This window comes from Orcinus orca, chromosome 4 (assembly GCF_937001465.1).
Source record: "Orcinus orca chromosome 4, mOrcOrc1.1, whole genome shotgun sequence".
NCBI classification, from domain to species: domain Eukaryota; kingdom Metazoa; phylum Chordata; class Mammalia; order Artiodactyla; family Delphinidae; genus Orcinus; species Orcinus orca.
This window is the reverse complement of record NC_064562.1, coordinates 44,004,982-44,072,783: the sequence shown is the minus strand read 5'-3', so window position 1 is coordinate 44,072,783 and position 67,802 is coordinate 44,004,982. Positions and strand designations below refer to the sequence as shown.

General features: G+C 40.9%; 1 protein-coding gene and 1 long non-coding RNA gene across 2 annotated transcripts; one reads left to right on the top strand and one right to left on the bottom strand.

Moving 5' to 3' along the window:
- The first annotated feature begins 8,272 nt into the window (after positions 1–8,272).
- Positions 8,273–61,456, top strand: LOC117196743 (uncharacterized). The gene is made up of 4 exons (XR_004477070.2): positions 8,273–8,579; positions 50,605–50,748; positions 51,237–51,333; positions 54,602–61,456. It is a non-coding gene; the product is annotated as an uncharacterized LOC117196743 (long non-coding RNA).
- Positions 26,066–26,293, bottom strand: LOC125964285 (ragulator complex protein LAMTOR5-like). The gene has a single exon (XM_049709418.1). The coding sequence runs from the start codon at positions 26,291–26,293 to the stop codon at positions 26,066–26,068; it is 228 nt and encodes a 75-aa protein (XP_049565375.1).
- Positions 61,457–67,802: the final 6,346 nt, after the last annotated feature.

Here is a 67,802-nt window from a genome sequence, read left to right as displayed (position 1 = left end):
AGGAATACAATGAGCAGTGGCATCTAGCAAAAGAGAGGAAAATTGTATGAAGTTATAAATTATTATTACATTAATTTAATCATGATTTAGGAAATGTCATATACAAGAGGTAACTAGAAAAGACACAGGAAAAGCAAAACTGACTGTGGACGCTCTTGCAGGCAGACTAACGCCTGACAGCCAATGTGGGAGGAATTAGCCTTTGTTGTCTGTTTTTCCTCCAGCTCTAAAGTAGTTTGAAACCAAAATCTTGGCTCTGATCTAGATAGTATCTATTTTTCTCTCTACCCGTCTGGATTCTGACATATATATATCTATACATACAGGAGATGGTATAGTGCTGGCTAATGTTATAGAGCCAGAGTCCCAATCCAAGCACTTTCACTTAGTATTTATAAGCCCTAGGCCTTGACATTGGGCATGAATGTGAATAATAGAAGAGGTGGATAGACACATAGATAGATTGACAGATAGATAAAATAATGTTGCATATCATTTAGAATTGTTAGAGGGTTAAATGAGATAAACCATGATAAGCATTTAGCACAGGGCTTGACGTATAGTATGCGTTCAATGTGCATTAAATATTATTGTTATTACTGTTAACATTATTTAGCCAATAAAACAACTCATTTTAGTGGAAAAACTTATTGATCAAAAAATATGTACTAAAGTAACAGGACATTATAGGAGAACAAAGTTAGAGTGCTGATACTACCAGACTTCAAGACTTACCATAAAGCTTCAACAATCAAGAAAACGTGGTACTGGTGAAAGAATAGACAAATAGATCAATGGTACAGAATAGAGAGACCAAAAACAGACCCACAAAAATTTAGTCAACTGTTCTTTTACAAAGGAGCAAATACAATTCAATGGGGAAAAGATAGCCTTTTGAACAAATTGTACTGGAACAACTGGGAATCCATATGCAAAAAAAAGAATCTGGAAACAGACTTTACATCTTTCACAAAAATTAGTTCAAAATGAATCAAGGTCCTAAATGTAAAACACAAACTATAAAACTGCTAGTAGACAATACAGGAAAAAATGAAAGTGATCTTGAGTTTGGTGATGACTTTTGAGATAAAACACTGAAAGCACAATCCATGAAGGGAAAAATCGATAAGTCGGACTTCAATAAAACTAAAAACTTCTGCCTGTAAAAGGCACTGTTAAGCAAATGAAACAACAAGACACAGACTGGAAGAAAGAATTTGCAAAACACATATCTAATAAAGGACTACTATCCAAAATATACAAGGAACTCTTTAATATTCAACAACAAGAAAAAGAACAATCCAGCTGCAAAATGGGCAAAAGATCTAAACAACCACCTCACCGAAAAGATACACACATGACATACAAGGATATGAAATGATGCTTAATATCCTATGTCATTAGAGAATCTCAAATTAAAACAATGAGATACCATGCTCCTTGGTATTTATCCAACTGATATGAAAACACAGGCCCACACAGAGGTTTACAGCAGTTTTACTCATAATTGCCAAAACTTGGAAGCAACTAAGACATCCTCCAGTGGACGGCTGGATAAACAAACTGTGACACATCCAGACAATGGAATATTATTTGGTGATGAGAAGCAATAACTATCAAGCCCTGAAAAGACATGGAAGAACTTTAAATGTATATTGCAAAGTGAAAGAAGCCAATCTGTGAAACCTACATCCTTTGTGATTCCAACTATATGGCATTCTGGAAAAGACAAAACTTGGAGACAGTAAAAAGTTTAGTGGTTTCCAGGAGATTGGGGAGAGGGAGAAAGGAATGAATAGGTGGAGTACAGGGGAATTTGGGGGCAGTGAAGCTATGTTGTATGATACTGTTATGGTGGATACATGTCATTATATATCTGTCCAAGCCCATAGAACTGAACAACAAAAAAAAATGATCTCTAATGTAAGCTATGGACTTCAGTTAATAATTTTTCCATATTGGCCCATCAATGTATCACATTGATGCAAGATGTTAAGAATAGGAAAGGGAAGGGGAGACTATGGAACCTCTCCATAGTTTTCACCTTAGTTTTCTGTAAACCTAAAACTGCTTGAAAAAAGAAATTCTATTAATTAAAAACAAAACAAAACAAAACATGTACTAGGAGTGAACACAAGAAAGCTGATGGCATATTTAAGGAACAGGCTGAAATGTATGATGGGTGAAGGAGAGTGATGAGAAGTGAAGCTAAAAAAGTAAGATAATAGAATGAGATACTGAAAAATTTCATTTGCCATTTATGGTATCTGGATTTTAGTGTAGGTCAAGTTGTTTTCAAGTTATATGGTCAGATCTGTCCTTTAGAAAAATAAACAACTTTTTTTGGCAATAAATATGGAATGGAGTGAAAAGAGCTTAGAGGAAGAAAGACAAAATAAGAGGCTACTGCACCAATCCAAGTAAGAGAGGATGAGAACAGGGTTAACATCAGAAAGCGTCCCAACCCTATTCTAATATCTTGAACTCAAGAAAAAATGAACCATTTCCATGGTAGCCATTTCCAAAAGAGAAAAACAATATCATAGGGCATCTGGCAAAAGCTATGGCTATAGGCAACTCTGCAATTTCCTTCCCTTCAATAAATCATGAAAAGTAGAATAGATTCTTTTTCATGATATGGGCAGGTTAGCTTGAAGTCAAATGAATGACACAGCCTTCTCGAGATAGTTTTCTAAGTACATATGAAACCGATGCATCTGGTGTTACTCTTAACTTTGTCTCACCAAATGTCTTTTAGAAAATAATTAACTATCATTGAGTATATAAACCCCTGCTGCTCCTCCCTGAAGCAACCACAAAGAGTTGTCCTTGTGAGAAACAGCTCAATTTCATATTGATTCTACAATTAAAAGCGTCTGTCCATCTGACCTTGTGACTGTTGACCTTGGGCTCGGTTTTGAATCTACTGCTTGTTTTCTCTGTCTATGGAATTTTAATTTGTGGAGTAATTCTCTCTTGTCAGGCAGTCATATGAGCTTTTATTGTACCAAAGTTTCAGCTACTCCTGAGGCTATCTCCTTGTAATGGCGCCCTAAAACACACCCCGCAGAATGTTTACAGTGAGTCTTATAAATGCCACATATCCCATATGTTCACTGCCAAATGTAGTGGCATTCCATTCAGCTATTTTGGGGTGCCATAGTAGCAGATAAGGAGGCAAACACACAGAAATGTAATTATATAGGTGTAGGTCCAGAGATGGTAGCTAATGGAATTTGAGTGATGTTAAGAAGAAAGACAAAGATCGGGAAGTTTCCACTGTGGCAACTGGGTAAGAGAAGATGTCATTAACCAAACTGAGGAGCAGATTTGAGGGATATGACAGTGAGTTTAATTTTGGACAGTTTGAGGAAACTGTGGAAAGTTTAAGGTCAAGAAGTTCAGTAGGCAGTAAGAAACAAGGGACTAGAAAATCAAAAAGGGGGAGCTGAAAATACCTAGCAATCATAAGTAAAGGCTGAAGCTGAAGAAGTAGATAAAAGTGCCCATTAGATTGGCAATGAAGAGAAGAAAAGTGTTTAGGTCTATATGAAGTTTGAGAGAAAAACTAGAGATGCTAAGAAGAAGCTATCGTGTTAGAGAAAGGATGTGGAGGGATTAACTGTATAAGACAAGATGGTGGGAGTAATACTGCAGAGGCAGAATCTCTAAATGTGGTAATTAAGTGGGTGCACACAAAAGGGGAGTCAAAAAAGATTCCAATGTTTTGATCTTGGCAGGCGGGGAGGAAGGAAGGCAGTACTATGAACTCATTCATTCATTAAAAATGAATAGAGCACCATCGTTGGGTTAGGCACTGTGACACTGACCACAGTCAAGAGAATAAGCAAGCTTTATGGAAAAAGTGATGAATCTGGATTTATATTTGTTGACTTTGAGGTGCCTATGAGTCATCAAGGTGGAAATGTCTAACACATGGCAGCAAAGAAGAAAGGTCAAGGCAAGTGAACACTTCATAGGTAAGAACTGAAGTCCCACTAGTAGATGAGATCACTGAGGGAAAAAAAGAAAGGAATGCCTCTATGGTTACGTATGTACATTTAGATGGTACCTGTGGATATTATTTATAGGAGAAGAGGAGGAGGAGATGCAAATAAAAGCAGTGAAGGAACAGTTGTACAATAAGAGATCTAGAAGTACATTGGAAACCATAAAGATAAGATTTTCAAGAGGTGAGCAAGCTGCAGTTCACATCCCAGAGACATATCAAAGCACATGAGGGAAATATACTGAATTTAGCCTTTCACAGAAGAGTTGGGATAGAAACCGGATTACAAAGGACGGTGAGAAGAGCTGACACTGAGAGCAGAGACTTCAACATGGTACCATGGTTCAGGCAGTGGATTTTTAGAATTGTGAAAACTTGAAGAGTATTTGTAAGCCCCAAATAATGAATCAGTGAATATAGAGAAAATGAAAACATAGGAGAAGAGGGGATAATTGATAGGAAAATAGCCTAGAGGAAGCAAGACAATACAGGCTCAAAAGACTTGGGCAGCATCCAGGCAACATACGCCTTCACTGTGAGGTGAATTAGCCCTCACTTGTAAGGATTTCAGAGGACTGAAATGGAGCATTTCAGGTAAAAGAGAAAGATCTCTGTGTACCATCTTTTTATGTCGTTTATTCTTAGTTACACAATGTTCCAATGGAGACGATGGCCTCTAATTCTCCAAAGATAATTCTCCACCATATTAGCGCCTATCCTCCTGCGTAAAACTGAACAGTAGTACTGGCAACACCTACTGTGTGTTATGTAGGTAATCGTCTTCTCCAAGAGTTAAATGGAAACTTGCAAAGAAAAGAGACAACAATTTCTAAGGCACTGTTCGGGGTGGGGAGCGCAGGCAGGTGTCTGTTGCTCTCTTCCTTTATAGAGAAGCCCCTGGGAACTGCAGCGACGAGATGAAGACCAGAGCTTCATCCTTTCTACCTGTTCATTCTGCCTGCGTTGTGCCTTTGCAGGGTCTCAACTGCTATGCATCCGTACCCTAGTTCTTCTCAAACTTGAACCCCTTGCTTTTTCTCTCATCCCCAAAGTGACGGATTGGTTTTTGTTTGTTTGTTTACTCTTGCTTCTTCACCAGGAAAAACAGAGCGAGAAATGTGAAAGCGCCGCACGGTGCCGAGAGTGACACAGGACACCCACACAAGTTTACAAGTCCTCGCCCAAGTCCTCGTCTCCTAGCAGCTCCCCGTAGCTCGGCGAAGCGAAGGCGGGAGCGCACGTCCTGAGAGCACTGCCAAGCCCCTAACCCGGAGCAGCAGTCTCCCCGGCCGCCGGGGCTAAAGGAATGAGAACCTGACGTCTCCCCACCCGGGCTGAGCTCGCCCCTCCCGCCCGGAGCCGAGCTTCTGGAAATCCAGTAGCCTCCCCCTGCCTCCCGGAGCTCCCTGCTGGCTGCCACCCCGAGCGAACGCACAGCGTGCACACGTCCACACGCCAGCAACACAGGCACGAGAGCGGCTGGGTGTGGAACGGAGGCGCACCGCACGCACTGCATGCCCAGCCGACACCCGCGCGGACCCCGGCCGCGGCCCCCCGGCGCCCCTCGGTGCCCGAGCCCCCAGCCCGCGAGCCTCACCAGACAGCCGGTAACTTTCCAGGTGCGCAGCTCGTCCCCTCGGCACCGCCGCCCCTGCGTCTCCGTGTCCGCTTTCTCGCCTCCCTCCCTCCCCAGCCTCCCACGGCGCCCCAGCCGGGCGCAGGTCAGTTTAGCCAGGCCGGGCGCGGGGCGCGTAGCGCGGGCCCGGGGCTGCCGGCGCCGCCGCTCGGGCTACGTGAGACCGGGGGGCACGGGCGAGGGCGTTGCGCGCAGAGGCTGCGGCGACTCCCGTGCTGCCGCCTGGCTTCTCCGCGGGGGCCGGTGCAGAGGAGACGCGCTGGGAGAGAGGGAGAGAGGCAGGGAGGGAGGGGGGAAGGAGGGAGGAGAGGCGAGGACGAAAGGGAGGGGGCGGGGGTCAGTCGGGGCGATGGCGTGGAAGAACAGGGAGCCGGCTTCCCTAAAGGTGGGGTCACCCGCCCGCGCACCCACACCGGCCCCAGCCTTTACTCCCGAGACACGGTAGCGGCAACAGCATCGCCCAGAGTGAGAGAACTTAAGTAGGGAGATAGCGTCGTGGTTGTAAGCATTTTTTTTTCATGTTATTGTTTCTATTTCAAGTGTGTGGGAAGAGGCTAGAGGAAAGTTCAGGGAGGTGTTCGTCTTTTCCTTCCCCTCCTTCTCTCCCCCCGCCCCCAGGTCCGTTTTCACTGCAGGCTCTCTCCCGCCTCGCCTTCACTCCCAGAGCGCAAACAGGCGCACGTACCCCGGACGTGCTCTCCTCTGTCACACCGGTCCCCTTCTAGAAGACATGTGACCCTGGAGCAGCTTGGCGACGCGCTCTTCCCGGACTCTGGAGCCATAACTTGCATCGAGTTTGCCAGTTCACATGATGCTGGGGGCAGTGGTTTGAACCGAGTTTCAAGGGACCTTCGGAATCTCTAGGTCCTCTGGCAGGGAGCTTTCTTGATCACCCAAGGTGGTAATCCTCTCCCCGTCGCCTTTTGATTACATGTTTTTTCCTGAGGCTCGCATTATGGTTTTCTAAATATATATATACCCCACCGCATTATTTGCTGTGCCCTGGAGTTGTGAGATCTCCGTGTGGCTTGTCCCCTTTTCTCCTGCCTCCAGAGGAATTTCACTGGTAAATCCTCGGAAGACAAGGGCAGTTTCTGTGCGGAGGAATGGGAACTACAGTGAGGGTCTATTCACTGTGCCTCTAGAGAATGTTAGAACCCAGCTCCCTTGGGTTTTAAACCACAGGGTGGCAGTGGGACTCATGTAATGCCGGTCTGCACTAGTACATATATAAACTTACATAGAAGTTAGGCCCACGTAAAATATGTTGAATAGGGCCATTAAATTTCAAAGAAGGGAAAATGTAGTCCTGGTTTTTGTGTGTGTGTGCTAACTGGAAAAAAATCGGCAAAAGTACAAAGTACTTTTTCATGAACACATGAGAGAGTCTTTGCATTTTATGCAGGCCTTCGAAATAGCCCAACTAGAGGAGATGGGGATGGAGAAGAATTCCACAGGAAAAGGGAAAATAATTAAGTCATTGTTAAGTCACTGTAATAATGGACATTTAAGTCAATGGCCTTATGGACAGTTAAGCAACAAAAAAAAGAGAAAATCAGAGATTTTCAAAGTCCTTACCTTTAATTTAGTACATGGGGGGGTGCTGTGGGTAACTAATTAATGGGTCCAAAAATTGATGTATTGGGCCAGAACTTGCATTTTTCTAATGAAATAGAATAGGATAAAAATGTCAGAGACATTTACACATAGTACAAGTAAATATGCTCTATAAACCTTTCTCTTCGGTTAAATAGGTAAATGTGTGTGTACTGGGTCAACCGTGTAATATGTATTTTCTTACTGTTCCTTGAGGTAAAACTCGAAAGGCGCTGATGTAGTGCAGGCTGCTGCCCAGAGTCAGAGTTTGAGGGAGAACTTAGGTTCCTTCCCAGGGATCCTGTGCTCTGGCAACAGGGCAGAGTTATAGAGAACAAGGAGGAGGGTGAGAAAGAGGAGAAGAAAAGGGACCATGTTTGAGCTCTTTATTCATTCTTCCCACAAATGTGCTTGAGCAGCTTCTATGCCTTAGGCCCGGTGCTAAAATCTGGGAATTTAATGGTGAGCAAAGTCAACATGTGATCTCGGCACTTTAGAATCCGTTGGGGGAAACAGACATCAATCAACTAAACACAAAAGTAACTATATATGTGATAAATGCTATGAAGGAAAATATGATATGAGAGCAAAAATGATGGTGTCATAATTTAGATGAGGGAGGCTACAATTAATAAGTAACCCAATTTAAAATGCCTTCAATGATAAGGAAATTTATTGTTTCATATGGCAAGAAGTCCCAAGGTCAAGAGGCTCTATCTAGTGAATTCAGCAGCTCAGTGCTGTCAGGGAAGGCCCAGAGCCGGTTCCGTTATTCCCCCTGCCATCTCCAGCATGCCAGCATGGTACTGGGTCTGCCCCACCCACGGTCCCAGGAAGGCAGAGCAGCTCCCTATAGGACAGACAATCCTGACAGTGCCCCATGGTAGCAGAGTGTGTCCTTTTTCCAGAGTGGGGAAATCTTTCTCAGAAGCTTCTAGCAGACTTCTCACCCGTCATCAGTCCAAACTAAGTCACATACCCACGCATGTCTAAATGCTGGGAAGGAGGGCCGCGGAGGCGGGGAGTTGAGGATTACCGTAATTGGTCAAGGCTCTTCAGGATTTGCCCTTGAATTTTTCAGGATTGCATTCTTTAAGGAGTCAATACTTAAATAAAAAATGAGAAGGTGGCAGTGGATGCTGGGTAGCCAATCCAGTGTCTGCTACAGGAGCTCAGGGATGACGCCTCTGAAATAAATGACATTTAAACTTAAGATGAGTAACAGCAAGAAGTAAGGAGGACGCACCTTCAGGCAGAGGGAGTCGCGTGTGTGGCCTGACCGCGCCACCTGTTAAAGGTGTACATGAAATTCCTCATTTACTACGTCGACCCATAAAGGTAAGTGTACCTGAGGAAGCAAGCTCAAAGGGTTAAATAACGTGATCCAGTTTACAGAGCTTATAAGTCACAGAGCCAATCAATCTAATTCCAGAGCCTAAAATCTTGGCTTCTGCCTCTACGGAGATGGTGAGAAGCCAGAATTCACTGGCCTTCCTGGCCACTGACTGAGGAACAGAGCGCAACCTCCAGGCCCCCTCTGCAAGGTTTCTCTGGGCCCACTGGTAGTGCAGGACCCGTGTTCATGAATAAATCCTCTAGTACTGGGTGTACCTCTGCTCCACTGGGTGTCATGGTCCCCACCAAGCACTGTCACCAGAGCGCTAGCGCTCTCATGGTGTCAAAGCTCAGAGATGGCTTGTGGAGATGTGGAGAGTAAAATGCCCATCTTTGTGTTAAGAAGCCCTTAAGCAGCCTTGGTGTTTTAGAGAAATCTGTTTCTCGTACTTTCTTTCTCACATGGACATGCATCTAAGGGACTAAGCTGGAAACAGATTGCTTCCCCTGAGCTCAGACTCCCAAGGCCCTGCCTAACTGAGTTCTGGTTCACGTTCATCTAGATGGAATACTATTCTTTGGGGATAAATGCCCTCACAGGAGACTCTGTAGTTGCCCTTGCGCTTGGCTGCCCCATTAGATCAGCCTTTGTGCTCACAACGTTTGAGCCCAGCTCAGAGCACCCCGGGGACAAGCTGAGCTCTCTCCGTTGTGTCACCAGAACAAGCTCTTCTGAGGACACGAGAGGGGCACATCCACCATCCTCGTTCCCAGTTTTTTCTCCCTGTCTCTCTGGTTCTGCTCCCTTCTCTCTTGTCTTCTTTCATTTGTCTGCATGCTTATTTATCTCACCAGACTGACCTCGTGAGAAGCCATTTCAATTTCTGAAGCCAGAACCTTAGGTCACTGTGCCCTTCTTTCACTTCAGCTTTGCCAAACCTTAACCCAGGAGAAATACTACCATTTGCTGTTGGCATTCCTGCTGTCCAGGGGCCGGCATCCTCAATATGCTTATGAAACAGGACCAATTGATTCCACCACCGTGTTCCTGCTGTCTAACCTCCCTGCAGCCCACCATCCCTTTCTTCACTTCAAAGCCATTTATTCCTTCCATGAAGTCTCCCTGATTCTGCAGAGTGGTGGTTCTGTGACCCCACAGGAGCATGCTGCCCCAAGTCTCAAAGGCTCGTCAGCTTGTCTCCATCCTTTACTGGACATCAGAGCAGGGACGTTGTTGTTTTAACTCTTATATCTTCAGAACATACATAGCTGAAGTCTTTTCATAATGCGAAAAACAACCCCCCCAATTCCACTCTTTAATCTACTGTCTCTGTTTTCTTAAAAAACAAACAAAAAGCACAAAAACTATTTGCCAGGATACTAGAGACTTGAGAAAGAAACCTATGGGAGCCCATTACACACATCACACAATCTTCTGGGCCTAGTGCTGAGTTCTCCATCCCACTTTTGTGTCTCCAAGGGGACAATGGCTTCTCATTTGCCAAATCCCTCCCTGCTGATCCCTGGTGGGGAGAAGGGTGAGCCCTATGCGCATTAACTCACAGCGCATTAGGGTAGTCTCCTGGCCCTTCCAGGCAGCAGCCGGAGCCTACAAGTGCCTCCCATTTTAAATTGACCAGTCTCTTGCCCACGTTCTCCTTGAAAGACCTTCCTCCTCTACCCCACTCCTACTCGTTCTAAATTTTCCCAGGATTCTGTCCTTAGCCCCTTCCTTCCTCCTTTCCTCCCTCCCTTCCTTTCCTCCCTCTCTCTCTCCCCCCACCCACCACCCCCCTCTCCTCATAGCTTCAATTATCACTTCTCAGTGTACTTCCTTTTTTCAGAGCTGCACTTTATCTCAGCCCTTCTGGTGGTATTTATCACATTCTACTTTGTATTATTGTTATCTATTTACATTGCTTATCTCCTCTACTTGACCGTAAATACCTGGAGGGCATGGTTCACATCTGATTCATCTCCCCTGTGTCTCTCACAGCACCCACTGAAGGTCCAAATCCTAGGGATAGAGAGAGTTATGACTTACTACCTAGAAGAATTGTATTTAAGTTTCTGAAATTCTGTAGAAAGAATTTGAAATGTGTTCTTGATTTTCCTTCTGGAATAAAGACAATTGTTTGGAATAATGACACAATTTAGAAATTAATAATCTGCCCAATTAGCAAGCAGGTAATAGTAAATTTTACTACAAAAGACCAATATACAAATACATTTTATGTTCTGTTTCTACCTGCACATACTGAGTTTTAGTCCCTAGTGCACTGACGTTCCTAAATAGTGATTTTTTTTTCCTAGTTATGGGTGTAGCCAATGTGCACTAACTATGCACTAGGCTCACAGTGTTTGGCATCCCACATCCTGTACTATTTCAAAATCCATGTGGACCATCCATCCAGCACTTTGGCCTCTCAACTCCTTAGACCTCGTATCCAATAATCTTCGTGTCCACTCAGCTTCAGGCATTCACTGCCACAGTTAGACCTGGAATCTTCTCTAAAATCATGGAGGCTTGTGCACCCCAGAACATCTTGGCCCTGCCTGCCACCAAGGCTTTAGCCCTTTGCTTTTCTTCTTAGACACAGTGGTCTCAGCAGGGGCTCATGCCTTTCCCGTGGTTGTAAAGCCCCGGTGAATCCTGTCCCGACCTCAGCCTCCTCTGGAGTCAGGACCAGACCAGCATGGCCTCCATAACACCCACCGGAGAGGGAGCCTCAGTGGTTCCAGCTCCCAGGTCTGACCTGGCTGGACCCACAGAAGTTCTGGCTTCCCTAGCTGCTGCCTGGAGGGGCCCAAAACTCACCCTAGAGATATAGTGGAATTAATGTGCTGTGGAGCTGACTCTGACCATTGAGAGACAACAGCAAGGAAGAAGCCAGCAGGTAATTGCTCACCCTTCCTGCCCATCCAGGAGCTGTTCAGAGATGCAATGGTTCTGTACTTCTGGCTAATCAGGCATAACTCAGCAACCAGCTTTATTTTCTAGAGAAGCTGTGACAGATTGGTAATGCATCACCTTGAATCTGCTTTCTCTCCTCTCCATCATTTTCTCTTTCTCCCTCACTCCTGTTTCCTTAGGATAACACCCCCCCATTAAGAATTAGCATGTGAGCTTTGCCTCAGGCTCTGTTTCCTAGAGAACCCAGGCTAAGATAAGCCCTTTTACTCTGTGACCACAACTTTCCATCCTTCAAGCTTATTTGCTCAGTTATTTTCTCTTCCTGTGTGTTTGACCTTAAAGTGACCTCTAGTTCTTTGACCCTCTGTTTTCTTCCTCCCTGTCTTTACGCTGCTTCTTACTCAGTTTAGTGTGCAGTCCATTATTTCACACTCTTGGTATTTCTCCCCAACGATGTATTCTGCAACAGCCAGATGAAGCCCCCATCCTGGAGGAATCCCACTTCTCACCTTCTTTTTCTTTTTTTTTTTTCTTTTTTAATCTTCTTTTTCTTATACTTGGACAGTGAGTGCTAGTGGAACAAGGTAAATATAAGCCCTGTTCTCATGGAACTGAAGTTCTGGGTCAATGGTAGTATATTAGACTGGTCAAGCCATTCTGGAGAGCCATCTTTACTCAAATTAAGATTAAGTACAGCTCACTTGCAATTCTGCTTCTGAGTATACTATATAGCCCAGAAAAATTCTCACACAGGTCCCTATGGGGACACGTACAAGGACATTTATTGAAGCTTCTTTTGTGTTATTGTGGTTAGGGAAGGTACTTAGGTATCCATCTCCAAGAGAATGGATATGTAAATTGTTCATGGAGATATGCCATAGAATATTATACAGTACTTAGAACAACAGATTTGATATTCACAAGGAAAAATGATATACCTTAAATATATATTATCTAATAGAAAAATGAAAGAAATTGAGATATGTATATATATAACACGATACTCTTTGCATAGATCAAAAATATGCACAAAATAATTTGCAAAAACACATACAAATAAAAAGATACAAAATTAGCACATTGGAACGTTTGCCTCTGTGGGAGAAGGGGAATGGGAGTAGAATATTTGAACAAAGGAAAGAATAAGGCAAAAAGAAAAAAACTCTGGAGAAGGAGAGATAGAATAGAAAAAAAGAATTAAGAGACATATTTTCCAATATTGACAAGTGTTATAAAGACCATAAAACAGAACATAGGTTGGATTTGGAAGACAACTTCCAAGAGGTGGTCAGAGGAGACCTCCCTGAAGAGGGAGCATTTGAGTGAAGCCTAAGTGATGAGATAAAACCTACCATAGGATGCTCCAGGGGAAGTGCATGCAGGGCAGAGGGAAGAGCAAAGGCCAGGAGGCCACAAGGAGCTTGGTGAGGTGCAGGGGCAGGAAGAAGGCCATGGTGGCTGGAACATGTGAGCTTGGAGGAGTGTGATGCAGGATAAGTCAGTGGGGCAAAGCTTGGAGTCAGACTGCACAGGGCCCTGGAGGCACTAATAAAATGTTAGGGTTTTTGGCCACTGTAAATTCTTGATACCAACCACTTCTGGTTGCTAAAGACTCCCTAGCAATCCTGCTAAATTTACTTGGTCAGCTCTTTCTCTCTATTATAATAAAAATGGCCAACTTTTTCCTCTTTCTTTAAACCTTCTTCTCACCACTCTTACTCATGGCAGGTAGCCTCACTGACTCTTTGCAGAGAAAAGAGTAATAATAATTGTCATGAAATGAATCGTGCGCCCTGCACCCCCGCTCCAAATTCATATGTTGAAGTCCTAACTCCCAGTACCTCAGAACATGACCTTATTTGGAAATAGGGTCATTGTAGATGTGGTTAATTAATATGAGGTCTACAGTGTTGCCCTAATGTAATACGACTGATGTCTTTATAAAAAGGGGAAATTTGGACACAGAGACAGACACACATACAGGGAAGATGATGTAAAGTGACCCAGGGAGATGGCCATCTACAAACCAAAGACAGAAGCCTGGAACAGACCCTTCCCTCACAGTCCTCAGGAGGAACGAACCCTGCCAACACCTTAGTTTCAAATTTCCAGCCTCCAGAACTGGGAGAGAGTAAAGCTCCCGGGTGGTTGTTAAGCTACCCGGTTTGTGGTGCTTTGTTACATCAGCCCTAGAAAAACGAATATAATAATATGCATACAATGCATATGAGCACTGCACTTGACATGTACTAAGGCAGTTAATCCTCATGAAGACCCTATGAGATACTATTATTATCATTATTACTTATTATTATTATTTGAAATAAGGAAACTGAGGCACGGAGAGAATAAGTATAACTCATTAGTAAGGTGCTACCTCAGTATTCCCACATCAGATTTAGAAACCCATCTGCACCAGGATGTGTCCTTTCCTCCCTCACTTCCTCTTAGGATGATGTGTCCTTCATCCCATCTGTGCTCCCACCTGTGCTCTTTATCCCTCCCTGCCCCTCTTTGTTCCTCAACCTCGTGATTCTACTTCTGAATCTTTCATCTTCCTGTTCTTACTGATATCCTTCCATTAGTGTATATATATATATGCTAATTTATATACATTAGGAATTTATGTCTCTCTCAGCTTATGGCTTATAAGTTTCTCCCACCTTAAGCAAAGGCTCCTTCTGTTATATCTTACACAGCTCCTCCTCAAGCTTCCCACACTCACTGTCTTCATTTCCTCTGTTTTTCCTTTGACCTTCAGTGTATCAGTTTCTTAATGCTGCTGTAACAAATTACCACAAAGTTAGTGGCTTAAACCAAGCAACAACACACACTTATTTCCTTACAGTTCTTGAGGTCAGAACTCTGAAATGGGTCTCACTGGGCTAAAATCAAGGTGTCGTCAGGGCCGTGTTCCTTCTGGAGGCCGTGGAAGAGAATCTGTTGCCTGTGGCCTCTTGTGGCTTCTGGAAGTTTATGTTCCTTGGCTCGTGGTCCCCTCCATCTTCAAGGCCGGCATCTTAGCATCTTCAAAGCTCTCTCCGACTCTGACCTTCCTGGCTCCCTCTTTCACTTATAAGGACCCTTGTCATTACATTCGGCCCACCCAGATAATCCAGGATAATCTCATCATCTCAAGATCCCTACCTTAATCACATCTGCAGCGTCCTTTTTTGCAAGTGTAATATCTTCACAGGTTCTAGAGATTAGGGCATGTACTTTGAGGGAGCTGTCCTTTTGCCTACTGCACTCAGTAATCTGGCTTCCCACCACCCTACCGAAGATACTTTCCCAGAGGTCACCAATTTCTAGTTTCCTTAGAAATACGTGTATCTTAGTTGACATCTCAGCAGCACTGAATGCAGGTACTTCTCACAGGAGTGACCTCAGTGACCACGTATTCTCCCAAGTTTCTTTCCTTCTTCACAACAGTAGACTCGCCTTCCCAGTCTCCCTTGCCAATGACTCTGTCTCTAACCGTAAATGTTGAAAGTCCTTGCTCCCCTAAGCAAGGTTGTCTTTCCTCTTTGTCAGTGACCGACCTCTTAAAAGTAGTGCCCCCTTTAAGTTCCGCAGTAAAGACGGAGAAGCATAGAGAACCCCTCGTTTCCATCCCTATTTGCGTGCTGGTGACTCCCGAATCTCCATTGCCATGTGGCACTTCTCTTCCGTGATCCAGAGCAGATTGTTCAGATACCTTTGTGATATTTCCCCTCAGGGACCAAGATACAAGTCACTCGATATCAACATGTCCAAAAGTAAAGGAACAACTTGTTCCCGAGAACTAATGACTCCTTCAGTGTCTCTTATACGAATAAGCTGTTTTCCAGTTAGATTTCTTAGTTTGGAATTTAGGGAGTCATCCCCGTCTCCTGCTTTCCCTCACTCCCCATAAGAAATGTGTCCCAAGGTCCTGAAAATTCTGCCACACGCCTCTCTCTAATATTCAGGAGATTCCCTCTGTCACCACCATCAACATCTTCTGTTGCTTGAGCTGCCGAGAGAGTCATCTCATCATTTCTCAGCGGCCACTCCTGTTCCCACACCAAGCCCTAGCCCTAGGGCTAGCCTCTCTGTTGTCAGTGATCTTTTTAGACCATAAAGCAGACTTTGCCACTTCTCTGCTCAAAGCCCATTAATCTAATAGGCATATAGCCACAGTGCTTAGAGCCATATGTTAGCAAGGACCTGTGGACCTGTGGAATTATATGGGACCTGGAAAAAAATCATTGCCCCCTGTGCTACAAAAGAGAAAAATACAAAGTGTTGAGTTAAATATCTACAAAGGATGACATTATGCAAACTAGCAATTCAAGTGTACGTGTGAATATATGTGTATATTTGTATGTATATGCATATATATTATCAATTTTAAAGCAGAAAACAAAAGGAATAATTTAGCCATATAAAAACACAACTTTAAAAATTATTAAATTTTTTTTTAAATATGTCTGCATTTTCGTGATGCCAATATATTTGCTTAATATGCTGTGGAAGTGGAGCCTCCAAAAGTCAGAGTGCATAGGGCCTATAAAAATCCCCAAACATTTCTACCTCCAAGGCCTTCCCACTGCGCTTACTATAAAGTCTCAAATCTTTAATGTGGCTTTCCAGCACGTCAGGCTGAATTATGTAGCTTGCCTTGGGAGGTGTCCATATGGAAGGAATACACTGGCCTCCTAGGCAGCCCTAGACCAGTGCATCTGATCACCTGAGGAGCTTGTTCAAATGCAGGTTCTGACTCGGTAGGTCTGGGAGGAGGCTGAGATGCTGCATTGCATTTTTCATAAGCTCCCAGGTGACACCGCTGCTGCTGGTCCACGAATCACACTTAGAGCGGAAAGACCCCCGAGGGCAGCCTTGCCTCCTTCTGCTGGCCACTCCAGTAATGCTAAGAGCTCCATAGCGTCTCAACTGGTTTGGAGGTTCAAGGGCTGGGACATGCTTGTAACCTGATGGAAAATTTTTGTGGAAGAAGAAGGTGATTTTAAGGATTAGAAGCTGAGAGACCACAACGCTTTCCTGTATGCAGTATTGGAGCTGAATGTGAGGGGAGAGATAGCAGGAGAAGCAAATACACTTACCTTTGTGTGTGCTTGTGCTCTGGACATTCACACAGCCCTGGGCCTGCCCCTAAGCCTGTTTCCCTAATGCTAGGATCTGATTGAGGCTTTGCCTGTGTCACAGCTTTTATCAAACAGTTTTATAATCCTATGTTTGTGTACCTGTTTTAGGATTAAACTGTAAACTCCTATGCAGCCCAGATGAGTTCTTCTTCGAGGTAATCATTCAGTAGAAGTCCATTAATAAAAGAAGGACATTAAATCCCCACTCAAGTATAACTTCCAACCAGAAGGCAACATTGTTCTGGAATGCTGGGAAATAATTCCATCTCACAGGACAACCTTGGGTACAGTAACTAGAGATGTGTTGGCTGTTTTGACATTCAGTTGCCGAATGCCCAACAAATGGAAATAGCAACAGCTCTATAAATGGCAGCCCTAGCTATAAATTTAAAAAGAACACCCATGCCTACCTAGTAATACCTAGTGAAATGGAGCAGGACCCTGTGGTCTATGCACCCCATGTCCTCAGCCTGCCTTTTGTCTGTGGAAAAACTTTAGCCAAAGAATAAGTTTAATCAGAGAAGTGAAAAAGTAGAGAAACAAAGGAAAACAGTCAAAAGAGACCAAATAAAAGTAGTTTAGTCATTAAACATGGTCAAGGACCTTTAGTTCCTCCTTAAGGGATACAGGTAATATTCTGAGCCATGTCCTGTGAGCTGTCTTAAAGATACTGAAGCCCGCACCAGGTGGAAGAAGTTAACTACATGAGCAGGCTGTAGCCATGACATAAGCTGCCACAATTCCGAGAACTGGCCTCAAAGAAATGGAAACAAACCGACCTGAAGATTAACCGTACCTGAAGCAATCAAGATGATGCTGGTCAGACCACCAGTGACCAATTTCAAGATGCCTGTCAGAGCCGACTGTACTGTTTCTGCATGTAGCCCCCTCCCTCCGTCTATAAAAGCTCTTGCCCACTGGTTGTAGGAAGTGGGGAGTCGGCCTTTGGACAGGCGTCCACCCTCCCCCCTCCCTGGCTGCCAGCATCCAAAATAAAGCAAACTTTCCTTTCCACCAACCTTGCCTCTCTATTGGCTTTTGAGTAACAAGCAGCCAGACTGCACTTTCAGTTACACTGGGATATCATAAACTGTTTGTTAATAGTAGCTGAGTTTTGTTATTGGTTTGATCCATTTGTTGTTTATGTCGTTGTTATTAATACATTAATTGGGGCTTTTCTGGTGGTGCAGTGGTTGAGAGTCCGCCTGCTGGTGCAGGAGACACGGGTTCGTGTCCCGGTCCGGGAAGATCCCACATGCCGCGGAGCGGCTGGCCCCGTGAGCCATGGCCGCTGAGCCTGCGCGTCTGGAGCCTGTGCCCCGCAACGGGAGAGGCCACAACAGTGAGAGGCCCGCATACCGCAAAAAAAAAAAGATATAATACGTTAATTGTATTAGACATAGTGACAACTTCCAAAGTAATGAAAGATAGATAAAGCCAACTTGAGTGTTATTGTTTTTCATTTGGCTCTTTTAGAGTATTGTGCCATGTGGATATGGGCTATTATTTGCTCACCCTTTCATTTAAACAGCCAAAACCTGGCTTGAACTATATTTATCTTTCCATGTAACCATTCAAGAGGAACTAAAGCCATTAGGACCTCAGTGGAGATATAAAGTTGTCCTATTTCCCAAACCCAGACTGTCTGTAACTGCTGCTTCCTCTCAGAAAGTCCTCCAGACACAGAAGGTTTCATTTAATCAGCCAGCAATAACACTTCCCTGAAAGAAGGGTAACTGAGATCCCTGTTTAGTTTCAGTACTTCAGAGGGTCAAGTTGTTTTTCAGATTTTGCTCAGTGTGTGTAAACAGTGTGCCGCTAAGTGAGCTTATTGGATGCCATAATGCCAGGCAGAATCATCTGCTCAAGGAAAGCAAATAATAAATCATCTCCAGGCCTGTATCAAGCCGGCATGTTGCATGAAGAAGCCGGTAAAACAAGACTACGTAGTCTTCTGTCTTAGCATACAGTCAGCTCTTACTGTTTATTTCATGATCTGGCCAATCGGGATCACCACAGATTAACCTAAACTACGTGACCCTCTCCTTTTCTCTGACCATGCTATTCTTTGTTACCGACTTGGCAATTTACATGTCCAGCTTCCCTTTGGAGACCCGAACTGGGAGTAAACCACCAATTTAATTGTCGGTGTGGTCCATTTAAAACAGGTTCCTACGTTTGTTCTGATCTCTATTTCATTTTATAAAGGCCGAGGTTCCGTAACTATTTATCAGGGGCTGGCCATAGGATACACAGTATCTTCTCAGCCAGGTATTTGCAAACATTCCCAGTATCCCTAACACAGAATGGGTGGTCCATCATTATTTCTTGAGTGGATGTATACATGTTGCTAGGCTCCTTCCTGTAAGACCAGAGGTGAACACGACTTTGTTTTCTGGCAATTTAATAAAAGTAAAAATGCTTGAGGATCAATTTCTTTTTTAATTATAGATTTTTATTAGAAATTCTGCAACTGTGATTAAGAGCTATTTTATTTTCCCCCATCACTGAATGGCTCCTTTATTGAGAGAACATTTCAGAAAGTACATAATCAGCCCACTCTCCAGGAGCTGATTGTAATGACTCGCCCTTGAACAGATTTTCTGTAGGAGTTGAGGCTCCCTGGTGCTGGAAGAAGATGGCTTTGAGGGACTTGCAGTAGGGAGAATGGACGTCAGAGTTTGGCCTCAGACCAGAGAGTAAATATCTGGTTCCAGTTGCAGATCCCTGATGAAGCAGAAATAACATGGCCCTTGTGGAGAGAGTAGGTTCAGAGGAATGAAGTTGTGAAGGGGGCGGGTGTCCAGATCCTTGTAAATGATTCGCCTTCTGCCTTCACACCCCACCTACACACCAGCTAGAAGGAAGCACACTCTAGGCAATGCTTCCTGAGAGGGCAGTGGGTCTGAAACTTCTTATGAGTCCGTGTTTGTCTAAGTCAGTGGTTCTCACATTTTTGGTCTCAGATGAGTTTTACAGTCTTAAAAGACCCCAACAGACTTTTGTTTATGTGGGTTATATCTATCAACATTCATCATGTTCAAAAGTAAAACTGAGAAAATGTTTGTAAGTATTTATCTTAAAATAACTGGTATACATCATTAAATATTAACATAAATGACATCATCTTATGAGAAATAGCTGTTTCCAAAACATAGTGAAGAGAAGCATTGTCTTATGGTTTTGCAAATCTTTTTAATGTTTGACTTAATAGAAGATAGCTAGATTTGCATACTGACCTTTACATTCAGTCTGGTGTTATACCACATACCATGTAGTGCCTGGGAAAGTCCACTGAATGGGAATTAAAAAGGCAGATAAGAGCTCAGTATTGTCCTAATGATTCTGATCTGTAACTCCCTGAAAAGTTCTTGGGGACTCCCATGGGTTGCCAGGCCACACTTTGAGAGCCACTGTTCTAATTTATAAGCACCATACTCCTTTATTTGTCATGGATGGTCCCAAAGGCATCTTACCACAGTGGCTGTCTTTGGGATTCAGCCCAATTGGCTTCCCAAGCTCAGGCTTCCAACAATTGGACAGAAAAAAAAAAAAAAAAGAAGGATGTGAATTACTCAGCTCTCGGGTGCTTTTTCAATTCCCAAGTGTAAGTGAGTAAGTGAATGAATGAATAAATGAATGAAATAATGAAACTGTTCCTCATTTTTAGTACTTTCATTTTCTTGATCTTAAAATCAGATTATAGTCCCCATCATGAAGCTGGATTAGCTGCATTCAATCTGAGATTAACAGAGATTAGACAAATTTTTGCCTTTTTGTATGATCTTATATCACTTGCTCCTAAATCTTTAATTTTTATTTATTTATTTATTTTTGGCTGTTTTGGGTCTTCATTGCTGTGCGTGGGCTTTCTCTAGTTGTGGCAAGCAAGGGCTATTCTTGGTTGTGGTGGCTTCTCTTGTTGTGGAGCACAGGCTTCTAGGCATGCGGGCTTCAGTAGTTGTGGCGCACGGGCTCAGTAGTTGTGCTCGCAGGCTCTAGAGCACAGGCTCAGTAGTTGTGGCACAGGGGCTTAGTTGCTACGCGGCATGTGGGATCTTCCCGGACCAGGGCTTGAACCCGTGTCCCCTGAATGGACAGGCGGATTCTTAACCACTGCGCCACCAGGGAAGTCCTGCTCCTAAATCTTATAAAGCACGGAGGGAAAACTGCCACATGCTGGGCTTCTAGTCACCTATAATCATTCATTCAGCCAAATCATTCATTGACTAAATCATTCATTCTGCCAACAGACTTTTATTCAACTTTGGGGATTCAAAATTTACAAAGGCAAGGTCTCTGTCTTCTAGAAGTTCACAGTCAAATAGAAGATGCTGTGGCCTTATAATCCATGAGTGCATTTATTCAGCATGCTCTAATCCATTTGGCAAATATTTGGAGGGCATCTGTTATGAGCCATGATTAAAGCAGGTGGGCAAAAAGCCATTTCTTGTCTTGTGGAATTCAACCAACTGGGGCTACAAACCCAAATAAGTAATTAAAATATAAATTATTGTGACTTATCCCAATAAAAGTAAGTACAAAACTCTCCAGGAACTTGGAGGAGAAAGTGAATATTTGGCTAGGAACGTTAAGGAAGATTTCTGGCTTGGCAAGAGGTTAAGAAACAGGAACATTGATTCTGTGATCTGAAAGAGACAGGTTCCAATGCCACCTCCTTGTCACTCTAACCTCTCTCGGTCTAAATCACAAGGTTGTGAATATGAATGGGATCATGTCTGTGTAGTACCCAGGACAGTGTTGATTATCATAATTAGCGAAGTGATGGCGTTCTTTAGTTGGAAATGAATCAGGCGTATGTTCTAGGTGAGGAAAATGACACATGCAAAAGCCAGGAGATGTAAAAAAAAAGCATAGCGTATCCTGGAAACGAATGAAATAGAACAAAATTGATAAAGTTGGTCAAGTAAAATGCCACAAGGTCCTTATTGAGGTAAGGTCAGGATTTCATTGCTTTTGCTCAAAAATCACTCCCTACACCACCTACAAAGAAAAATAAGATATAAAAGCCTTTGATAAAGTAAATCACAATGCTGAAAAAAGACAAATAGGAGTAGCTTTCTGAGTATAAGCCTAGGTAACATTTTACAGTTTTTATCAAAAAGTGAGTCTGCATGGAAATGGGCTTTCCAGGGAGCTAGAGACAAAGTTATGATTAAGAGATTCCTGACACTCACTGTCGTTTCTCCCCTTGGATGAAGTTGTGGCTTTGTCAACGTTGAATCTGGATCAAGAACGAGTAGAACGCCACGTTTGTAAACATTCTCTTGAACAGAAGGCCAGAGTTTGTAAATTCTTCAGGGATGGTGCTGTAAGTTTACACATAAAAGTGCAGTGGTGGCACTTTTTCCAGATCCAAGGCACCTCTGCCATGCAGGGACAGTGCCGCCAGAGCAGCTGTGCCCACCAGAAATGCTAGAGGCTGAGAGAAGCCAGGCTTTGTGGCCACTCTGCATCCTGTGAAATCTCGAATCTGTATTAGCTCCCCAGGGCTGCCTTCAAAAACTACCACAAACCAGGTCCTACAAACAACAGAAATATATCGTCCCACAGTTTTGGAGACTAGAAGTCTGACACCAAGATGTTGTCAGTCCCATGCTCGCTCTGAAACTGGAAGGGGAGAATCTCTTTGCCTCTTTGGTGGTCATCAATCCTTGGCATTCCTCGTCTTGTAGCTACAGGACCTCCATCATCATGTAGCACTCTCCCTTTGCGACTGTTGTCCAAATTTCCCCTTTTCATAAGGACATCGGTTATGTTGGATTAGAGCCCACCCTAATGGCCTCATCTTAACTTGATCCCATCTGCAAAGACCAGTTTCCACATAGGGTCACATTCCTAGGTACCAGGGATTAGGATTTCAAACATCCATTTTCAGTGTAATATAATTCAACCCATAACAATATCCTTGGTGAATTAATTTTGGAACTGAATCTAACAGTGTGTGTGTGTGTGCACACGCGTGTGTGTGTGTATGTGTGTGTCTGTGTCAGTGGTGGTGGAGTGAGACAGAGTCCCTCTTTCACCTGTCCAACACCTACCTGAAATAATACAGTCATAAAACTAATATATCAGAGTGCCTTTGACTCACAATGTTTAAAGTCAGTTTAGGTATCATTTGTGAAGTGAGGAATAATTTGCTATGTCTAGAAAATAAGTTTGGGCCAATTATGAGATAACAAGGTATTTGTACATAACCATTTAGGGATTGAGGAGCCATTGATGTTTCTAAGTAACAAAGTGATATGAGTAGACTTGGTTACAGAAAGGTTGCTCTGGCAATAGTGTGTAATGAGTAATTTTCCAGGGCAAATCTTAGAGGCAGAAATAGGAATTAGAAAATCACTGCAAGAGTCTGGAGAAAGAAACTGACTGGGGAGGGCTGGGGATATAGGTGTATATGGCAGTGGACAGGTATGCTGGACCAAACAGTGACCAGAAAGAGGAGAGGAGGGGAGTGATTAGGAACATTCTGAGTGACATGTTGGATGTGACTAGTAAGAAAGACAGAAGAATTGAGATCGACTCTGAGGTGATGAGCTTGGCTAAGTGGGGAGAATATGTCACCATTAATGGGGATGGAAAGCACAGGAGAAAATGCAGATTTTCTAAAAAGTGAAGTGAATAACAATGAAATATAGAGGGTGCTATACAGGGATAACAAAGGCATGAATGTTATTAAAAATATTTGTGAAAAACTGCCTTTGTCTGGGCAGTTATGCAAGGACACTGAGGTGCAGTGTCCTCTGGTCTAAAGGTCCGCAGTTACCCCACACTCAAAATGACCCGAAGGATTGATTTGTCCCCTTTACTATCAACTTGCCCCATTCCCCCACAAACAGTCCTGTATTCCCTACCTTGGTAGGTAGCACCATCATTTACCTGTCTCTTAAGCCATGAATCTGTTACTTCCCTCTCCCCAGATCCTCATATCTAGTCATCAAGTCTTGCATCATCTTATACATCTCTTGAATTGACCTGGCCTCTTCATTTGCATGGCGTCTGCTTTACTGAAGGTTCTAGTTCACTCCCATCTGCATCATTGTCACAGCACCTTACCAAGTCAATCCCCCGGTGCACTTGAACTCACTCCAATGACACAGCCGGAGTGCTCTTTGCAGAATGCAAGTCTGATCCTATTGCTGTGAGACTTAGCAATCTCATATTACTGAGACTCAGCTTATCCACACTAAGACCTTTCCCTGCCCCCTGCCTCACAGCCTGCCAAACAAGGTCCCAACTCCATAACATGACCTACAAAGCCTTGGATGTTTTTACTCCTGCTTATCTCTAGACTTTGTCTCCTTCTATATGTGTTACCTTCAGCACATTTTAGCCCATTTAAGAATTGTGGAACTTTATAATCTCTGAATATTTCTTGCTTCTGCTTTGCATGGTGTTTCCTCCACCTGGGTGTCCTTCCCCTGCTGCTCCCCTAGAATCCCCTCCCCTTTCATGCTCTCCCTGACACTTTCATGCATAACTCATCTTACTCTCTTTCCCTCTTCTACTTCTGTATCATGACATGCTTCCCCTGTTCCACTTACAACAGCACTGTGTCATTTTTGATGCAGCTGACTCTGCAGGTCACCCACAATCTCCCCGAGGGCAGGGCTGTCCAGATTCCATTCCACAAGCAAACTGGGCATCTGTTTTGTTTCATGCACTGTCTTTCTGCTCAAGATACAAAGATGAATGGGTTCCTCACTTCAAGTTTCTGAAACCTGTGGACCAAAGAATTGGATAATTCAAACATTGAAAAGGAGCTAATCGCCTAATAGGAGAGTCAAGAAAAATAAAAATGTAGAAAGAAAAAATAAGTTGGTACAGTCAAAAGTGAATTATTACAGGTCAGAATTTTAATGGGTTTGGTTAAAAGCCACTGCAAGACATACAGGCCAGGATAGCTACAGTATTATCTTTAAGACAAACCATATAGATCAAAACAGAACAAAATGAGAGTGAATTTCCAAATATAAAAACGATGACATTTTTCAATTCTTTTGAAGAAGTCACTAGACCAATACATTGCCTCTGACATTTTATTCACACCAACTAAAGTAACTCTCAACTCTGCTTTGCTCCACTCAAAATAGAGAAATGGGGCTTCCCTGGTGGCGCAGTGGTTGAGAGTCTGCCAGCCGAAGCAGGGGACGCGGGTTTGTGCCCCGGTCCGGGAAGATCCCACATGCCGTGGAGCGGCTGGGCTCGTGAGCCATGGCCGCTGGGCCTGCGCGTCCGGAGCCTGTGCCCTGCAACGGGAGAGGCCACAAAAGTGAGAGGTCCGTGTACCGCAAAAAAAAAAAAAAAAAAAAAAAAAAAAATAGAGAAATGGTATACAAATAAGTGTATTTTAAAAAATAGTAGAGTAGCTAAGGTATTCATTTTCTGATCAGAACTGGCCTCCGGAATCATCTCACCTGACTTTTGACTGACAGAAAACTTTTCCACCACTGCGGTCAGCACCTGTAATCTAGCCACACCCATTTCTCCCTGGAGTCAGTGCAGTCAGGTCCAGTCTTCTAACCAGATTTATTAAACATAACAAAAGTCTCTCTACAAAGCGACCTATACCTTCAAAACATGCTAATACCGTACGCTAACACATACATATGGAACCAAAAAAAAAAAAAAAAGGTCCTGAAGAACCTAGGGGCAGGACGGAATAAAGACGCAGACCTACTAGAGAATGGACTTGAGGACACAGGGAGGGGGAAGGGTAAGCTGTGACAAAGTGAGAGAGTGGCATGGACATATATACACTACCAAACGTATATACACTACCAAATCGATAGCTAGCTAGTGGGAAGCAGCCGTGTAGCACAGGGAGATCAGCTCGGTGCTTTGTGTGGAGGGGTGGGATAGGGAGGGTGGGAGGGAGGGAGACGCAAGAGGGAAGAGATATGGGGATATATGTATATGTATAGCTGATTCACTTTGTTATAAAGCAGAAACTAATACACCATTGTAAAGCAAGTATACTCCAATAAAGATGTTAAAAAGAAAAAAAAAAGAAAAGAACAAAGAGAGGGTTTTCGATTTAGAAAGAAATTTCCAAACTCTCATTCATTGGCTGGAGAACTGAAGAGACATAACCAAGTCATACATGGCTTATTGGTAGCCGTGTGGAACAAGAGCCAAGAATCTGTGATCTCCAGCTCATTGGACCAAAAAAAAAAAAAAAAGCTATTTTCTTAACTAGTATTTTGATAAGTCAATCCATAGAATGTCCAAAAGCAGCTTACTCTAAAATTAATGGAAAAGTGTCCAATGCACATTCCATGACTGGCCTAACTACTGGAACTCTCGCAGTTCTATAAGATAATTAACACAAGGTATGATTGAGTCCCTGTGACAGGCTGCTGGGGAACGGATACGAAATGTCAAGAGGCCGTTTTGTGCACCGCCGTTGTAATGCCATCGCGTTTCTAGATCATGATAATGTTCCCTGATTCTAGACACACCGTAGGAATATCAGTGGGGGCCAAGGTCAGCTTAGCTGCTTGCTGGGCTAGAACAAATATCACCCCAGCATGCTCAGCTGACAGGGTTCTGCAGCAGCCCAGATCGAGTCCTTGTGAACCTGTGCACAGAACTCCAACGGTGGATGGATTCTTCACTGCGTCCTTCAGGTGCTGCTCCAAACTCGCCTCCATCCCGCTGTCTGCCCCCCGGGCAGGACCCCGAGGTGTGTCACCTTCTCCTTTGTTCTGAAGTTCCAGTCCCCAGTTTAGCTTGCAGGTTACTGCATGGTCTGCAGATCCATCAATAGGAGGCAGCCTACTTTCAGTCAAAAACACTCCAAACACTTTCCCTTCTCAGGGCCTTTGTTAAAGGCTAGATTAAACAAAAAGGCTCAGCTGGTCTAGATCAGCAAAACTATCTTGAAATTATTCAATATTCGAAATTTCAAAAGTGAAAACACTAACCTAGTCGTGGTGGAAAAACTGTGAAGCTGGTGGAACTTGCTTCCACCTATTTTGTGGTTTAGTCCTGTTTCACTTATGAATTACATCGCTATTACATGTGTCTTGGGGAAGAGGAAAACAATAGTCTTTTCAGAATTTAAGTCTTCTTTAGATCTTAATTTAATCCTGTTTTCACTGTGTGAATGAAGGCATCTCCTTACCTTCCAGCCGTGGGTCTCACCTTCCATTAACCTTACTTAGGGAAGCCTTCTTGACCCTCCTGCTCTACCTCACTCCCGTTAAAATGCCACTTGCTCCTCTATTCCTCCCTTCCGTGGCCTCGGTCTGGGCTGCCATCATCCTTGACCTAGACTACTGTAGCAGCTGCATCACTGGTCTCACTACTCTTACTTCTAATCCTTTCAATCCATTCTCCACACAGCAGCAGACTATTAGAATAGGTCAGATCACTCTCTGCTTAAAATCCTTTAGGGGCTTCCCACTTCATTAGAATAAAATCCCCACTTCTCTCGCTGTCCCACGAAAGCCCTGTGATCTGGCTCCTGCCACCCACCCACCCCCAGCCCCCGACAGCTCTGGTCACTGGATTTCCATTAAGGTTTCTTCTCCATCCGGTCGTGATCATTCACCCTCAAGACTGCACTTTCTGTTTCCTCTGACTGGAAATTTTCTACCTCTTCCTAAAATGACAACTTCTTTCATCTTCAGGTCTCAGCTGAAATATCACCTTCTCTATGGAAATCTTATCAGCTCACAGCCTCTAAAGATGGCCTCACTTTTGTCCCTTTCTTTGTTCGTTTGTTTTCCCGTAACGTTTATCACAAGTTATTGTTATGTCTTTGTTTATTTGTAATTAATTAACTTATTGGTCTTTGGGGCTGAAAGTGAGCTCCATTAAAAAAAAGAGGTGTCTCTGACTCGTTCACATTGGTATTTCCGTTGTCTAGCACATTAACTGGCTCATAATAAGCCACTCAATACATATTTATTGAATGAGTAATCCTTTATTACACACTTTATGTATATTTATATAAAATTTTACAATTTTAATTATGTTTATATGTGTTCTTTTATTGACTTAATGTCTTCTTCTACTTTACTAAAGTTCTACAAGAGCAAAGATCAAGTCTACTTTGTTCACTGATGTGTTACTGGGACCTTGCAAGTAATAAGGCCCTTATTTATTTCATAAGTAAATGCATTAAATAATTATCAATCAATGGAAGACACTTAAAAAGGTAATACTAAAGAGTCCAGATAGGCCATTGAGTTATAAAACAAAGCAGATGAACTCTGCTTTCAAAATCCTAAACTGGGGAAAGGCAGGTTTCAGCAGGTAATGACTTCCTATAATCCCTTTAATTGCTTAATTCTATCTATAAAAATTAAGATCTAATAACCAGCCTGTTGGATAGAGAATTAATTTTCTTTTTTTTTTTAAAATCAAGGATCCAGTCTTGTATGTTAGCATCTACTTGAAATGAACTTGGTTTATGGGGATAGAATGTACTTAAAAACATCTATGATGTTTAAACAACCTAGTCCTTATTTTTTGGATATTGGCCTCAATATAATCTTGATGGAAAGTTCTGTTCAAGAGGTTTCCAGAATTGATATTGGAGCATAATGTTGGCCTACACTTCTGATCTGTGGGAAAGCTTTTGTGCCATAATGTCAAATGGCTATTGTGGTAAATGACAAAAATGACCACGAGACCCTGTACCTCCTTCCACCAAGCAGTGGAGTCCATTTCCTAACTGTTGAATCTGTGCTGGCCCTGGAACTTATTTTGCTCAATAGAATATGGCAAGAGTGATAGTGTGCCAGTTGTAAGTCTCCATTTCAGAAGACCTTATAGCTTCATTCTTACTCTCTGAGAAACTTGCAAATGCCATGTGAACAAACTTGGCTAGCCTGCTGGAGGGTGAGAACACAGTGAGAGAGACCCCAGTTCTTTCAGACACCTCAGCGGAAGCCATCATAATCAGCTGGCCTGGCCAGTCCACCAGCTGCCTGCAGATGCATGAGAAAGCCCAGCTGCATTAGTCTGCTAAGGCTTGTACACACACACACACACACACACACACACACACACACACACTGGAATATAACTCAGCCATAAAGAAAGAATGAAATCTTGCCATTTGCAACAACAGGAATGGACCTGGAGGGTTTATGTTAAGTAAGTCAGACAGAGAAACACAAATACTGTGTAATTTCACTTATATGTGGAATCTAAAAAAATGAAACAAACAAAACAGAAACAGATTCATAGACGCAGAGAACAAATTAGTAGTTGCCAGAGGGGACAGAGGTAGGGGGGTTAGGTAAAAATAGGTGAAGGGGATTGAGAGGTACAAATTTCCATTTATAAAATAAATGAATCATGGGGATATAATATGCAGCAAAAGGAAAATAGTCAATAATATTGTAATAACTCTGTATGGGATTAGACTTGACTTGTCATGGTGATCACTTTGTAATGTATTTAAGTGTCAAATCACTACATTGTACACATGAAACTACCATAATATTGTACATCAACTCTGCTTCAATTTTTTTTTTTAATGCAAAGTACCACAGACTGGGTAGCTTAAACAACAGAAATTTATTTTCTCAAAGTCCTGGAGGCTAAAGGTCTGAGGTCAAAGTTAGCAGCGTTGGTTCCTTTCGAGGGCTCTGAGGGAAGAATCTGTCCCAGGCCTCTCCCCCTGGCTTGTAGACAGCTGTCTTCATGTTGACATAGTGTTCTCCCTGTATCTTCACATCATCTTCCCTCTGTATGCATCCCTGTCCAAATTTTGTCTTCTTACAAGGACACCAGTCATATGCAAATATGCATTTGAGTGGCCACATGGGGGGAATCATGCAATTCAGCTTGTAACACTAGCCAAGATCGGTAAAGCAAGGAGAACTGCCCATCTCAGCCTAGCCCAAACGGCTAACATACAAAATAGAGAGCCAAATAAATAGCTGTTATTTTAAGTTACTAAATTTTAGAGTAGTTTGTTACCCAGCACAGGTTAACTGACACAGCCATATTTAATTGAATTTCAGTGCATTTACTACTTGGTTTTAAGACTGTAGACTATAGCAGTCTGTTTGAGCTGCTATAACAAAAGATGGGTGGCGTAAACAACAAACATTTATTTCTCATATTTCTGGAGCCTAGGAAGTCCAAGATCAAGGCACTGGCAGGTTTGGTGTCTGATAAGAGCTGTCTTCCTGGTTCATAAGATGGCCATCTTCTCCCTGTGTCTTCACATGGAAAAGGATGAGGGAGCTCTCTAGGGTCTCTTTTATAAGAGAAGTAATCCTATTCCTGAGAGCTCCACTCTCTGACCTAATCACCTTCCAAAGGTCCCTCCTCCTGATGCCATCACTTGGGGATTAGGTTTCCACATGTGGATTTGGAGGGAAAACAAACATTCAGTCTTTGGCAGTCGACTTTCCAGCTATCGCTAAGTGAGTTACAACAGCTGTGCTGGTTACATGGAAAACTTACTGTGATAAACATTCACTGAAAACATACTTAATCCCTCTAGTACTCCAAGGATGAGCTAGTTGTAATTTACCACAACTAGTTAATTTTTTCTTTCAGGTTATCCTTTGTGAGCTCCAACAGCAGTGATCACTTCAAACTCAGATTTAGTACTTTCCTATCGATATCTCTGCCAAAAGTATGTTCTTCAAGGTATGTTCTTAACCAAGTTTAACAAGGCCTATTTTCTAAAAGAATCAAATCATCACACCTCATAACACCCTCACATAGATAGAAAGCATGTTTTTTTAATTTTTATGTGTAATGTTCATCTCTAAATACCAATATTTTCACCAAACTTAGTCTTGAGAAGTTAAATTTCATGCATGTAAGAAATGTTTCCCCAACTGAGTAAATATTAAAATGAACAATTCTACTTTTTGACAGATAGTGTTAAATGTGTTTGGTCATCAAATTTGACTTAGTATTACACAGGATATCCTAATGTTTTGGGCAATAGCTCAGAGCTCGTATGAATCTCCCAACCAACTGTTGCTTTGAAGGGCAGTTTCTTCACCTAGCAGGAAGTTTTTCTAGTTTATTCACCTTTACTTAGAGTTCCATATTTTCCTCTTTTAATATTTCCTACATATTTAAGCACAGCTAAAAATGTGACCAAAAAATGTTCTAAAAGTTTTACTTGGTTACGAAGCTTTACTATTCTCATGCTGGGAAACTGATAATTTGTGATTCTAATTTTAACTGGATTAATCTCACTCAAAAACCCTTCCATGCCTATTGCACATGTTATTGTCCAACTTCATGAAGAATTTAGCAACTACTCTATGTGGAAAATGCTGAGAATTGAGATGTTTTTGCTGTTGAAGGAACATTACTCATGCTCTAAAATGCAATTTAAACCTAAGTCAATGTTATATGCAAGTTAATTTTTATTTTGAAAATACTTTTGTAAAAGTTTAGTTTCTTTAGGATTCTTGAACAAAAATCATAGACACTCCTACTCTCAATAGTACCACTATGTTCCCACCACCACAGTTTCTCACTCTATTGAGGGCTAGTTACTGTTCAGCTTCAAAGCGTCAACATTTTCCCCTTGTGGCTATCTGGGGACATGGCTAGGTTTTGCCATTCCTTGAGGGTTACACTGCTTTCCTTTATGCATTGGCTTTAACTGGGTATCTGCCCTTTCCTATGTTCCAGGAAGTCTACTACTTTCTACCTGGCTCTAATTCAGTTTGTTAATATACAGCATTTATCTGGCTTATGGACATAGAGTAAATCCTAGATAATTTCATCTATGCTTGCCAATTGACTATACCAGATAAGAACCTTACCATCAACATTAGGCTGCCCAGAAATTATTTTGTGCTTTGACCTTTCATTTTAATAGTCTGTAGCTGGACAATGTTGGTTTGGCATATAATCATCATTTCTTTGGCTGGGGCCCTCTTTCTGTCTTTCATCTCTGGTAGTGTAATAACCTCTCTACCATCTTTTTTCTTTTTTAAATTTTCTTTTTATCTTTGCATATTGGAGGACATGAGAGTTCTCCAATTTTGCTTTGCTTTCTTCCTTACTCTGGAAATGCTCTAGCTCCTTCAAGGGTCTCTTTCTCATCTAATTTCCTTGATTTTGCCAGAATCAACAAGGAAGCATTTCTTGGTGTCATCCTTCCTGAGCAGAAAGTCTATGTGCCAGACCATATTAGACAATTTTTTTCTCCAGAACTATCTAAGTTGAAGTGACATTGGTGTCTGTGTTCTTGCAAAAATCGCCATTGGAATCCCCCTCTTCAAGACTTCCAGCAGCTTCCCCTGTTCAGAAAATACTTCTTTCCCACTCAACAAATTCTCCAGAGATCTGGAAAGAATGTTTCTCTGTCCAGGAATATCAGTTCGTCTAAAAACAGACAAACAAATAAAATGTGTATCCGGTAACAGCAGCCAGAACTGTACCTTTACCTTCCCCTGATTTACCATTTGAAATAAATGATTCTGATAGTTTTAATGATAAATGTAACTCATGTCAGCTAAACTAATCAGTCATTGTGAGGGTCAGAATAATCTTAAGGCAGGTTTTGTCCTGGGGTCATCCTTTGGCGCATCAGATACCACCTGGGACTGCCTGTATCGCTAGATACACGAAGATCACTAAATATTTGAAAATGGCTAGAAAACCTTTTTAGGCATCAGATATCCTCAGAAATTCAGATAAATTGGTGGGCTTTGGTTTGTTTGTTTGTTTTTGCGGTACGCGGGCCTCTCACTATTGTGGCCTCTCCTGTTGCGGAGCACAGGCTCCGGACGCGCAGGCTCAGCAGCCATGGCTCACGGGCCCAGCCACTCCCCGGCATGTGGGATCTTCCGGGACCAGGGTACGAACCCGTGTCCCCTGCATCGGCAGGCGGACTCTCAATCACTGCGCCACCAGGGAAGCCCTGGGTTTTTTTTTAAGAAAATAGAAGGTAAAAATGCTTAGATAACTGTAATGCATACCAAAAGAAGCAAAAGTGGAAGGAATCAATATTTATTACGCATTTACCCTAGGTAAAATGACACGTTGCAAAATGATCTCTGTATTCCTCATAATAAATCTTTAAGTAAATTTTACATCTCTATTTTATAAATGAGAAAACTAAGACTTGAGATCTCTAAGACTAGAGATGTTAAGCTACCTGCCTAAGGTCACAGTGCACCCTGGCTAGTATGCTGATATGCTGAAGCCAGGACTGTAACCCCCTTCCAAAGGCCATGCTTATTCCGCTGTACTTGTCTGGATTCCTGAGAAGCAGAAGCAAAAAAGAAAAAGCAAGGAGATAGGATTGATTTATTTTGATCATATTTCATACATGATTTATTTTCCATGTATGCTAGAACTTAGGAAAATGATAAGTATGTTGTGTAAGATAGCATCTCATGATTGAACATGGAGACCCTGAATGTATATGTTTTCTGCAGAGTAAATGATGACTGAAAAGAATGACAACAAAATTGAAGTTATATTGCTTCGGATCAAGTAATGTGAATCAAGTACTCTATGTCCATGCTTTTACTTCCACAGACCATCAGAGGCACAGTGTAGTGGTTAAGAACTTGGGCCTCTGGAGCCAGACTGCACGTTCAAGGACCTCTTCTTCCTCTCACCAGCTATGCAGCTCTGGGCAAGTTACTTAGCCTCTGTTTGCTGCCGTTTCCTCCTTTGTAAAATGGGGATGGCCTTAAAGAACAGCTTACGTTGTTGGGTTAAAAGGATTAAATGAGCAATACATAAACATTATTTAGAGCTGTGTCTGGCTTACAGTAAGTACTTAAAGCATGCTGCCTCATTATCTTCTGCTCTGAATCTCAAAAATCCTGTGAATATCTATCTGTTACTAACATGAGCCATAAGGACCTATGGTAGTATCATTAGACGGTTTCTGGAGTTCTTAAAATAGTTCACAGAGTTCTTGGGAACACAATCTGTATCATAAGTAGCTGGTAGAGAGGCCTAGACAGCAGGCCATCAAGACCAGTGGTTGAATCCTGATTCTACCACCTATTAGAAATACAACCAGGGTATCCCAGATAAGCATTTTTCCATATCTGTAAAATGGGAGAATAGTACCTCAGGGGATTATAGAGGAGATTAATAAAATCATGTTTTGAAAAGTATCTAGAGGCTCTCAAGGAATTATTCGTGTGTGTGTGTGTATTTTATATATATATATATATATATATATATATATAAAATATAATATAATATCAGTTCAGTGCTCTCAAGGCCAGAATATGAATTTCTTTGCTTGGTGTCTTTTGAACTTACCTACCTAAACCTTATAATGATAATGTCTTAAATTCGTGTGGTGTGTTTCAGCTTACTCAGTGCTTTACATCCATCATCTCATTTAATCCAGAAAATCACTTTGTGAGACAGGTATCATTATTCTTAGAATGTAGACTCAGGATCACAAAGTTACTAAGTAATTGAGCTGGAACTTGAACCCAGATCTTCTGAGTAAAGGCGTCTAATGACAGTTTTTCATGTTTCTCTACTTTCTTCTGAATGTTCTCAGGAAAAAATTTTTAAGAATATGTAGACCAGGAGTTATACATGTCTCCACCATACATGTTACATTGGCCAAAGTGAAACAAAGAAAGAAAGTCTTTCCTAAAAGCAATTAGATAGTTTCAGAGTAGAGAAAAGGAAAAAGAAACACAATGATATGCTTCATCTTTTGCAAATATCTTTCCTTTGCAGTTCTCAAGTCAGTAAGAATCATGTGACAAATTAGTTTACAGAGTTCCCATTGAAATTTGTGAACCTAGAAAAGGTAGGCAGGAAAATAAACTGGACAAACAATCAAACTTTTTATATTTTATGTTTTCACTTATTTTTTTAAATATATTCTGTTTTCATACACACACAAATATGAACATTGAGAAACCATTTTAAAACCCAGTAGAAGTATTATTAAATTACAAAAAAGACATAGTTGATAGGGATGTGTAGATAATTACTATGATTTTTTCCCCATAATCCACTGTCAATAACTTATTCCAGTGGTATAAGCTGACATTTACTTTCTTACCTTTTTTAAACTCCTGGGTTTCGGCTAAAGTTCAGTTTCCAGGAAATCCCTCCCCATTTGGGGTGACTGTGTACCACAGCCTCAAATTCCTCCCGAGGCCCTTGCCCATGTACACAGTCATACAACTCACCGTCTGTTCGGGCTGGTTTGGTCGACAGCGCCCATGTGACAAAATTATATCCCTCGGGAAGGAACTGGAATGAAAGAGAACAGATATTACCCACTCAAGGACAGGTTTAGTAGGAAACCATGGGCTCTAGCTGGCCATGATCACAAGCTTTGCCAGCAGGCTCTGATTTTTGAATTTTGGTCCCTTGTATCTGTCATGCTTTTTAAAGAGTGCTGAGATGTAGAAAATATAAAACCAAGTCTTTTTTATCCAGGAAGCCAGCCCTGCTGATTTTCACACTGAGAAGTTTAAACAGAGAGGTAGAAGATCAGGATATTACAATAACCACTTTCTCCTTGATGGAGAAAAAATAACGGGGGTGTTACAAGTCGAATATAAATATCGACACCTTGACAAGCCAAAAAGGACTAAAGAAATAAGATTGTGAATCAAGCTGTACTGTGATTCAATTTTGGTTAATGAAACTAACGGATTGACTCAATTTTTTTTGGCCCAAGTGATGCATTTAAATGCCTGGTTATTTGCTATTTCATTCAATATCACACATTCCTTCTCCCACACTGAAGAGAACACTGTCACTTAGAAAATCAGGGCTTTCTGTTGTTCCCTGTGACTGTTCTGTGAGCTTGTTTATCAGCTACACAGATGTGCTACAAGGTCTTTAGTTGGCTTGGGACCACAAGTGAGTGTGTGGTGCAAAAAAGACCTCACCATGCAATTTAACAGATTCCAAAAAAAGGAACAAAAATCCTGAGAGAAGGCATTCATAACAGTAAAAATTACGGTTGGTGAAACTTGGCTGAATTGGCTGAGGAATTCTTCATCCTTCTAAAAAGATTTGCCTCATGTATTGGGGTTAAGTTCAGTCCTGAAACGACCTATTTGAAATGCTGTTCTTGCATGTGGCTGAGGACATACTACCCCAAATTAACCACACACAAATGCCATTTTTAGTCTTTCAACATTTGATTAAAACAAGCGTTCACATCCTTTGAAGCACAATTCTTTATGGTTGCAGTATAGTCAGTAAGCATTGACATACTTATTATGTTCTGATTAAGTGAATATTCTGGTAAGATAAAATGCTACCCATAATCAATTTTTATTTCAATGTTTATTTTTTGAGAATCATGCTAATGTGTTAGACTAGTGTTCTCTGCTTTGAAACTCAGTATACGGAATATAATTGAATTATTTCTTTAAAAACGGTAACCTAAAAACAGAGTAAGATATTAAATATCTTAAAAAGTAGCCTTTTGAATTTGTAATCACTATGAATGTAGGGCCTTGGAAATAGAACATAAAAAAGGAAATACCTGAATAAGGAATCTGGCCTCCAGAACCATGCTTCTGATAGCTTTAAGTATCTTGGCATGCTTTTAGTTTCCCATTATGATTATTAATATATATATTTTAAATGATGTTGAAGAAGATGATGACTGGTACCAAGCTAAGGCTATATTCTAAAAGAGCTAGTTGTAAAAATTCCATGATTTATGAGCACAGCAGTACGATTCATAATAACTGGAATATGGGAGCAAACCAAATATCTACTGACAGATAATTGGATAAACAAAATGTGATATATACATACAATGGAATATTACTCACCTTATTCATACAATGGAATATTATCTAGCCTTAAAAAGGAAGGAAATTCTGTCACATGCTGCAATATGGATGAACCATGGGGACATTATCTAAGTGAAATAAGCCAGTCACAAAAAGACAAATACTGTGTGATTCTACTTACATGAGATAACGAGAGTACGTAGTCAATTTTATAGAAAGAGAAAGTAGAATGATGATTGCCAAGAGTAGGGGCAGGGGGTGATGGGGAATTGCTGTTTGATTGGTACAGAGTTTCAGTTTTTTTGTTTTTCCCACATAAAAACACTTTATTACCATATTAAGTAACAAGTTTTTTTTTTATCCCAAACCCCCCTCCCACTTCCCCCCTTGGTGTCCATACGTCTGTTCTCTGCATCTCTGTCTCTAGTTCTGCCTTGAAAACCAATTCATCTGTACCATTTTTCTAGATTCCACATATATGCGTTAATATACGATATTTGTTTTTCTCTGTCTGACTTACTTCACTCTGTATAACAGTCTCTAGGTCCATCCACTTCTCTACAAATGACCCAGTTTCGTTCCTTTTTATGGCTGAGTAGTATTCTGTTGTATATATGTACCACATCTTTATCCATTCATCTGTCTATGGGCATTTAGGTTGCTTCCATGACCTGGCTATTGTAAATAGTGCTGCAATGAACATTGGCAGGGGGCACGGTGCATGTGTCTTTTTGAATTATGATTTTCTCTGGATATAGGCCCAGTAGAGGGATTTCTGGGTCATATGGTAGTTCTATTTTTAGTTTTTTAAGGAACCTCCATACTGGTCTCCATAGTGGCTGTATCAATTTACATTCCCACCAACAATGCAAGAGGGTTCCCTCTTCTCCACACCCTCTCCAGCATTTGTTGTTTGTAGATTTTCTGATGCTGCCCATTCTAATCAGTGTGAGGTGATACCTCGTTGTAGTTTTCATTTGCATTTCTCTAATAATTAGTGATGTTGAGCAGCTTTTCATGTGCCTCTTGGCCATCTGTATGTCTTCTTTGGAGAAATGTCTATTTAGGTCTTCTGCCCATTTTTTGATTGGGTTGTTTGTTTTTATAATATTGAGCTGCATGTGCTGTTTATATATTTTGGAGATTAATCATTTGTCTGTTAATTTGTTTGCAAATGTGTTCTCCCATTCTGAAGGTTGTCTTTTCATCTTGTTTATAGTTTCCTTTGCTGTGCAAAAGCTTTTAAGTTTCCTTAGGTCCCATTTGTTTATTTTTGTTTTTATTTCCATAACCCTACGAGGTGGGTCAAAAAAGATCTTGCTGTGATTTATGTCAAAGAGTGTTCTTCCTATGCTTTCCTCTAAGAGTTTTATAGTGTCCAGTCTTACATTTAGGTCTGTAATCCATTTTGAATTTATTTTTGTGTATGGTGTTTAGGGAGTGTTCTAATTTCATTCTTTTACATGTAGCTGTCCAGTTTTCTCAGCACCACTTACTGAAGAGACTGTCTTTTCTCCATTGTATATCCTTGCTTCCTTTGTCATAGATTAGTTGACCATAGGTACGTGGGTTTACCTCTGGGCTTTCTATCCTGTCCCATCGACCTATATTTCTGTTTTTGTGCCAGTACTGCATTGTCTTGATTACTGTAGCTTTGTAGTATAGTCTTAGGTCAGGGAGTCTGATTCCTCCAGCTCCATTTTTTTCTCTCAAGTTTGCTTTGGCTATTCGGGGTCTTTTGTGTCTCCAAACAAATTTTAAGATTTTTTTGTTCTAGTTCTGTAAAAATGCTGTTGATAATTTGACAGGGATTACATTGAATCTGTACATTGCTTTGGGTAGTATTGTCATTTTCACAATATTGATTCTTCCAATCCAAGAACGTGGTATTTCTCTCCATCTGTTTGTGTCATCTTTGATTTCTTTCATCAGTGTCTTATAGTTTTCTGAGTACAGGTCTTTTACCTCCTTAGGTAGGTTTACTCCTAGGTATTTTATACTTTTTGTTGCAATGGTGAATGGGATTGTTTCCTTAATTTCTCTTTCTGATCTTTCATTGTTAGCGTATAGGAATGCAAGAGATTTCTATGCATTAATTTTGTATCCTGCAACTTTACCAAATTCATTGATTAGCTCTAGTAGTTTTCTGGTGGCATCTTTAGGATTCTCTATGTATAGCATCATGTCATCTGCAAACAGGAGCAGTTTTACTTCATCTTTTCCAATTTATATTCCTTTTATTTCTTTTTCTTCTCTGATTGCCATGGCTAGGACTTCCAAAACTATGTTGAATAATAGTGGCGAGAGTGCACATCCTTGTCTTGTTTCTGGTCTTAGAGGAAAGGCTTTCAGTTTTTCACCACTGAGAATGATGTTTGCTGTGGGTTTGTCATATATGGCCTTTATTATGCTGAGGTAGGTTCCCTCTGTGCCCACTTTCTGGAGAGTTTTTATCATAAATGGGTTTTGAACTTTGTCAAAAGCTTTTTCTTCATCTATTGAGATGATCATATGGTTTTTATTCTTCAGTTTGTCAATATGGTGTTATCACATTGATTGATTTGCATATATTGAAGAATCCTTGCATCCCTCAGATAAATCCCACTTGATCATGGTGTATGATCCTTTTAATGTGCTGTTGGATTCTGTTTGCTAGTATTTTGTTGAGGATTTTTGAGTCTACATTCATCAGTGATATTGGTCAGTAATTTTCTTTTTTTGTAGTATCTTTTCTGGTTTTGGTATCAGGGTGATGGTGGCTTCATAGAATGAGTTTGGGAGTGTTCCTTCCTCTACAATTTTTCAGAAGAGTTTGAGAAGGATGGGTGTTAGCTCTTCTCTAAATGATAGAATTCACCTGTGAAGCCATCTGGTCCAGGACTTTCGTTTGTTGGAAAATTTTTAATCACAGTTTCAATTTCATTCCTTGTGATTGGTCTGTTCATATTTTCTATCTCTTCCTTGTTCAGTCTTGGAAGCTTATACTTTTCTAAGAATTTGTCCATTTCTTCCAGGTTCTCCTTTTTATTGGCATTGAGTTGCTCGTAGTAGTCTCTTAGGATGCTTTGTATTTCTGAAGTGTCTGTTGTAATTTCTCCTTTTTAATTTCTAATTTTATTGATTTGAGGCCTCTCCCTCTTTTTCTTGATGAGTCTGGCTAATGGTCTATCAATTTTGTTTAGCTTCTCAAAGAACCAGCTTTTAGTTTTATTGAGCTTTGCTATTATTTTCCTTGTTTCTATTTCATTTATTTCTGCTCTGATATTTATGATTTATTTCCTTCTACTAACTTTGGGTTTTATTTGTTCTTCTTTCTCTAGTTCCTTTAGGTGTAAGGTTAGATTGTTTATTTGAGACTTTTCTTTTTTCTTGAGGTAGGCTTGTATTGCTATAAGCTTCCCTCTTAGAACTGCTTTTGCTGCATCCCATAGGTTTTGGATCATTGTGTTTTCATTGTCATCTGTCTCTAGGTATGTTTTGATTTCCTCTTTGACTTCTCCAGTGATCTCTTGGTTATTTAAAACATATTGTTTACCCTCCATGTGTTTGTGTTTTTTACATTTTTTCCCCTGTAATTTATTTCTGATCTCAGAGCATTGTGATTGGAAAAGATGCTTGATATGATTTCAATTTTCTTAAATTTACCAAGGTTTGATTTGTGACCCAAGATGTGATCTATCCTGAAGAATGTTCCATGTGCACTTGAGAAGAAAGTGTAATCTGCTGTTTTCGGATGGAATGTCCTATAAATATCAATTAAATCTATCTGGTTTATTGTGTCATTTAAAGCTTGTGTTTCCTTATTAATTTTCTGTCTGGATTTGTTCATTAGTGTAAGTGAGGTGTTAAAGTCCCCCAATATTATAGTGTTACTGTTGATTTCCTCTTTTATACATACCTCAATATATAAGCATTTGCCTTATGTATTGAGGTGCTTGTATGTTGGGTGCATATATATTTATAATAGTTATATCTTCCTCTTGGATTGATCCCTTGATCATTATGTAGTGGCCTTCCTTGTGTCTTGTAACATTCTTTATTTTAAAGTCTATTTTATCTGATATGAGTATTGCTACTCCAGCTTTCTTTTGATTTACATTTGCATGGAATACCTTTTTCCATCCCCTCACTTTCAGTCTGTATGTGTCCCTAGGTATGAAGTGAGTCTCTTGTAGACAGCATATATATGGGTCTTGCTTTTGTATCCATTCAGCAAGCCTGTGTCTTTTGGTTGGAGCATTTAATCCATTCACGTTTAAGGTAATTATTGATATGTATGTTCCTATGACCATTTTCTTAATTGTTTTGGGTTTGTTATTGTAGGTCCTTTCCTTCTCTTGTGTTTCCTGTGTAGAGAAGTTCCTTTACCATTTGTTGTAGAGCTGGTTTGGTGGTGCTGAATTCTCTTAGCTTTTGTTTGTCTGTAAAGGTTTTAATTTCTCTGTCAAATCTGAATGAGATCCTTGCTGTGTAGAGTAATCTTGGTTGTAGGTTGCTCTCTTTCATCACTCTAAATATATCATGCGAGTCCCTTCTGGCTTGTAGAGTTTCTGCTGAGAAATCAGCTGTAAACCTTATGGGAGTTCCCTTGTATGTTATTTGTCATTTTTCCCTTGTTGCTATTAATAATTTTTCTTTGTCTTTAATTTTTGTCAACTTGATTACTACGTGTCTCAACGTGTTTCTCCTTGGGTTTATCCTGCCTGGGACTCTCTGTGATTCCTGAACTTGGGTGGCTCTTTCCTTTCTCATGTTAGGGAAGTTTTTGACTATAATCTCTTCAAATATTTTCTCGGGTCCTTTCTCTCTTCTCCTTCTGGCACCCCTGTATGTGAATGTTGGAGCATTTAATGTTGTCCCCGTGGTCTCTTAGGTTGTCTTCATTTCTTTTCATTCTTTTTTCTTTATTCTGTTCCATGGCAGTGAATTCCACCATTCTGTCTTCCAGGTCACTTATCCATTCTTCTGCCTCAGTTATTCTGCTATTGGTTCCTTCTAGTGTATTTTCATTTCAGTTATTGTATTGTTCATCTGTTTGTTTGTTCTTTAATTCTTCTAGATGTTTGTTCTTTAACTCTTCTAGGTCTTTGTTAAACATTTCTTGCATCTTCTCGATCTTTGCCTCCATTCTTTTTCCAAGGTCCTGGATCATCTTCACTGTCATTATTCTGAATTCTTGTTCTGGAAGGTTGCTATCTCCACTTAATTTAGTTGTTTTCTGTGGTTTTATATTGTTCCTTCATCTGGTACATAGTCCTCTGCCTTTTCATTTGTTTATCTTTCTGTGAATGTGGTTTTCATTCCACAAGCTGCAGAATTGTAGTTCTCTTGCTTCTGCTGTCTGCCCTCTGGTGGATGAGGCTGTCCAAGAAGCTTGTGCAAGCTTCCTGATGGGAGGGACTGGTGGTGGGTAGAGCTGGGCGTTGCTCTGGTGGGCAGAGCTCAGTAAAACTTTAATCCGCTTGTCTACTGATTGGTGGGGCTGGGTTCCCTCCTGTTGGTTGTTTGGCCTGAGGTGACCCAGCACTGGAGCTCTTTGGTGGGGCTAATGGCGGACTCTGGGAGGGCTCACCCCAAGGGCTACTTCCCAGAACTTCTGCTCCCAGTGTCCTTTTCCCCACAGTGAGCCACAGCTACCCGCCCCCCCCCCTGCCCTTGCAACACCAGCAGGTAGGTCTGGTACAGTCTTCCGTGGGGTCTACTTCTTCCCCTGGGTCCTCATGTGCACACTACTTGGTGTGTGCCCTCCAAGAATGGAGTCTCTGTTTCCCCCAGTCTTGTTGAAGTCCTGCAATCAAATCCCGCTAGCCTTCAAAGTCTGATTCTCTTGGAATTCCTCCTCCCGTTGCTGGACCCTCAGGTTGCAAAGCCTGAGGTGGGGCTCAGAACCCTCACTCCAGTGGGTGGACTTCTGTGGTATAATTGTTCTACAGTTTGTGAGTCACCCACCCAGTGGCTATGGGATTTGATTTTATTGTGCTTGCACCCCTCCTTCTGTCTCACTGTGGCTTCTCCTTTGTCTTTGGATGTGGGATATCTGTTTTGGTGAGTTCCAGTGTCTTCTTGTTGATGATTGTTCAGCAGTTAGTTGTGATTCTGGTGCTCTCACAAGAAGGAGTGAGCACACGTCCTTCTACTCCGCCATCTTGAACCAATCTCCCAGAGTTTCAGTTTTGCGACATGAAAAATTATGGAGATTGATTGCACAACAATGTAAATGTACTTAACACTGTCGAACCATATGTACACCAAAAATGATCAAGACTAAATTTTGCTGTGTATTTTACCACAATTAATTTTTTTAAAGATAAAATGTTCCATGATTTAAGCTTGTAGTCTTGTCATTTTCTCCTCTTTTAAATTCATATGTAGAAAAAAATATAGGTTGAGGAAAGGATGGAATTAAGATTTTTCTATACAGAAAGCTTGAGGAACCACAAGGACTTAGTACAATAGCCTTGGTCTCCATTTTATAGCAGATAGTGATGACAGGAAATACGTTCTTTCCAGGAAATTAAGGAAGACTGTTTTCCTAAAACTTTCTTGTTCTCTAACGTTTTCTTATTCCATTAATTATCTCCCCTGTCATTTGTTTCTTTCATTTCTCCATCCCCACTGGCTCTTTTCGTGCAGTCTACCCAACATCTTGGGACTCCTAAATCCATTAACCCAATTTTCCTCACTCTACCTCTTATCTTTCCTAGTTCTTAATATGTATAATGTGGGCTTTATATACAAATTGGAGCTGACTGGGAAGTAGTTGATAAGAGAGGGAGGAAATTTAAAATGCTAGGTAGGTACTCTAAACCATTGAATCAGAATTTATGATTCAAGCCAGAGCTGAGAAAGCAGGCAGTGGCACAAGTGACAAGAGAAATGGCTGGAGAAGGAGCCAAAGGAAAAGAGAGACCAAAGTAAAGACCAGGTCTTCAGCTAGGGGCACAAAGAGACCCAGCATAAGGCCAGGTATGGAGGCTATATAGGATATAGGATCAGTGCTTCCAAAGCTTGTTAAAATTTGAACACAGCCTGTATTCCAGCCATCTATCTTCATTATGGCCCTATTAAACTATTTGTTCCTCCAAGTTTCCATGATTTTATTCATCCTATTCTCAGTCTAGTTAGAGTACCGTCCAATAGAACTTTTTCTGTTGGCAAAGTGTTCTCTATATCTGCATGGACCAGTACAGTAGCTACTACCCACATGTGACTAAAGGCTGATATATTGAATAGCACAGTTCTAGAATGTTCTTCCCTATTTCCAAATCTGTTGAAACTCTACATTTTTCCTTTGAATGTCTAACACTATTGTGAATACTGCCAGTGTTCCACCCAGAGCCTCTCAGACCCCTTTTACTGCTCTGTGTGCCTCTCAGCTTTTGCTTCTAATAGCCTGTATTTATGACTCTTCAGAGGACTGTCCTGAAATTACCGGAGAGATTGTGCACAAAGGGGAAGAGGTCGGAGAGCTTGGGAGTTTATGCCCTGCCTCACCTCCTATCCCCCACTCTCAGGGCATCACTCTGGCTCTGACTGACCAGTCCAGGAGCATGAAAACCCATCTGTCTGACTCAGGCCAACTCTGAGATAAAACACAGTCCTGAGCACCCTGCAGTGTCAAGTTGAAGGTGATTCTGTGAGACTTTGCCTGAAATCTTGCCCTTGTGCTTGGCTTCTTTCTCTCCTTGTCCTGCTTCCCTAGATTCCTTACTAGTTTCTCCTGGGAGCACCTCCTTAATAAACCACTTGCACATAAATCCTCATGCTAAGATATCAGGGTCTTGTCTAGGGAATTCTAAGGCAAACTAAAATGCTAATTGCTCTGTGAAACTTCCCCCAGTCCCCAATCAGTATTAATCTCGAATTCCTCTAAGCAGCCATAGCACTTTATTTATTTATATCTATAGTACAACACCAAGTAAGTGTTAGATAATTACATTCATGACTGGGTCCCCAACTGGAATGTGAGCTGTCTGTGAGTAGGGATCATGGTATATTTATCCTTGTATCCTCTTGCTCCATGTCTCTGTATTATAGATTCTATAAAATATTTGTTGAATTTATTCCAATATAAAGGAAAAGGTGGATACAATATTTATCATTTTTAATAAAAATATTTAATGATTTAAGCTTATTTAAATTGTACAGAGAGAGTTTTTGCCATAAGGTATTTATTTATTGAACTATAGGTTCTTTCCATAGTCAGTGATGCTGGCTAGCAGTTCTATAAATTGAAAAAGATTAACGTAAAAAAATGGTTCATAACTCACAGACAGAGACAATGACAATAATTCCTGATTTTAAGGAGTTCTTCAAACTTTAGACTCTTTAGAAATTCAACTGGGAATGATTCAGATACATCAATTAGGTGAATCAGGGCAACACACACAGTAGAAAGAAAAAAAGCCATACCTTTCCCATCTTTTGTTGATCATAGTAAAACATGGACAATGTTGAATTTCTTGTAGCTCTTTAAAAACATATAATTGAAACAGTAAATACTTATCAGATGAACAAGTAAATAATGTTTAATGTCAAGGAAAAAATAGATCACAAAGTAGTACATATTTTAAAAACCAAAATATACGGAAATAAAAAGAAGAAAAAATTATACCAGAATGATAGAAATGGCTTGCTCTGAATAGTGCCATTTTGGGTGATTTCTACTTCCTTGCTCATGCTTTGTTGAATTTTCCACATTTTCTACAGTGAATATGTACACTTTTTGAAACTAGAAAACAAATATATTTTTAAAAATTTCTAGCCACATCCACATCTTTGCAGGACTGCCTACTCCAAAAATCAGCAACAATAATCAAATGAAAACTCAAGTCAGCTTTACAAAGAGAAAAATAAAAATAAGAGTTGTTTTACTCATTGAGAAATCATTCGCAATTCAATCAACTGTAGAGTAAAGCTTGGCGCTATGAGTCAGGCAGACCCAAGCAATGACTTGTTATGATAGAGACATAACCCAACACAAACCACAGGGAGCCAATTCAGTTGCAGGATTCGATTCTTTCCTTACATGCTCTCATGTATGTATGTATTTTACACACAAAGCTCGTGTCATTGTACCAAAATGCATTAATTCAACTATTTGAACATTTAGTTAGCAATTCAAGTTCATCATTCTTACTTTGAATGATTATGTTAGAAGCTAACAAATTAATTTGGCTAAAAGGACTGAACTGTGCCTTATACTGTCATGTAAAGACTTTTTTAATGGACTAAAATTATTAAATTGGAAATAAATCACTCAGAGAATTCCTATTGAGCAAACTGTTCAGATTCTTCAAGGAAATATCCTGGGAATCGCCTGGCAGTCCAGTGGTTAGGACTGTGCTCTTCCATAGCAGGGAGCCCGGGTTCAATCCCTGGTTGGGAAACTAAGACCCGCAAGCCACCTGGCGAGGCCAAAAAAAAACATCCAAACATCCTAACTTCTTTCCCTTTGAAATTCACCTTTGGCAATAAAATTGTAAAAAGAGAAACCTGATCTCAACCTCATTGTATGGAGAGGGAAATGATCTATAAAGCACAAAGTTTTTAGGTAAGCTTAATATTAGATTCCTATCTAAGGAAAACTTTTGTTAATACATAGAAGCATTTCTTTTAAAAATGTGTTCATCTTTATTTCCACATTTTAGGCATATAATAGCACTGAAAACTTCCAAGAACTTCTCCAGAGTGCTTAGCAGAAGTGTTCCACCCCTCTGTGCCGGATTGGGGCAATTCAGCACCACTCACACCCCAGCCCTGCACTGTCCACGGTCTGGGTGGTCTTTAGCAGAAGCCCTCAGAGGAGTACTGATTAGGACCAGAATTGCCTTGCCACACACAGTTTCTAGTGTCAGAACCCAGCCTGCTAAAGCGTAGTAGCTATCCTAAAATAATAAAAACAAATTAATAGAATTGCCGCAAGGGGAAATCAATTTCTACTTATAGACCTAGTGGCAGAACAGCTGTTAAAATTCATTAAATTGGAAGTTCCTGTAGTAGCTTCTTGAGGATGTTTTTCAAAGTCTTTGGGCCACTACTATAAAAAACCTGGTTAGGGCTTCCCTGGTGGCGCAGTGGTTGAGAGTCCGCCTGCCGATGCAGGGGATACAGGTTTGTGCCCCGGTCCGGGAAGATCCCACATGCTGCAGAGCGGCTGGGCCCGTGAGCCATGGCCGCTGAGCCTGTGCGTCCGGAGCCTGTGCTCCGCGACGGGAGGGGCCACAGCGGTGGGAGGCCTGCGTATCGCCAAAACAAACAAAAAGCCTGGTTTAACATTCTTCATTAGAAAGTATTTTTGCAGGGAGGACATGGAGCATATTTTGAAATCTTCATAGGAGGTAAGACTGTGGCTGGACCATATGCAAAGTTTACATTACAGTAGGTTCTGACAGATGGGCTCATTGTAGTTTTAAAATTTAAGGGGAGATCAATGGCTGCATTAAAAACCCCAAAAACCTTTCCACTGAGCATGATTTTCTTTATCAAAGAAACTTCTATAAGATGTTTATAGATTTTCACAAGTCTGGCTACAAATTCTATAATAAAATTCTTAGCTAATGACAAGAGCAACCTAAAGCCTATGTTACTTTAATTTTTTTTTAAAGTGCGTTTATCTACCTTTTTCTTCCAAGGATATTTCCATGCTGTTACAATTAGGACTGTGCTGTTATATAGATGAAATATTTCAGGAAGAATCCTTATAATGCTAATAATAAGGGAATGTGTCTGATGAGAAAAGAAATGAGTTTAGCTGTTCTCTGTCCTTCAGATTCTTCATCTCTTAAAAAAAAAAAAGGAGTTTGAATAAGCTGATCTCTGAGGACTTCTTTGGCTTTTGAGTTCTAGGAAACTAGAATTCCAAGACACCTCTAAATACAGTTTAATGCATGCATTCAGCAAGAATTTGGGGATTGTTGACACTGCAAAACAGTGTTCATATATGTATCATTTACGGTCTTTGATTATAAATACCAGAACTCAACTCTGGCTAACTGCGGATGAAAGGGAAATCATGATGAGGTCAGGGTGGGGCTCACAGGGGAAACCTGAAGAAGCAGAAGCCTGAAAGGACAAGAACTAGGGCTTTGGGGAGATCTAAGTGGCAAATCTCCAGGACCCTGCACTGGCTCCAACCATTTTTCTTCTGTCCTTCAGTCGCTAGGCTCAAGAGTCCACGTGTGGAGAAGAGTCCATTGCTCACATGATGGATTGATGCTCTCTATTCATTTTGCCCTATTCCAGGATCCCTTCACTTATGGTAAAGGCTAGAAAGCTAAAAACTATATTCCCCAGTTTCCCTTGCAGCCAGTGTTCTGGAAGAGAATTATTATTCAGCTAGTCACATGCATTTCTGTGAGACTGGAAAGGCAGAAGTGAGGTAGAGACCACACTCGTGCTGCTTCTGCAATTTCTACTCCAGAGCGTGGATATCAAGATGTTTGATTTTTCTGCAACATCTCTAGCCAAGGTTCCAATACCCAACCACTAGCTTAATAAGTGTTGAGAGGCATGGCACAGCTCATCCATATTATTGGTACAGTCCCAGCAGACGTCATGGCTCTGGAACCACCAATTCTGGCAGTGAATTCTAACCCCAGGTCACAGCTCAGGTGGCATATTCCTGGAGCCCACAGTTGCAGTGGGCACCAGAAGTTGGCATGGTGGCTTCCTAATTCCTCAGCTTCCTGATGGGAGTCATTCTCTTTGCACACCAATCTTGTACCGCCAGTAATTCCTGGAAGCCTTGTTCTCTGTACTAAATCCCCTTCCGCTTAAATAGCTAGAGAGAGTTCCATTAGAGTCTACTTGGCCATCGTGGTTCATATACCCACCTTGCAACTAGAAGAAGGCAGGACATGTTCTTTTGGGGAAAAGATCACAAACACCGATGGAAGAGAGATAATTCTCCCCCAAAGTAAATAAGGCACCATTAGCAAAAAAAGAAGAGGTGATGGATTGTGAGTGGCAGAAAACAATAAACAACTGTCCTACAAATTAATACAAAGATAATTAAATCAGCGTTGTTTCAAAAGTGTGTTGCAGGTCCATTACACAAGCCAAAGTTTTCTGAAGTTTTACAGTGTTACAGTGCATTGTGAAAGCTTAACTATCCTAATGGAAGGAGTTAGAGAAGGCTTCATAATGTGATATCTGATCAAGTAGATATGAAGGGCTTTCAGAGTAGTGGAAAATTAATAACTTAATTTGTAGTGTGTGTGTGAAGTATCTAAATGTAGATTGAAGGGTTGATTAAATAGTGAAAAGAAAAGTTTCATTTTGATTTTTTTCTCAAATAGGTATAAATTTCATAATTGGAAGGAACCCTAAAAAGGCAACTCAAACAATTGAGACACTATAGACCCCTGTTAGCTAGCAGAAGATTCCAAGGGCCCAGCCTCAGTACTTCCAAGCCCTACCCAGAGGGCACATAGAAGCAGGCAGCTTCCTATCTCTGTCCCTTTAATTGTCCTGTGCATCCTAGCTTCCTTAGGTAGAAAATGGATTTAGTTCCTGAATGCGTCCAAATGCTAAGATTAATTATCTATGGACTCCCATATCACCTGATTTTTTATGACTTCCCAACATTTTTCCCTAGGCTTAGTTTGCCTCTCAGAGTCATGGTCACTAGCTCATGGATGGGCCCCTAGGGATATAAGATAGTCCTGCTTCCCCCAAGGGAAACTAGACCCCTATTATTTCTTTCTCGACTCCAGCTAAGGCTGCAGTTTTATTTCTATCCTGATCCGTGACTGCTGTTTTTCTCACTCAGCCATTTCACACATTGAGTTCAACTTTTACCTGAATTGGAAATGTTGCTGAGACAATACTGTCACAATGATGCTTTGACCCAAACTCACACAATATGTTTTATCTGCCACCTGGTAGCATCATCACCAGCAGGAAGGGAAGGGAAACTAATACTAATTGAATTTCCATTATGCATCAGGTACACATCTAAGACTTCTCCCATGTGTTATTCATTGAATATAATTTATACAGTGGTTTGCATCCCCAAACACATCCTTCAGCCTGTGTCAGCACTTCCCAGGGACTGGCTATGATAGAATTCGATTTCATTAAATATCTCCCTCCCAGCAGCGCCCTTTCTTCCACTCATCCTGCCTATTAATCCAGGTGAACCTCCAGCCCATCTCACCTACCCTTGCCTTCACCACTGCCATCCTCCAGAGGTCCTCTCTCTCTTCTTTCTTATTCTTTCCTGACTCTAAGCTTTCTACATGCAGCTCTGATCTCATCCCCAAATTCAAGTCAATTCTAAGTCAAATGCATCCAGTACCTCAGATGCTGATACTGACCACACAGAGAGGGAGAAATTGTGATAAGAACCAAATTTCTAACATTCCTACCAGTTTTCTACAACTGTGTCCATCTGTTTCGAATCAGTGGCATACATTAAGTGAATGTGATTCTCCCAACAGGATAAAAATGAGTAGATGTTACTTATCACACAGTTTCTCAAAGCTTTTCTTCTTTACTTGACCTTCCACATTTTCTTTTCAAGTGGCAAGAGGACTACTAAAAGAGAAGTTTCTGAAATATGATAGTGTTCCCCAAAAGATTAGAAAGTAAAGATAAAAATCATAGATCAAAAAAATGAATGAACAGTAATAGAAGCAGCCCTGAGGAGACTTCTGTGAGCTGCTAAAAAGAGGAAAGTCCTGATTCCTCTATGTACAAGCTTGCACACACACACACACACACACACACACACACACACACAACTCACCATTTACTATTCTGTCGTAGTGTTTAAAAATCTGTGTTGCATTGCCTCCATTTATTCACACATTGCGTTTCTAAGCATAAAAGCTGTAAAAAAAAACCCCACTATTTTTACAACCAGATCCCTGGTATTAGGTGCTGGATGAGACTTTGGTTTTTTAAACAATTATGGCCCTGGCTGAGAGAAAAGGTGCTAAGTTTCTAAGAGAACTGTGAGAAGCTGCATCCAACCACTTCTCCAAGGCTTGAGGTGTCAGGACAAGGCATTTCTATTCCCCCTCTTCTCGCCCCTCAGCAATATAAGAGGAGAAATGGGAGCTAGAAAGACTTCATCTTTTAGGGGAGTACAGTGTGTTATGCAATGTAACTATTTCCTCCTTTCAGCTCCCCCTACTGGGACGAGAGGACTTTGCCTCCCTGAATCCAAAGGAGGGCGGCCCCACAAGAAGTCTGATGAGGTTTGCGGTGACTGGGAAGTAGAGGTTGATGATTCATTTTTTGGTTACATATCTGATTAGGAACTGAGCTGGCTCATCTTTGAAATGCCATTCAAGCAAGGAAAATGGAACACTGGAAATCTTGCTGGGAACCCCTGCAGCATAGGGGCAGAGAACTTAGTGGAGGAATGCCAGCTGATGTTACCAGCTGCATGTCAGAGTGTGGTAAGGACTGAGATATTTCAGCATTTTTGCATCTTACGTCTCAGACTATGAAGTAATAAAACGTGTACGTGCTTCATATACATTTGTCTGGAACTGGTTTCAAGAAGAGGCTTCAAAACTAATTTGAGCAATGACAGCTAAACAGAACAAAATGCATCATTTTTCCTAGTAGGAATTTTGAAAGGAAACACATTTAGATCTCCCTATTTTGTTGTGCTTGTTCAAAAGAACTGCTCAGCCCTTATAGTCTCAGTTTACATGGGTTGTTGTATAACTGGAGTAGCTGTAATATTCCCACCATCATGAAGACTTCCAGTGGTGGATTTTTATGATTCACCTTTGTCCTCCTGCTTTCATTTGTGGACCATTAGTCCAGATGTATTGAGAAATGTTTAACAATTGGGCTTGTGGTGGGGGTAGAGGGAAGATACGACTGATTTTTAAAGGTATAAAAATCGCAGCTGATTCACCACCGTGGTTAATTTCAGGCTACCAACGTGACACCACTAAATGTGGGGCTGGGAAGAGAGGAGCAAAGTAGCTCTCAGAAGCCAGTATAAGCATCTCCAGGACACCACTGAAGTGGTAAGTGTGACAGTAAGAGCCATACACAGTCTGCACCATGGGTCCAATTGAAATGCTATTGTACTGTTACTTTCTATTTTATATTAAATGTCCTTCCTCCAACAGTTCCAAATTGCATAGAAAGAATATAGTACTCAAGTACAAGCAAGAATGGGAATGAAAAGGAAATATAGGACATAAAAATTATCAGCTATTCAGAGAAGCCTTCCTATATGCAGGAGCTAATCGTTCGTAGCATGGTATGTACCAATCCTGTTTTTTTTTTTTTTTTTTTTGCAGTACACGGGGCTCTCACTGTTGCGGTCTCTCCCGTTGCGGAGCACAGGCTCCGGACGCGCAGGCTCAGCGGCCATGGCTCACGGGCCCAGTCGCTCCGCGGCATGTGGGATCTTCCCGGACCGCGGCACGAACCCGTGTCCCCTGCATCGGCAGGCGGACTCTCAACCACTGCGCCACCAGGGAAGCCCCCAATCCTGTTTTTAAGAAGACAAAACAATAGTCCCACTGGTTTTAGATTCTTGCCATAATGGCCCCTACTGCAGCACATCTTACAGCACGGGTCTTTTGGTGGATTTGCTGCTGTGGTGTGTAAAGTACCTCAACACTGTGGAGTACTAGCTCGTCAGCCACACTTGGAGGCACAGCTCCTCGTCCTCTGCAAAGGAGAAAAGACCAGAGTCGAAAAGTTAGTAGAGTTCATTTTCTAAAACAGGAGTTGTTTCCCCCAAGCTGATGGAGGGGTGTACTAGCAACAAGCCACAGAAGCCCAGGGATTCTTTAGAGCCAGTAATTTCAAAAACAAGATTTCTACCAGGACCTCTGAAGTTGTAGTCTGCATCCATTCAGATTCTCAGCTGTAGCCCAAGTAGAGATGAAGAGGACCATGGCCCAATTAAGGTGCTCTCTCAGAAAATGAAATCAAAAGATTATGGCTCGCACCGTTCTTAGAAAAAAACACCAAAAAGTCATACAGTTTTCAATCAAAAACAAAAAAAGCAAGAGAATTAACAGCATGACCTCAATTTCACATCTGCATTAACAATTCAAGAAGAACAATTTTGCAATCATCTCTGAGTAGAGGATTCTATCACTGGCCTGATTCAATTACATGTTGAACCGAGAAGGCCAAGTCTCTAAAAAAAAAAAGCATAGCAAAGTGTTTCTGAGTTTTCACACAGAACTTTTGTAGAAGACTCACTTTGATTTTGAGGTGCTACATTTACACATTCCAATTATGTCCTTATAAAGTTCAGTGAGCAGCGTGAGGTCAACCCAATTAAATGGCAACATGAAGACCTTCTTTCACTTCCTGGTCCATCCCTGCCCAATGCCAGTCATCCCATTTTATAACAACTGGAAGCTTAGCATGGAGCTGAAGTTTAAAGGTCTTACTATTTCCCTGCTTTTTTTAATTTGAAGAAAAGGCTGTTGTAATGGTTTCATTTAAAACCCATTCTAGGAATATATAATATGATTTAGTCCCTCATCACCAAAGGAATAGGTCAGAGGTACTGGACCATATTTATTTGCATTTTGCCACTTTTCATAATCCATTCTCCTCTTCTTCATAGAAAAATAGGTAGAGAAAGAAAGAAGAGAGAAAGAGAGACAGAGAGAAAGAGATAAAGCAGATCAAGATAGGTTAAACTGCCTCAGAGGAATATACTCATATTTTAAAGAGTTTCTTCAGTCATGCAAAGGTGGAAGCCATCTCCAAAATGTGTCAGGAAGTTATCAATCCAATATTGCACAGATTGACAAAGAAGAAACCTGAACAAACAAGGCTAAGCCCTTTGAGATGACAGCAGGCAGAGTGTGACTTGAAAGACTAAAGCCCAACTCTGAACATTTTGAGAGTCGTACCTACCTCAGAAGCCACTTCTTGTTCGAGCATTTCCAGTGGAATTCCCTGTGAACTTATGGACCAGGAAATGGTCTGCCAGGGACTCCAACAATAGAGTGACATTTATCTTGGCATAGCTTTATGAAACTGACCCCATGTGGGAAACAGATGACCACCAGACACTCAAGGAACTTTCATAATTGTGAGTGAAAGTAGGGCAGCCACAAGCAGGTTGGGGCAAGAGTACTATTTTAAGGATTCCTTGAAGCACAGCTTCAAATGATGAGGCCCAGCTTTGTCACATTAGTCTGATGGGAAAGTAATTTTAAAGACCTTAGGCTAACACATGAAACTCAGAGCGAGCAAAAGGCTCAGATTCTGCAAATAGCAGCTGCAACTGCACTTCCAGGAACAGAATGGGTCCTTTCAGCCATTCTGATTCAAACTATCAGTCTCTGTCACTGTCATCTTGGAATTGAAAAGTCAATGCCAGGCTTCCCTGGTGGCGCAGTGGCTGAGAGTCCGCCTGCCGATGCAGGGGACACAGGTTCGTGCCCCGGTCCGGGAAGATCCCACATGCCGCAGAGCGGCTGGGCCCGTGAGCCATGGCCGCTGAGCCTGCGCGTCCAGAGCCTGTGCTCCGCAACGGGAGAGGCCACAACAGGGAGAGGCCCGTGTACAGAAAAAAAAAAAAAAAAAAAAAAGTCAATGCCTACAAGTGATCTGGCCTGCATAGAGAAATTAATTTGGAACAATTTGCCCCAGCAATATAAATGGCAACCAAAGTGTCAAAATATAAAGAACTGTTACTGATCAATAGGAAAAGAACCAATGCCTCAATGTTTTGAACTGGGGAAAGAATATGAAAGAACAATATTTAAAAGTAGAACTACAGTCAGCAAGAATATAAAAAAAAGTTCAAACTAAACATTGATCAAAGACATAAAAGACACCATCAACAAGATATCAGGTTTTACTTATTTGAAGATTTTTTTCTTAATGATAGTGATAGGTAGTTGGCAGGAAAATGGACTCATATGCATTAATTTATGTGTTAAAAATTTTTTGAACACATTACACATGCCAAGCACTATTCCAGATTCCAGAAATATAGTAAAGTAACAATCAAAATCTTTGTCCTCATGGAGCTTACACTCTATGAGAAGAAGGAAATTAATAAATTATTAAAATACTTTCAGACGGTGATAATCCTATAGAACATAAAACAGAATAATTGGATAAGCAGTGACAGGAGAGATGTCTACTTTAGACTGGTTAGGGAAGGCCTCTCAGAGGCGATGACATTTGAGTCGTGATGGCAGTGTGAGCACAATTCTACCTCTAAAAATATATGTGAAGGAAACTATGAATGTCTAAAATATTTAACTGTAAAGATGTTCATTGCAGTCTATTTTATAATTACAGAAAATTGGAAGCAATATAGAAGGCACCGAAATGTTCTGCCTTTTCTTTGTCTTGGATCACTGGTTATGGAGGAAGCCAGATGCCATGTTGTGAGCCGTCCTATGGAAAGGTCCACGTGGCAAGAAACTGAGGCCTCCAGCCAACAGCCAAAGGCCTAGGCTTGGGAGGGATCCTGTAGCCCCAGTCAAGGCTTCAAATGACAGCACCCTTGTGACTACAATCTTATGAGAGACCTTGAGCTGTTCCCAGGTTCTTGAACCATGTGTTGTTTTAAGATGCTAATTTCCTTAAGACAATTTGTTACACAGTAACAGCCAACTAATATACCTGGCCAGAAGGATGCTTTTAGAAATTTGAATCTAAATGCTTTGGGATTGGGAAAATATCTCCCAATTTGTCACAGACTCTTATCTCTACCCACCTCAGGCTTTCACCCAGTTCATAGAGACATCTGAGCTGAAAATACCTGTATGACTTTCATCAGATATTCAATGGAAGTTGCATATTTTAAAGAATTGATCCAGGCCATATGTTTTTCTAATTCAAGCCAAAAAGAAAACAAGTTTGGCTATAAAAAATGTTTGGGAAACGCAGACATGAGCTAATTCCTACTCCTATTGCATCCTGACATCTTAAAGTCTATAGGGTGTGCTTCATGAAAGAACTCTGTTTAACTTTCTTTAGTCTAATTTTTAGTCTAATCTTGGTCTAATATTTCCCAAAATTTAGTTAGTTACCTTTCCTTTCTTTGTTTCTTTCATCCTTCATTGCATGATAGCTCTCACCATACCATGGAACACTTCAAGAAATGCTGTGCCACTTGCATATCAGAGCTCCTAAAATTGTGAGGTTTGCAACATCACCCATGGTGGACTAACAGAGACATGAATTAGAGTCTTAGCTTTTTGTGCTAAGTGAATAGCTAGCACAAAGTGAACAGCTAGAGTCCTGTCTGACCTGGTGTCCTAGGAATTTGCCTTGCTTGCTTTTTTATTATAATCCATTGCCAAATACAGGTGCATAGAGGAGTCATTCTTTAAGCATTAAATTGCTACCATACATCCTGCCTAGTGCCTGGCTGTCACTCAAGGAAGCAGAAACTGGCACTTGGAGTAGATCACCCAGGAACAGGGGCAGCCAGGTGTGGGTTTCCTGATTGGTGGCAAGGCAGGCAACCTGAAGCATACCTCAGAAGGAAGAAGTTGAATGACACCAGAGACCATCAGTCCTCTTTTTCCAATGGGAGAGACTTAGAAGGGCTGCTATAGCTTAGAAGAATTGTTAATGGTATTCATTTGCTCCCATCTGTATCCATAGGTGGCCTTTGTGGAGAGAAAGAAGGAAATGTATGGACATTGCCATTTTCCATCTTCTGACAGAGTGTCCTCTTCTTCTCCAAGTGCTTTGCTGGGTTGAGTTGTCTTAGTTTGAATTCCTCCTGAGGCAGACCCTGAGACAAGATTCCAGTGTAAGTAGTTTAGTGAGGTGGTGGTGCCAGGAAACCCTGTAGAGCGCAGAGAAGAGAACAAGAGGGAAAAGGAAGCCAGTGAAGAGGAAAGATCAAGCCAGTTACCACCGCAAGCAAGTGGCACTTATCCCCACTGGGAGCTCTAGGAGTCAGTGAGGACTCAGCTCAGAGTTTTCCCTGCAGGGAGCTGGGCATTTTGTCCACAAACTCCTATGAGTGATTGGAGGGAAATAACTCCCCTTTTTGAGGGACAATAATTCCCTTTTACTGCCAGCCTCTCCTGGCAGTCAGAGAGCCTGCAGGCAAGGACCAATGGTGCCAACAGTTAGAAGTCAGGCCTGGGTGCATGGAAATGGTAAATTGTCTGCTACAAAAGTCAATTTCTGTCTTTCCTGATGGCTTCCTCTTTCACTTTCATTTATGCTTGGTCTCTTTCCCTAATCCCTCTAGTTCTTCTAAGTCACTGAGTGCCTCTTTCTAGAAGAGCCAAGGCTCACCTCTCTACCTGATCTTTCAGGCAAACTTACCTGCACTGCTGCGAAGGTCTGGTCAGTCTCCTCCATGTCATTTTCTACCCCCGTTGGACTCTGTTAGGAGTTTGAGATGCAATTAGATATCACATGCAGGATAGTTAATAGAAATCTAGTTTCTTCACAAGCATGCATATTTTAATAACTTTTGGTAGCAACCAACCACTTTGAAAACTTGACCGTTGCTGTTTCCCTGATAAGCTATTCAATTTAATTTATTTGGTTGTAGTAACCATTTGGTAGTTAATCAAAGAGGAAAAATATTTGAATCACTTAAGTATGTGCAAACATTTTCTCTTCATATTGACTTTAATCACAAATCACTTTCTTTCTGTTAAACATCAGGTAAGCAAATTTTCCAAGTCTGATATATAAAACCTCTGAATTCCCATTTCTTCATAGTTAACTAAAAGTTGAGACTGTTGCTTCAAATCTTGCTGGTTTTTGTTTTTTTTTTTTTTGCTGATGAGATAAATGATTTTATGTGTCCTATGACTTTAGAAAGATCACACTGTTTATTCACATTAACTATTACATTTTGGTTAATAGTTAAAGTAAAAATGTCCACCCAGCCTTTCCTCCCTCCAAGGCTTTGCTGGGATTCAAGGCAGGCCACCCCCAAATGCACCTCAATGGCATAGTGATTATTTTTAATTAAAGGAACTTAAGAAATGGCCAACACAAGAGGGACACCTTGACCCTCCTTTCCGTCGCCCTGAAACAAGAATTAAATCTCTCATGGGAAAGGCACACTCTTTGCATCTGGAGGTAGAAGGGCACACTTAATTGCCAGCGACAGGGAATTAGGGCCAAGAAGCTTACATAAACAAACACTGTTACTTCTTTAATCTACTGCCTCAAGCCCAATCTCTGTTTAGATTCTTCACTAATTGAGCTCTCAAAACCTACGTTTCTTTATGCTGTCAATTTCTCACAAATTTGTATTTTGTCTCTCTAAAAAGGATAAAAGCTGCCTGCTTTGGCCACTTCTTAGGTCCCATTTCTATGAGACCTCCATGTGCATGAATTAAAATTTGTTTCTTTTTGCACTGTTAGTCTTGTGTCAATTTTACTATTACTCAAGAGGGAAATTTCCCCCTTTCCAACAACTTCTTCCAGGGAAATGTTAATCAATAAAAATTAAATATGTCTTCCTAGGGAAAGAAACAATTTATGCCTTTTCAGTACCTAAAGGGTATAAAGGTATCTATTGCTTCAATCTGAAATGTCAAGGTGGGGAGCGGGGGAAGAGACAGAGAGAGAGAGAGAGAGACAGAGCAATAAAACTCTAGCATCCTTGAAGGAGAGAAGAGTTGCCAGTTTAATGATGTAGGCTCAAAGGCCTAAACACAAACATTACTGGAGGCATTTATCTGGAAATTACTGAGAGGGTTTTGAGTTGTTTTTGTTGTATCTTTCGAAGTACTCTAGGTTCATCAAGGGTCCTAGAAACAACTGTGAAGGAGGCAGGGTGGATTTGTTTTTGGTTTGCTTTGTTTGTTTTGTTCCGAGGGTTTCTTCATTGTTTGGGAAACACTGATCTCAGTGTCTCCTTACCTTTTCAGGACTCCCTTACCTAGAGTCTAAAGTCTCCTGATTCTTTGTAAGAGTCCTGGTCATTTTCTAACCAATGTTATTAAAATGTTTACATGCCTCCCTCCCCAAGCACACTCTCTTATTCGTCTTTGCAGTTCTCACAGAATCTAGCACCCTGATTTGTATATAGGTTATCTTATTTATATATTGACATGTGGTTTTATAGTATACTTATATTTACAGTTATATAATGCATATACATGCCTGTAAATGTATATATGTCCATATAGAGAGTATCTACCATAGCTTAATTCAGTTCAACAACACAATGATCTGACTCTGCTCACTCTGCATGAGAAAACCAAGCTATTTCTCATGCTTGAGTTTGACCATACGCCACATAAATATGACAGCACCCTCAGTTTATCACACACTGGAAAATCTTTAGACTCCCCGAAGTTCTCATGCTATTTATCAAAACCCAATACTAAATTTAAGTCTTTCACGTACATGTGTTTTCTAATATATCTGCCCCATTTTTGAAACATCTCAGCTGTTGCACATCACATGACACTTAGATATAGGAAATGATTCCAATATGTTTTTAAAAGTATGATATGCAGATATATTCTCGTATTTCTAGAGTCTTCAAAAACAAATGGTGACAACTCACCAATTCCTGCTGAAGATACATGCATAGGCACACATGATTTTCTCACCCACAATAATCACCAAATCTAGTTGGTACGAGTAGATTCTTCCAAGCTAGTGAGAGAGGGAAACGAAGTTTCACGATTTCAGGAAAGGAATGTAAAGCAACATAGTTATGATGGAGGAATGGAACTAGTAAATAAAAACTTAAGACTCTCAGGAACATTCTTTGAATCCCCCAAATTATAACTCTTTTTTAAAACTATAAGTTTATAAGAAGAAAACTGAATATGGCAATTTACAGACATCATGTCCACACGGTTCTTAGGAAATCAAAGAAAGACAACTTCTTATACTCTTTTAAGAATACGTATGGATCTCAAACCCTTTCATCGGAAATGTTTCAGGTATCACTGGTGGAAGAATGTTTTACTGGGCGGAGAAAGAACATGGAGGTGTATTTCGAAAATAATCTAAACCTAGAATGGGGTGATATTGGTGAGAAGCTTGATACAACATGGTGAAACCTGGCCCCTCGTTCTAGTCAAGGTTCTGCTGGGTATTGGCTCTTATCTTTTTACCTTCCTTCTGCAATAATTGTTTCAGCCACCAAAAAGAGGTTGAGCTGGAAGACCTCTTAAGCTCCTTTTTTTCAGGGTTGTTTCAAAAGGATCTGAACTTTGCAGCCCATATTCCAAAAGTGCCTTTAACAATCACAATTTATATGTTTGACTCAAATGGGATAATAAATAGTACAGTCATGACGACATGTATGTGATCCCAAAAATGAATTTGACTACTCTGATTTTCTCTCTGATTATATTGGCTAGCTATTTCCCTAAATTGACTAAAACTTGTCTGTTGTTTAGAAAATCACATAGACATAGTAGTAGTAGGCATGTAGTCATGCAGAATAGGCGAAGACACCTTTGAGGTGAAGATGGCTTTAGTAAGATGAAGGTGGCTTTAGTAAGGTAAAGCCAGGGATCAACAATATTCTTTTTCCTCCTAACGTTGCTGGTTTAGTGACATGATTTTATTTTGACTAAATTATAAAGCCAAGGATATGGTGGTATTTAACAACATGATGTTAAAAGTTAGCCTAGAATATTATTGTTTTATGATCAGTGCTCAATGAAGGAAATTAGTATATCTGAAAAGGATGATCTGTATCCTAGAGCTAATAGAATAGATTTGTCTCATCATTTTAGGGACCTTCTAAATTGTTAATGAGATTTTCTGATGACACAATAATAACAGTTGCATTCAGGCTCCCAAGGCTGACTTTAAACATCTGCTTTTGCTGTTAAAGTTATTGTTCATTTCATCTTAAAATAGGAATAATACAACACTCAGCTTTTCCAGAAATAGATCTATCACTTGTAAAACAATGACAAGTGAGAGCACTATTCTATAGATAAAGAAAATTTATATTTAACTATTCAATAAATAGAACCCAGTCTTAGATAAATCACAAAGATAGACCCTATTATGGGCTGAATTCTGTCCACCCAAAATTCATACGTTGAAGCTCAAGCCCTCAATGAAACTGTATTTGGAGATAGGACCTTTATTACTAAAATAATTAAGATTGAATGAGGTCATAAGGGATTTTAGGATTAGAGTCCTTATAAGAAGAGGAAGAGAGACCAGATCTCTCTCTCTCTCTTTGCCATGTGAAGACATAGCAAGAATGTAAGCCAGGAAGAGAGTCCTCACCAAGAACTGAATCAGCCAGCACCTTGATCTTGGACTTCCAGCCTCCAGAACTGTGAGAAATGCATGTCTATTGTTTAAGCCACCCTGTCTATGGTATTTTGTTATGGCAGCCTGAGCTGACTAATGTAGACCCTATCATGGATGACGAAAATCAACGTTTTTAAGTTAGGATAAGTAGTAGGTGAATGTGCTTTTTAATGTCTTCTTGCCATTATTGTTCACTTGTTTGTTTGTTTTTCAGAAGTGGAGCTCCCCAATATGGCCCGAGAATAGACTATTCAATGAAAGGCAAGAAGCTAGTGTGTAACTGACATACAATTCTTTACAAGATCTCCTGTGTTCTTCAGGAACCCAACCTAAGCTTCTGACCTCTAGATTAGCAGCTAGGCTTATGCATTTTCTTTTTTTTTTTTTTTGCGGTACGCGGACCTCTCACTGTTGTGGCCTCTCCCGTTGCGGAGCACAGGCTCCGGACGTGCAGGCTCAGCAGCCATGGCTCACGGGCCCAGCCGCTCCGCGGCATGTGGGATCTTCCCGGACCGGGGCACGAACCCGTGTCCCCCGCATTGGCAGGCGGACTGTCAACCACTGCGCCACCAGGGAAGCCCTTATGCCTTTTCTTTACATTATCCAGTGACACCTGTCCTTGTTTCCTTGACCTGGCTCTAATTGCTGTCTATCTCTTTCCAATTGGCCTGCAGGACCTGTTGAAGAAGCTAAGAGTACTATAAATTTACAGATCTCGTGAGATTGGTAAAGATAGGAAAAATAAGTCCATGTGAACACTGCTGTTGTTTGAGCCCTGATGTCAGATTCATATTTATCTGCCCAAGTGGGAATACAATAAAAATGTTCCAGAAAAAAAAATAGTGTTTGTTTCTTCTCATAAGGGTCATAGCAGACAAAATAGCTGAGTGAGAACTGGAAGAGTCATAGCAGAATTGCAAAGATAGAAATAGATTAAGTAACAAACATATGCTGTGGATAAGATTTCTGGAGCATACACTATGTAATGCGCACTCTGGAGCATACACTATGTAATGCGCACAAAATAGCTGGGTGAGAACTGGAAGAGTCATAGCAGAATTGCAAAGATAGAAATAGATTAAGTAACAAACATATGCTGTGGATAAGATTTCTGGAGCATACACTATGTAATGCGCACTCTGGGGGCATAAAGAAGTAGAATCTGACCCTGCATGTGGTGTAAGATGATGTCATGGAACAACACAGCACAAAATCAATCAACTTGTATTTACTCAACCCTAACTACGCTCAAGGCATCATACTTGATGCTGTGGCATATACTCCATTTTTCTATATGCAAGTACATACATATGCATGCTAGCAATAAAAAATAACAGCAAATTGACTGGAAATTTGTTATACTTACATGGAGACAATAATTCTTCCCTCACAGCCTTTTGGGGGATGGGGAGTGAGGATTAAATGGAAAGCAAAATACTTAAGTGCTCCAGACAAACTTGGGTTTGATTCCTTGCCCTGCTGCTTATGAGATAATCTTAGGCAGGTAATTCACCTTTTATTAAGCCTCAATATCCTCATCTGGTAAGAAGGGATAATAATAGTAGCTTCACATGATTGGTTAGAGGGTTAAATAAGATGATCTGTATAAAAGTGTTTAGCACAATGCCTGGCATTAGAAAGCACTCAATAAATATTAGCTAATTCCTTATATTCATTTAAAGTGCCCAGCACAGGGCCTGATTTATATAGTTGTTAAACACATGTTACGTCTTATTGTTTTTTCCCTAAGTGTCAAAGGAAGAAGATTATTAACAAGAAATAACATGCACAACTGTTATATATAGAGTGGATAAACAGCAAAGTCCTACTATACAGCTGAGGGAACTATATTCAATATCCTGTGATAAACCATAATGGAAAAGAACATGAAAAAGAATGTATATGTATGTATAACTGAATCACTTTGCTGTACAGCAGAAATTAACACAACATTGTAAATCAACTATACTTTAATAAAATTTCTGAAAAATGAAAGAACATGCATAGTAAATATTTAGTTAGAAATAGATGAAGGAGAGAGCAAAGGAATGGGGCTATAGTCTTACCTAATCTGATCTACAGACATACCCAAAGCCAAATAGCACTAGCGGAGTGGTCCCAAAGGATGCCACTCAGAAGTCCTGCAGGGTCTGATGTAATCAAATCCATAAGGAAATCCTGTTGGCAGTAACTTCAGAATACCTCTCACCACCATCACTGCTACTACCAGGTCCAGGCCACCTCATCCTGTACTGGATTATCAGAGCAGCCTCCTGACTGCTCTTTCAGCCCCTCTTCTCTCCCCCTTATACTCTATCCCCATGTAGCCAGGGTGATTCTCTTAAAATGTAAATCAGATCGCGTCACGCCCCTTTTTAAAACCCTACTGTGGCTTCCAATTTCACTAAGCGTCCCAATCCTTGTAATGTCCTATGGGGCACTCGTGATCAGCTTTCCCACTCTGCACCCATTGTTTTTTGGTTCTTGACCTCATCCTCTTTTACTCTCCCCAGGCCCCTCCGTGCCCGCTGCAGTAGCCTCTTTGCTGTTTGTTGAACACTCCACCTAGCTCTTTGCCTTATGGCCTTGGCACTGGCTGCTCCTACTCCCTGGATCTAGTGTCCCCCAGGTATTCCCCCTTCTCCTTCAAGACTTGCTCAGACTCAACTTTTCGGTGATTCTTGCCTCATTTAAAATTGCCTCTTTCCCCTCAGCATTACTGATTTCCCTTGCCCTGCTCTACTTTTAATTTTTCTGTAGCAGTCATCAACTATTTAATTTACTTATTTATTATGGTTATTGTTCTTTTTTTCCCCCAGTAGAATGGAAACTTCTGCATTCACAAGGATTTGTGTTTGTTTTAAGTTTGTTTATAGATCTAAAAGAATTACAAATGAATATTCAAAAATTATTTACTGAATGAATGACTAATCTATTACTAATATTTATATTTATAGTTTATATATTACTACTGTTTATATTAGTAATAGATTAGTCTCAGTAAATATAATATAGTCAGTAAAATATATACATTATATATATTTTTATATTAGTAATATATTACTAATAATTCTAATATGCCTGCTACCTTTAATTCTAACATACTATTTAAAGTTATTAATAATATTAGTAATTACTAAAATTGCTAATAATATAGAATTACTAGTAATTCAAATATGCTATTAATATAAAATGGACAGGTAAGGGTTTGAGGTATCACAGCCCCTTGAGTCTGTTGGACTGTGTATCATTGCAAGAGAGAATCAATCCTTGGATGGCCTGGCTAGAGTGCTTAGAGGTACCAGTAGAAGGAAGCAAAGAAAGGGAATGGGGTCTCCCTGGCTGTCTTTATGGGACTACTATTGAAGCCATTTAGGGATGCAGTGGTTATATCTTAATTGTCTGGCTCTTTGAATATGATTTTTAGGTAGATGACTTAAATCAGGATCATCTAGCAAGTCATTGAAAAATAAACCCATTGATCTGACAGATTATGTGATGGATCATTAATGTCTGGATGTAAACTTTCCAGAAATTTAGCGGCAAATGCACACAGAAATGCTGCATTTACTGAACTCACCAAGAAGCACAGCTCATGGAGTCAACATATCCATCATCATTATGTGTGTCAGTTAAGTGTCTTTAGAGAGAGATCCGAGGAATGCCTCTGACCCTGTGTGCCCATCTTACCCCTCTTACTAAGGGAATTCCTTTGTTTTTGTACCTCCCTCCCTCTACCCCCAATCTGTGGCATGGACATGCATCCCCTTCTTACTGAAGCAGCAAAATCTTTCCCACTTCTTCCCCACACATTGTTTACCATGTTCACCTTCTACCTAAAGTGTGGAATGTATATTTTCCTCATACTAAGGCAAGGTCCTGTTCCCAACAATTTGTTTCAGCGGGCCACAGGGGAAAACAGGTGTTTTTTCACATAACTAGATGTGGAATATGGACTTTTTCTTTCGACAGTTTACTGAGTGATATATATTTTTTCTCTCTCTCTTTGTTTTTTCTTGTTTCAAATCTCTTATGGTGACCCAAAATCTTGTGAGCAAAGTAAAACGTCTAGAACTTGGCAATGGAACGTACTTGCAGGAAACCTCTTTCTGAATTCTAATACATATATATTTTTTTAAATTTCAATCAAATAGAACACTGAATTCTATTCAGTTTTCTTCATGTGGTGGAGAATCTCTTTATTTAAACTGAGGAAAGTATTTTCCTCTGTTTTCTTTACTATACTCTGGACAAAGTACTATATGACTGTAAATTGGAAAGGCCTGTTTTCTAATAGAAACCATGTCTAAAATAAGAAGAATTTAAAGGAAAGTTCTGAATGCAAAACAACCACAAAGCATTTCAGACTCTGTTAGGGGGATAGTGACTTCTCTGTTTAAAGGTTTTATGTTACTGGGGACTTCCCTGGTGGTCCAGTGGTCAGGACGCCACACTTCCACTGCAGGGGGCCGGGGTTCGATCCCTGGTCGGGGAGCTAGGATCCCACACGCCTTTTATGTTACTGTAGGAGGGTAACTTATTGAGAAGGACTTATCATTGGTTTCTGTTGCTATTTAGTGACTAGGAGCATTGTCACCTCGTTCTGTTATTCCAGAATGACGTTCATTGCAGCACATACGCCTACATTATTAAAAAAAAAAAAAAATCTGTGGCCTTTTCCTGAGTTGAGGTGAATGCAAGCACTATCAGTTTGGAAAAAAAGGACTATTGCCCATTCCTTTCAGCAGAAGCCACATTTATAGGGATCTAGAGCATTGCAAAATCATCTCAAAAAACAGTTTGTATTAAATGGCATATAAATAATGAATAAATTGTTATCAAAAACACCAGGCAGGATGGCTAGCCATGTAACGGAGCACTGGGCTATGGGCAGAACAAGTAAGAAGGGAGAGTCAGGAGAGGTTAAATAGAAATGATGCCTCTTTAGATCACTGAGAACGGGCTGTGAGGCACCCTCGCACCTCGTCTATGAAACGGCCACCAACTGCTGTGTGGCATGGCTAAATCACACAGGAAAGACGTACGGTCGCACGTGGTGTCAGGAGACCCCATACATAACAGCTGACAAAGCATTTTGGGCCCCCTATTGTTGCCACTGTGCCCAGAGATGCAGATGCCAAAAGGAATGAACTTTCAACAGCTTAAAGAGCAGAGGACCCCTTGTTGAAGGGCACACACAGTAACAGTCTTCAAAGACCCACAGGTGTTCGAGCCACAGAATCCTGAGTTTGTTCAGATCCCACGCGCCTTATAGATTTGCTTTAACTTCTAACAGTGAAATGGATCAAATCATAGATCCTTTTTCACTGACTCTAGAGTTGAAGAAAATGATGCATTTCTTCCAGATTTGGTCTGAGGAAACTTTGAATAAGAGATGAAGTGAGGGAGGTTACATTTCACCTTGACAGTAACTTGGGTTGAATTGTTTACTGATTTTTTTTTTTTTTTTTTTTTTTGTGGTACGTGGGTCTCTCACTGTTGTGGCCTCTCCCGTTGCGGAGCACAGGCTCCGGACGCGCAGGCTCAGTGGCCATGGCTCACGGGCCCAGCCGCTCCGCGGCATGTGGGATCTTCCCGGACCGGGGCACAAACCCATGTCCCCTGCATCGGCAGGCGGACTCTCAACCACTGTGCCACCAGGGAAGCCCTGATTTGTTTACTTTTAAAGGCCTCTGTCAGAGCACGACTTTGGCTGGTTCACATCCTACTGCCCTGTATGGTTTCGCAAACTTGCTTTTAGGCCTGGGATGGGAGGAGACGAGAATCAGCCCTGTTGTTTCACAGGTGCATCCCCCAAAATGCTGGAAGATAGTGACATGTGACCCCAACATTAACAAATAATAGGGAAAATATGCTTCTGTCACCAAGAATAGTACTGCCAGATGGTTGACACAGGAGGAAAACGCCAAGGAATCATTTTCTTAGTTTGTAATGAAAACTTGTTTTTGAAAAAGAATCTTAAAGGTGAAGGAAGCCTTAATGAAAAGGGTTGAGATTGAAGATTTTATTTGCCCTACTTGCTCTACAAATTCTCTTTAACTTAAGTCATCCTTAGATCTAACCCCACATCCATCCCCAAACACTATAATACTTTGTTATAATGAGTGCCAGAAACAAGTCTCCAGTATGTGCTTTGGTTCCAGTAATAAACATCATCTGTGGAAAGAGAAAATATGGATGGTAATCAATGGCAGAGTCTACATTACACCTAAAATCCTCTCTGAGATAGTAAATAAAGTCTGTCTGACCCGATATGACTTGCCTTCATGACTTGATTCAGAGTTATTAATTTCACCCTGTTAATAGTATGAGGCAGAGAAACAAAGTCACCGGACTATTCAGTTCATCACCTATACCAACTTGACTTTAGTTAAAGGAAAAAGATCCCCACCTAGGTAGATGAGGGACTGTATCAGGTGTCTGGGAGACTCAGCAGCATTAAGCGTAGCTGAAGAAAAACTTCCACCATGGCATTTTGGATCTGCAAGCCCTAGAGATGTTGCTACGCCAGGTTCAAGTCTATAAAACTCACACCACTTTCCACCTGCTTCATTCCATCCTTCTTCAGTCCCTCCTTCTTTCCTTTTAAGTAACGTCCAAAGGCCTCAGGGAGAGTAATGTAAACGCTACTCATACCATGAGCCTGATCTGGCTGGCTGGACTTCCATTCCTAGAACGCTTTCTGCCTATACAATTGATTTGGCACAGGAACCCTGCAGTGCGGCCTTGCTTTACCATTTAATTGCATCCTATTTCCCCATTACCTTCTTCAATAAGTCTGAGAGCCTGTATGGAGCAGAACTTGGACAGTTAGTACTTTTCCCCTCTTCTTCATCACCCCTCCCACAGTGCCTTATCCTGTGTACAATTTAAGTGAATTGCTTTGAAATAAATCACTTTACTGAGTAGGACTATATTCCTTTATAGGGGAAAATGCCTTACGACAAACTGGTTCTGTGACACTGGAAGTTTATATTCTAGCCCCTTGGGCAAATTTTCCGAAAAAGTTTCCAACTGTAACAAACATTTCTCCTGAAGAGCAATTAAAAACCAAATCTGAATGGACAAAACTGTCTTACTAATGGGCTAAAGAAAATAGTGATGTCTCAAAAATTATTTGATTTGGGAATAATATTACTATTTTAGAATTGAACTACTTCATTTTCCACTTCTAATCTTTTGAAGTTTATATCCTCACATTGGAAAGAGTTGATGAAATGTTTAATAAGTAAAGACTAATTGTAAAAGA

Bases quoted from the DNA above. Each gene is read 5' to 3' on its own strand.
- LOC125964285 (XM_049709418.1), bottom strand. From the start codon at position 26,293: ATGGAGGCGAGTTTGGAGCAGCACCTGAAGGACGCAGTGAAGAATCCA.